At 37.7% G+C, this 72,089-nt stretch overlaps 3 protein-coding genes across 7 annotated transcripts; all 3 read right to left on the bottom strand.

The window, feature by feature from the left end:
- Positions 1-18,261: 18,261 nt before the first annotated feature.
- LOC140889582 (uncharacterized) lies at positions 18,262-22,275 on the bottom strand. The gene is made up of 5 exons (XM_073297297.1): positions 21,937-22,275; positions 21,817-21,854; positions 20,520-20,790; positions 19,947-20,233; positions 18,262-18,846 (listed from the first exon to the last, which is right to left on the bottom strand). The coding sequence occupies exons 1-5, from the start codon at positions 22,237-22,239 to the stop codon at positions 18,402-18,404; spliced, it is 1,344 nt and encodes a 447-aa protein (XP_073153398.1). The 5' UTR covers positions 22,240-22,275; the 3' UTR covers positions 18,262-18,401.
- Positions 22,276-27,409: 5,134 nt separating this feature from the next.
- Positions 27,410-67,710, bottom strand: LOC140893512 (uncharacterized). 5 transcript variants are annotated; one of them, XM_073302593.1, is made up of 13 exons: positions 67,233-67,710; positions 64,870-65,593; positions 58,060-64,046; positions 53,701-55,175; positions 53,025-53,288; positions 47,829-48,049; positions 46,579-46,850; positions 32,707-35,746; positions 32,501-32,633; positions 29,805-30,319; positions 28,826-29,725; positions 27,852-28,034; positions 27,410-27,738 (listed from the first exon to the last, which is right to left on the bottom strand). In XM_073302593.1, exons 1-13 carry the CDS (start codon positions 67,562-67,564, stop codon positions 27,541-27,543), a joined length of 14,244 nt encoding a protein of 4,747 aa, XP_073158694.1. In that variant the 5' UTR covers positions 67,565-67,710; the 3' UTR covers positions 27,410-27,540. The 5 variants fall into 5 exon arrangements, with proteins under 5 accessions (XP_073158694.1, XP_073158695.1, XP_073158696.1 ...); XM_073302594.1 differs by having other exon boundaries at positions 27,852-28,031; XM_073302595.1 differs by having other exon boundaries at positions 64,870-65,661; positions 67,233-67,365.
- Positions 67,711-69,975: 2,265 nt separating this feature from the next.
- On the bottom strand, positions 69,976-70,428 carry LOC140889679 (uncharacterized). The gene has a single exon (XM_073297401.1). It carries the CDS (start codon positions 70,426-70,428, stop codon positions 69,976-69,978), a length of 453 nt encoding a protein of 150 aa, XP_073153502.1.
- Between the last annotated feature and the right edge of the window lie 1,661 nt (positions 70,429-72,089).

Raw genomic sequence — 72,089 nt, 5'->3', positions numbered from 1 at the left:
ATGGCTATACCCAAAGATGAAGATAATCTGGTTTTATTTACGGATGCTAGTGATGATTGGTGGGAAGAAGTCCTTACCAAGATCACTCCGGATGGAGAAATACCATGCAGATACTGTAGCGGTCTTTTTTCAGAATCAGAGGCCATCAGATGGCATATCAACGAAAAGGAATTTTATGCAGTTAAAAGGGCTTTCGAAAAATGGCCATTATTTTTACTTGCTAAAAAATTCACGCTAAAGGTTGATAACACCCAGGTAAAAGCTTTCTTAAAAAATAAGATTGAATCTAAACCTGAGAAAGCTAGGTTATTAAGATGGCAAGCATTATGTCAAAATTATATTTTTGATATTGTTCTTATTAAATCTCATGAAAATATTCTTGCAGATTTCTTAACAAGAGATGGAAGGCAGTGACGTGGATTCCATCATGAAAATGCAGAGGCATCTCAGGGAACACCTTGGGTTGCTTCAAACCGAGTTCAACCAGTTAGCCATTAATGCTGAAATGGCCGGCAGGTTACAACAAGCTGATCGGATCAAAGTATCTAATCGAATTACAGGGTGTATGCAAGCTCAAACACAACTATGGGCTGCTATTCAAGGGCCAATTGTGAAGGCCATAGAGAAACCATTGGTTTCTCATAAACAAGATATGCTAAAACCATTGGTTTTACAAAAACAAGAAATACAACCACCGGTTGGAAAACAAGATGTTGAGGAAGCTAAAACTCAAGAAACAAGTGCTAATCTATCATCAGCTTTTGATGATCTAGATGAAGCAACAATTGATGAGGATTACTCATCAAGTCAACCCTCCGCCTCTGGGGTAAAAGAGAAAGAGATCAATCTTAGGCCCAACACTGGCAAGGGCAAATCTAAGATCGATACTAATCCACCTATTATTTCTCCATTTCAGGTTTATCAACAGAGGTGAGATAAATTAAGTACAAGAAGTGAAATTAACTCTAACACTTGCAGGATTGATGTTGCAGGGATATATCCAAGGGTATGGCTAAAAACAAATGTCAATCCTAAGGATGTAAAGCTTTGGTATGAATTTGGAGCCTTGGCCTCAGTTTATACGACGTCACCAAGCTTCCCGGAGAGATCACAGTTACCCAAATGGATTCAGGAAGCAGTCCAAGAAACATGGGCAAATAACGACCATTTGTCCAGAGGAGATGTGCTTGAATTATATTTCTTTAGTGCAGCTCCAGAACCAACAGGGAAAGGATCACATGAACCCTTTCATTTCATCAAGCTAAGGAGACCTGACATGAATAATCAAAGATTCATTAAGGACCCTATTCTTGAGGAAATACCATTAGTGTCCACTTTTGGAGAAAATGAAATCTCAACCAGAAGGGCATGGGGTATTTGGGTTTGTCTCACCGAGATGGACAAGGTCAAGTTTTCGTTCAAATTTTATCAGAATTCTATGAACGGATCATTCCTGTTAAACACAATGACAGGAAAAACTACGGCTTTTGCGGAAGAACACTTCGAAAAGAAGAGAAACTTTTTATGGAACAACAAGCTGTCGGGGAGTAAAGAGACTCGCCAAAAATTTTGTAACATGGCTCATATCGGAAGATGGTCAGAGAACATCTGCCCAGAGTGTCCCAACCAGAAGGAGCCAGAATTCGGAAAAAACTTCAGACCCCGAACGGATCGAAAAGATTTTTTCGAGACAAACAAAGGTGGACAAGGACCACTAAAGATGCGTTTTCACAGGGGCCTACTTCAAAGCAAAAGATGCCTCGATAACAATAAAGCAGGCATTTGAGGAGAATAAAGCCAAAAGAAAGTGGCAGGCATGTGATTCCTCCACTAGTAAAAGATGTCATCAATAATGGCATAACAAAATACAAGACAACTGCCTCCTCCACTAGTAAAAGATGCCATCAATAATGACATAAAGAAATAGAAGATAGCTGTAAGATTCCCTGAAGTTTCTTGGTGAAACGAGTAGAACCTCAGCTATAAATACAAGCATTCAAGGAAGCTGAAGATATCGATCATTCCCTTCAGTTTTCTTACAAATAAATTGTTGTAATATTTCTCTCTCTATTGTATTAAGTTTTCTTTATGTATTACAAGAACAAGGCTACTATGAGTAGCTAAACAAGTTATCTTCTCCTCTTCAAAGGAGTTGATTTATGTAATAATATCATGTCTGAATAATTTCTTTAAAGCCTCTTGTTCTTTCGTGCTCATATTTTATAATTAAATTTATATACCATACGCCTTAAGGTAGAAAACGAATTAAGGCTGTGCTGGGTATCGTTGAAGGAGCTTGTGAAGAAACCATCTGTTGCGACTGCATGGTTGGAGTGTGAGGAGCACTTCGTAAAACTCGGCAGGTATGACCCGATGACATTTTAGTCAAAGAGGTATTTAAATTTATTTCATCTTACGGAAGCATGTTGGACCCTAATTCGGAGTATATCGGCTGAAAACCTTGCGTAACTGATAGTCTTGCATGGCCGGGACTGGTTCGATAGGTTAACAATGCCACGTACAAAGGATTAGTTGCTAAATAATATTTAATTCAAAAATGGGGACCACTAGGGAGTTGAAATAAAGAAAATTGTGGTTAGAGAGTTAAGATAAAGTTTGAAGGGTTGGTAGGGATTTTTAAATCATTTACCCTTAAAATAATCTCAAATTCATACACACACTTGACATATTCATATCGAGTATGATCCACGCATATATATGAAAATGGATTTCTGACTAAAATACCTAAGCTTCTGCTTGAATACAACATGCAATATTGAACTTGTCGATTTATTACCTCGACGAGGTCAAAATAGTGGCGAAATGTAGTAGTTATATCCGGCTTAATTATACAAAGCACGTTTCTTTTCTTATTTGTCCCAAATAGGGATGGACTTTTAGTGTCGGTATCGGATACCTGACCCGACCCAATCGGGTTTTACCCGATCGGGTCGGTTAAGTTTTAAAAAATTGGGTTCGGGTTCTATTATGATTTTTGGGTTGGTGTCGGGTAGTAGAATTACTACCCGATCGGGTTCGGGTACCCGACAAATTTTTTTTTTTTTGCAAATTCAATATATATTAGTATGTATCATCCAAGCTCATATCCTCTCTATTTTCATTTTATTGCTCTCAACTAAAATGATCGTTCACTTTTTCTTGGATTGGGTATACATACATCACTTGAGAAATGATGATTATTTTTTCACATATCTCGATTATTTAATTGTTTGATAGAGTTGATAAATTTCTTTAAAAACTTTTTAAAAATAAGTAAATATCAAATGGTTGAAGTAGCTCACAACCACAAATATATGGATTGATTTTAATTTTTACATTCAATGAATTTGAAAAAAAAAAAAAAAAAAGGTACCCGACGACCCTACCCAAAAAAATTGTGTAACGCCCCGAATTTATCTTAATTGACTTTATTTGAGATAATCGGAGATCACAGAGTTCAAGAGCCGACTTGATTTTGATCAGAGTCCTTTTTGCAAATTTTGGATTTTTCAGGGACTAAAATGAAATTTTGGACTTTGTTAGATATTTAAGCATGTTTGACTTGGTCTTCTTCATTCTTCAACATCTCCCTCACGCCTCCTCCCTATCCAGACCACCATGGACGTCCCTTTGAGCTTCCAAAATTCTTCCCGAGCTCGATCCGTCTGTTAGAATTTATTTTTGAAGGCAGATTAGCGATCACGGCTGTGAGAGCTTCGTTCTATCGTAAGTATTTCTCCGATCAGATTCGTTCTATTTTTAGGATGTTGTTAGAATCGATTGAGTTTCGAGTATGTTGTTCTTGACAGAGTTCTGATCGTTTATTCTCAGTCGGTTTTGAATTAGAACGTCGTTCGGAATTGTTTTGATTTTTGGAAGCTAATTTCAAAAATGGGATTTTGGGATTTGTTGGAATCGTGTCGTTTTGGATGAATTATTGTCGTTATGGGTTGTTTGGATTGATGTTTAGATGTTTGCATTTCCGATTTGATCAGAATATAGCCGTTATGCCGCCGATTTGAGTTTTGGGAATTTTGATTCGTTTGATTGTTGAATCGTTGTCAGTTGAGTTTGTTTGTTAATTCCTGGCCTTTATTACTTGTTTCTAGATTTGGTGAAGGCCGTGGAGTTTGGAGTTGACAGAATTTGCATCTTTGAAGATCGTTGCCGGTATAGTATCAATTTTCTTATTATCAATCGACTAGGAAGTTTGTTTGAATCTTGAATGAGTATATTGTTGCTGTTTCCAGGTTGGAGCATCGACGTTTGAGAAAGGTATAAGACGACTTAGACTGAATGGAACGAGTGACTCGAATCCGACTTGATTCGAGTGTTCCGGAAAAATCACATACTTGCATGTTAATTGATTTACTTGAATGAGTTATGATTTGCATTGCATTCATATTGAGCCAATGGATTTTATTTTATTTTGAGTTAGACGTTCTGAGAACTATAGTAGGGGGCATTGTCAGGCGATTTACTGCAATGACCGACTTAACTCTATATAGTTGCTTCAGAATCTAGAGGATTGAAATATGCACTATCCACCTCGAGGGGAGAGTCGGTGTGATTTGTGTGATATTTCATCCTCGGGATCCCAACAGAGGAAAAGAGCAGAGAACCTTTACCTTGTGATTATCCAGACTTGATAATCCCAGATTTTTAAAGACATGCATTACATTTTATGTATTTGATTTGAGTTTAGACAATGCTTTTGGATTTGCTTGTCTTGTAGATATATGTATATATATATATATATATATATCATGTTTTGATATATTAATTGATATGCGTGTTTGTCTCTTTTACTGGGAATGTTATTCTCACCGAATTATCCGGCTGTTGTCTTGTCTTTGTATGTGTGCTTGGCGACAGGTGGGGCAGGACCGAGTCAGAAATCGCATGTAGTAACCCGTATCCAGAATTAACGATTTACAAGTAATTAATAATCCGATCATGTTTAGATGTAATAAAACATGATTAAGGGAGTCCCAGATGGATTAACAGAGTTCGGAAATGGATTCAGAACGCTTGATAATGGTTAGGGGGTCGTCGGGTTTGGAGGCTCTGTTGGTGAGTTCGGACGGTCCGAAGTCAGGGTTCGGACGATCCGAAGAGTGGTTCGTGTTACGCCTTAAACGCATATAAATCTTGATTGTGAGATTAATATTTTTAATGCATTAACAAGGCCCTTTTCTCTATGTTTTGATGATTAACAAAACTAGGTTAAAATGTTACTAATGTTTACAATGAGCCTATTACAGAGTTAAAATTTTAAAGATGAATTAAAGCTCAAAGATCATATTGCAAACAAGTTATATTCAAGATCAGAAGAAATTTTCGAAGACTTATACTGCTACGAGTTCGGAAGATCCGATGTGAGTTCGAAACCTCCGATCATGATCAGAAGCACCTTTGGAAGCCAAGGGACGATCGGAAGCTCCGATCTTGGTTCGGAAGATCCGATCTTTTTCCAGTGAATTTTATATTGTTCGGAAACAGAACGAAAGCTACGGAATTCGGGAGTTCGGAAGCTCCGATCACAGATCGGACGTTCCGATCTACTACGGCCGCCTGATTATCTTGTCCGGAAGACTTTTTGCCCGACAACACATTGAATGCGCCGATCGGAAGCTTCGAAGTGGGATCGGAAGTTCCGATCCTGTACAAACCGCGTGACTCAGAATTCAAATTTCGGAAGCTCCGATGCTGGGAACGGAAGTTCCGATCGATGCCGAATTTTCAGCTATAAATACAGGCATTCCGAGACCATTTCAAGTATCCCAACATCTTCAAGTCTCTCAATCCTCTTAAGCATTATTTGAGCTATTTGTTGAGCAATTTTTATCCCCTTTGAGCTTTCAAAATATATTCATATATCGAGTTGTATCCGGGGTTGTGAAAATCGTTGGTGTAAACACTTGAGTGTGAAGCCAAGTGTTGTGTGATTGTTGAGGCTATCCTTGGAGCCCTTAAGGCCAAGTGTTGAGTTGTATCGGCGCGGTGATCGTGTTGAAGTTGTACGGCTATCCTTGGAGCCATCAAAGCCAAGTCATTCGAAGTGCTAGTGGATCCTTGGTTAATCGATCTTAACCAAGAAGGGGAGACATAGACGATTTATCGTCGAACTTCCATAAACATCTCTTATCTCTTTTACTGCTTTATTTACATTACGCATTTATTTACCGCACTTATTATTAATTGCTTTAAGTCTTCCGCTTGCATATTTGCATAATCGCTTTAAATTGCTAAAGTTGCCAATAGAACCTAAATCCCCCCCATTAGGTTCTAACAGTTCGGAAGCTCCGAACGTGCTGCCGACAGTCTTCATGGTGATGTCATTATGATGACGTAAGTAGTGACATAATATTGGGTTCGGACGATCCGAATTCCAGTTCGAACGATCCGAACGTGTTCGGAGGCTCCGAAGTCCAGTTCGGACGATCCGAACTCCGTCTATAAATAGGGGGTGCCGAGCTCACATTTGAGTGCACCAATTCCTCTCTTCTCTATCGATTCCTTAGCCTTCCAGCTCAGATCTAGGGGATTCTAGGCGTCCCGTTGGGAATCCGGAAGTGGCATAGCAGTCCAGGTGTTGTAGCGAAGCTGTGGCCTAGTTTTGAGTCATTCGACAGCAAAGGGCTAACGATGGATGAAGGTATAGATTTTGCTTCCTAAAAATATTTAGGAGTATGCTTTAGCTTAGTTAAGGCTTTTAGAGCGCTATAATGATAGTAGTATCATTTGGCAGTGTAGCGCGGATTATAGGCGTGGACCTAGGGCTGATAGCACTTGCCTAGTATTTGAGGTACGAAAGTACTGTTCGAGATATCCTGACTGAGTATGCATGTATTATGTGACTGCATGATTTATATGTCATTGATTTATGCTGCATTCATTTGCATATTGAGCTATCTCGTTCGAGATTTCTGTTAGTAGGATTTTTCCCTATCCTGTTAGTGGTTGGACTTCCATCGATTTGGGTCCGGCATATCCACTGGTATTTTGGTATGAGAGCCACCTCCTGCAGCGACGGCACATCGTGCTACATACCAGGGCCCGATCTGTCTTTGTTCTCTGATCCTTGACCTCGAGTTTATAGGGAGTTCACTTTGCATGCATGTATACTCATACTCTCGTGCTGAGCGTTTTATGCTCACGTCTCGTACTCTGTGTTTCTGGACACCCTATTCCATGGGGCAGGTTTGCGATTGGACGAGGCGGGTGGATCCAAGAGGGGCTAGGCAGTGGTTGATCAGCTGGAGCTTCGTTTAGGTTTTTCTTCTGTTGTTTTGGGTTTATACAACTATTCGATTTGGTTGTATATTTTTGAATATTTACATATTCCTTTTCTTGGGATTGTATAATGTTATGGTTTCCGCAGTTGAATTCTGATTTCTTTTTAATTAAGTTAATTGCATGCTTAAGTTCTGTTTAGTAGGTGATCCGGGTAAGGGTCACTATATTTATGGTATCAGAGTATGCATAATATTCTTGGGATTTAGATTCTGCATAAGGTAACCGTGAGGTAATTTTGTAGATGGCGAACTAAGATGACCGGAGTAGCCATGGTAGTGGAGGTGGACGCTGGGGAGATGACGATCGTGAGCTTCGTCGGGACCGTCATCATCGTCGTCGTGATGAGGAACGTTTTAGCGTTCGCCAATTCTTACAGATGGCACCGAAGCCCTTGGTTGGAGGTGAGTCTCCGGAGGATGCGGAGAACTGGTTAGACCGCATGGAGACGAATTTTTAGAATTTCCACTGCACCGAGGAGCAGAAGATGGAGACCCTTGGCTATCTTCTGGATGGGCGAGCTCGTAGGTGGTGGATGTTTACTTCTGCACCCTTTGTTATGGCGAGAGGAATGGCCGCCTGGGCCGAGTTCCGCACAGCTTTTCAGAAGCTGTATTTTCCTCCTGCACTCCGTCAGTCGAAGGCAAGCGAGCTACTGAGTCTGCGATAGGGTGCCATGTTTATTGACGAGTATCAGCAGAAGTTCTTTGATCTGCTATCCTATTGCCCCGAGATTGCTGATAGCTCTGGGATGAAGTATAATCTGTTCCTTCAGGGCCTTAACCCTGAGATCCACGAGCGTGTGGCGGTTGGCGATGACATGTCCTACGAGGGTTTGGTGAGCCGTTGTCACCAGGCAGAGGACAACATTCGGCGGAACAGTTCTTTCTCTCAGTCAAGGCCTGCTAGTTCTTTGGGTCCCCGTGCCAATCATTCAAGAAGTCTGGATCTACTTCTTCCTCTGGTTCTGGAGGTGTTGTTCGCTTTGGGAAGAAGGACAAGTGCGACCATTGCGGGAAGAACCGTCCGTCAGACAAGTGCCGTAGAGCTTCTGGAGCTTGTTTCCGATGTGGAGAGGTTGGTCATATCCGGAGGGACTGTCCACTATCTGGGGGAGGCGGTTCAGGTTCAGGATCAGGTTCTCAGGCCACCGTTCAGCAGAGGTCGCAGGGACAGTCTGCTGAGAGTTCTCATTTGAGTGGATCAGGCTGTGGAGGAGAATGAGAAGGTCATCGCAGGTACATTTCTACTTTATGGTATACCTGCTATCGTACTTATTGACATTGGTGCATCTCTTTCTTTCATTTCTGCACGTTTTTTTAAGAGGCATAAGTTACCATGCATTGCACTAGACGTAGTAGTTTATGTTTCTACTCCGACGGGTCAATCTGCTTTGGTCAAGCGTCTAGTGATGGGTTGCCCTTTAGAGTTCAAAGGGAATATTCTGGTAGCGAATCTCATGGTCCTTGCGATGGACGATTTCGATTGTATTCTGGGGATAGACATGCTGACTATCTACCGAGCTTCAGTGGACTGCTATTAGAGATTAGTACGCTTTCATCCGGATGGGAGTGATAGCTGGTTTTTCTATGGTGAGGGAGCGCGACCCCCGATGCTTTTGGTATCAGCTTTGAGAGCCTGTCGAGCTCTAGTGTCTGGCGGGGAAGGTTACCTTATCTATGCAGTTGATTTGTCCGCTGAGAGTATTGGGAAAGAGAGCATTCCTGTTGTGGATGAATTCCCAGATGTATTTCCAGATGAGATTCCGGGTTTTTCTCCTGCTAGGGAAGTCGAGTTTGGCATAGATTTAATGCCGGGTATACTTTGCCTATTTCTCGAGCACCGTATCGTCTGGCTCCGTCAGAGATACGTGAGTTGAAGAATCAGTTACATGATCTTTTGGACAAGAGGTACATTCGTCCTAGTGTATCTCCTTGGAGAGCTCCTGTTCTTTTTGTAAAGAAGAAGGATGGGTCTATGCGGTTGTGCATTGACTATCGGCCGCTGAATCGAGTTACTGTGAAGAACAAGTATCCTTTGCCTCGCATTGATGACTTGTTTGATCAGTTGCAGGGTACTTCGGTTTACTCCAAGATTGACTTGAGATCTGGGTATCATCAGTTGAGAGTCCGAGATCAGGACGTAGCCAAGACTTCATTCCGTACTCGCTATGGGCATTACGAGTTTCTAGTGATGCCATTTGGATTGACTAATGCGCTGGCTATATTTATGGACCTGATGAACCGTGTCTTCAGGGAGTATTTAGACAAGTTTGTCGTGGTCTTCATTGACGAAATCTTGGTGTATTCGCGTAATGCGGAGGAGCATGTTTCTCACTTGCGAGTGGTACTGCAGACTCTTCGGAACGAGCAGTTGTACGCCAAACTGAGCAAATGTGAGTTCTGGATGGATCGAGTGGTCTTTCTTGGCCATATCATATCCAGGGAGGGGATTTCTGTTGATCCGAGCAAGATTGAGGTTGTGCTTAATTGGTCGCGTCCAACGACGGTTGCTGAGATTCGTAGTTTTCTGGGTCTAGCAGGATATTATCGACGCTTCATTATGAACTTCTCTCAGCTAGCTCGACCGTTGATGCAGCTTACCCGCAAGGGTGTTGATTTCGAGTGGTCCTCCGAGTGTGAGGAGAATTTCTGTGAACTTCGATGGAGGTTGACTTCTGCGCTGGTGTTGGCATTACCGTCAGGATCTGGAGGGTATGTGGTGTACACAGATGCTTCTCTTCAGGGGCTAGGTTGTGTCCTGACTCAGAATGGGCATGTGATTGCATACGCTTCTAGACAGCTGAAGTTTCACGAGGACAACTATCCAGTCCATGATTTGGCGTCATTACCTGTATGACGAGAAATTTGAGATCTTCACCGACCACAAGAGTCTCAAGTATTTGTTCACTCAGGCGGAGTTGAACATGAGGCAGAGACGTTGGATGGACTTGCTTAAGGACTATGATTGCGAGATTAAGTACCATCCGAGAGCTGCTAATCTCACCGCTGATGCTTTGAGTCGCAAGGTGCGACTATCCGCACTGCAAACTTGTTCGATGTCTAGTGCGATCAGTGACTGTTGTACTTCGGGGTATACCTTCAAGCATAAGAAAGGTATGCAGAGTATCCAGATGTTTGCAATATTATCTGAGCCAGCTTTGTATTCGAGGATTCGGGATGCTCAGATGTCTGATTCGAAGACCCAGCGTTTAGCTCGCCTAGCTAACGAGGGTAGCTCATCTGGATTCACTATCAGTCAGATGGTTTTCTGTGTTTGTCTGGTAGACTTGTGATTCCGCAGGATGAAGAGTTGCGAGAGGAGATCTTGTCTCAGGCACATCGCACCAAGTTGAGTATTCATCCGGGAAGTAACAAGATGTACAAGGATTTACGCACTCGGTTTTGGTGGAAGGGCATGAAACGCGGCGTGTATCAGTATGTCTCGAGATGTTTGGTGTGTCAGCAGGTCAAGGCAGAACACCGACGACCTGGAGGTTTGCTTCACAGTCTGCCTATTCCTGAGTGGAAATGGGAGTTTATCACGATGGATTTTGTGACCCATTTGCCGATGTCCTCGAGGAATTGTGATGCTATCTGGGTTGTGGTGGACCGACTCACCAAGTCATCTCATTTTATCGCCTATAGTCGAGAGTACTCTGTGGATCGCATGGCACGTCTGTATGTTCAGGAGATCGTTCGACTTCATGAAGTGCCTGTGAGCATTGTCAGCGATCGAGACCCCAGGTTCACTTCTAGGTTCTGGGGGAGTGTTCAGCGTGCGATAAGTACTACTCTCAGTTTGAGTACTGCCTATCATCCGGAGACAGATGGTCAGTCAGAGCGCACTATCCGTACTTTGGAGGATATGCTTCGAGCGTGCGTTATGGATTTTGGTTCAGCCTGACAGGATCATTTGCCATTGATCGAGTTCACGTACAACAACAGCTATCATACTAGCATTGGGATGGCACCTTTTGAGGCGTTGTATGGGCGACGTTGTCGTACTCCACTCTTTTGGGAAGAAGTGGGGGAGAGGCAGGCTGAGGGACCGGAGTTTATCCAGCAGGCAGTAGATATTGTTGATCAGATCAAGAAACGGATTAAGACTGCACAGGATCGTCAGGCCAGTTATGCTAACACTAAGCGTAGGCCTTTGCAGTTTGATGTCGGGGAGAAAGTGTTTCTGAGAGTGTCACCTTTCTGCACGATTCTCAGATTTGGCCTTAAGGGCAAGTTGTCTCCCAGATTTATCGGTCCGTTTGAGATCTTGGAGAACATTGGCGATTTGGCTTATCGTTTGGCTTTGCCACCGTATTTGTCTAGTATTCACAACGTGTTCCACGTATCTCTGTTGCGACGGTATGTGGCAGATCCGTCTCATATTCTGCAGTGGTCTGAAGTTCAAGTGGATAAGGATTTGACCTATGTTGAAAGACCTATTCGTATCCTGGATCATAAGGATAAGGTCTTGCGGAACAAGGTCATTCCTTTGGTTTTAGTACAGTGGCAGCGCCGAGGCGCTGAGGAAGCTACTTGGGAGCTCGAAAGCAGGATGCGTAAAGAATATCCTGAGTTATTTTGATTTCATTTTGAATTGTAATCAGTTGTGAACTCTGTAATCGTTTAGTTGAATAAAGAACGTTTTGGATTGTTGTTTTACATTCGGTACTTAAGATCGGATTTTGAGGACGAAATATCTTAAGTGTGGGAGAATGTAGTAACCCGTATCCAGAATTAACGATTACAAGTAATTAATAATCCGATCATGTTTAGATGTAATAAAACATGATTAAGGGAGTCCCAGATGAATTAACAGAGTTCGGAAATGGATTCAGAACGCTTGATAATGGTTAGAGGGTCGTCGGGTTCGGAGGCTCCGTTGGTGAGTTTGGACGGTCCGAAGTCAAGGTTCGGACGATCCGAAGAGTGGTTCGGACGATCCGAAGAGTGGTTCGGAGCTGCCGAAAGTCTTCATGGGTGACGTCATTATGCTGACATAAGCAGTGACGTAATATTGGGTTCGGACGATCCGAAGTCCAGTTCGGACGATCCGAACATGTTCGGAGGCTCGGAAGTCCAGTTCGGACGATCCGAACTCCGTCTATAAACAGGGGGTGCCGAGCTCACATTTGAGTGCACCAATTTCTCTCTTCTCTCTCGATTCCTTAGCCTTTCAGCTCAGATCTAGGGGATTCTAGGCGTCCCGTTGGGAATCCGGAAGTGGCATAGCAGTCCAGGCGTTGTAGCGAAGCTGTGGCCTAGTTTTGAGGCATTCGACAGCAAAAAGCTAACGACGGACGAAGATATAGCTTTTGCTTCCTAAAAATATTTAGGAGTATGCTTTAGCTTAGTTAAGGCTTTTAGAGCGCTATAATGATAGTAGTATCATTTGGCAATGTAGCGCGGATTATAGGCGTGGACCTAGGGCTGATAGCATTTGCCTAGTATTTAAGGTACGAAAGTACTGTTCGAGATATCCTGACTGAGTATGCATGTATTATGTGACTTCATGATTTATATGTCATTGATTTATGCTGCATTCATTTGCATATTGAGCTATCTCGTTCGAGATGTCTGTTAGTAGGGTTTTTTCCTATCCTGTTAGTGGTTGGACTTCCATCGATTTGGGTCCGGCATATCCACTGGTATTTTGGTATGGGAGCCACCTCCTGCAGCGACGGCACAGCGTGCTACATACCAGGGCCCGGTCTGTCTTTGTTCTCTGATCCTTGACCTCGAGTTTATAGGGAGTTCACTTTGCATGCATGTATACTCATACTCTCGTGTTGAGAGTTTTATGCTCACATCTCATACTCTGTGTTTCTGGACACCCTATTCCATGGGGCAGGTTTGCAATTGGACGTGGCGGGTGGATCCAAGAGGGGCTAGGCAGTGGTTGATCAGCTGGAGCTTCGTTTAAGTTTTTCTTCTGTTGTTTTGGGTTTATACAGCTATTCGATTTGGTTGTATATTTTTGAATATTTACAGATTCCTTTTTTTGGGATTGTATAATGTTATGGTTTCCGCAGTTGAATTCTGATTTCTGTTTAATTAAGTTAATTGCATGCCTAAGTTCTGTTTAGTAGGTGATCCGGGTAAGGGTCACTACATCGCATGGCTAGGTGGTCGAGTTGATAGAGTGAGGCCTTGAATTATTCTTTGCCTTTTGGTTTATCTATTAATGATTAGATGATTAGAATCAAGGTCCTCACATTAAGTGGTATCAGAGCGATAAGTTTCTTGGACTGAATTAGAGTGAGCGGGGTAGATCGAATCCGCATGAATTGAATTTCCGCATGTGTTTGAATTATTTAATTGATTTATTAGATACCATGCGAACATGCTTTATTGATTGAGAATTATTTGAATTACATGATTTTGTGATTTAAATTTTTAAAGCATGATTTACTTGAGATATCAATTGCTTGGATTCCTGGATCGAATTCGAATTTTCTCGAGATGGTTGAATTATTCGAGAAAGAGGTTTTGGACACCGAATGTTTGAAGACCGAGGAAATTGTGTCCTAACTCTCGTGAGCATGTAATATATGTTCTTGTTGTTTATTGAACAGTAATCGAACTGCGATCAGACTGTATAGAGTGACACTGCGACTGATCAGATGTTAGATATTGGTTATCGGATTTTGAGTTTATTATCTGTGGAGCTGTTAACCAAGTACAGGACAACCGAGGATTATTTTCAAAAAGTTGCCAAATTCAGATCTGAATCGTTAGACGAGTGAAAATCCCCTTGTAAGAATTTTTGATTCAAGGATTCTTTGATATTATTCTGCAGAGGAACCGTTTATTACAGAATTGTGCGGAGGAATTCTCAATGCTGCAGTCGATGTCCTGAATTGTAACCCGAAATGGTTGATTACAAGTGGTTATAGAGTGGATCGAAGTTGATTTGGATGAGATTCTCATATTACCTCGGATTTTCAGATCGAGAGAGCTTTGACTGGATATCAGGACATCACAGTTGAGAATTGATAGGAAGTGTTCCTTAGACCGCACTCTTGTAGAGGTACAACCGCTTTGAATTTGTAATGTCATTTGAATTGAAAGATGCTCCTACAACATCTAGGAATTTTGGAAGCTGAATCTCCCAGAGATGTTAGATGAATTAGTGAGTATTCATATAGGTGGAATTCATATCCGTTTGAAGAGTCGTGCTGATCTTTCAGATTCGTTGAGAGCTGTTTACAGATTTGCATTCCGAGCAGTTACGTTATTCTATCGACGTCTGATTCTGATGGGATCGAATTGTCTTCCTCAATCATTTTATCTGGATATTGAATTTTTGCTTATCACCTCGAGGCTGAATCCGTTATGAATCGATCTATATCAACGTCCTTATCTGATATTGGAAGATTATGAGTAATATCCCCAATTCTTCAAGGAATTCTTATCGTTGATAAAGCCGATTACTTCGCAGATTATGTTCTTCTGTTTGGACTTCATCTTATGAGACCAATTCTTATTGATTGCAGAAGATATTGATCAACGCTTTAGGACTTCTTATTTCTTTCTGGACTGATGATCTTCAGTGCCTGGAACTTTTTCTTATTGAGATTGTGGTATGTTATTGATCATAAGGATCATTACTAGCTTGAGCTTCGAGACTGCTGAAGACGCTCGAGACTCAACGTTTGAATCTGGACTTTGAGCTCGCAGCGATCTTATTGATTAGAAGATCTGGTATCTATTTTCTTATGAGGAGATTTCCGTAATCTTACTGATCTTGGAAGGTATAGTACTGATTTCTCCGTACAGACTGGGTATGAGAAGGAGAAAATGATTAGAGACACTGAGGAATTTTTGATTGGGAATCTGATTCTATCCGGAGAGATCAAATGCAGTAGCTGATGCTCTGTGCCGAAAGATTTGTTTTTATTTTATCTACTATCGACTTTCTCCTTGATTGATGAATTCGGCACTTCCGGTTTAGAATTTTAAGCAGATAGGAGTTTTATCAGCATTTTGCTTTTGAGCCGAATCGGAATTGATTGAGAAGATCAAGATCGTTCAGATATTTGATTTGACTTATCAGTATTCGTTGAAGAAAGTCAGAACTGAAAGTTGTCTGCAGTTGATAGCAGAAAGAGAACGACCGACGGTCTGTCGTACAGTTTATTCTGGTTCAGAATGGGATAGATATCATGTTTGATCGGTGGTGAGACTGGTGTTTTCTGAAGATTTCGACTTTTAGAGGAGAGTCAGAGATGAGAAAAGAGATAGAAATCGTCTCGGAGATTGGAATCATACTAGAATCTGAAGATGACGGGCGATCTTTCTTATAGAGTTGTTTTATTCCGTCTCTTTCTGGTTTTCACGAGGTGTTTTCCGTCTTTTAATGCGGATTATCACCAGATTCTTGTTGTTGAATTACCAGATCAGAATTTCTTTTTTCTCTTTAGCTGATGAGACCGGATTTGTTGAAGTGAGGAATTGCTTGAGACGACTGATTTAGAGTATGATCGAACAGAGTAGCAGCTCCATAGCCAAACCGATTCAGTTGTGTTTGTACAGTTGAGCCGATACGGATTTGAAGAAGCAGTTAGAAGAACAGAGTTTGTTTGGAGCAGCAAATTCAGAGTTAGTCCTGAGAGAAGAATCTTTATTGCAGTTTTGACTCTATCTCGTTCTTATGAGATTGAACTGTTTTGATTTCGAGGACGAAATCTATTCTTAGAGGGGGAGAATTGTAACGCCCTGAATTTATCTTAATTGACTTTATTTAAGATAATCGTAGATCACAGAGTTCAAGAGCCGACTTGACTTTGATCAGGGTCCTTTTTGCAAATTTTAGATTTTTCAGGGACTAAAATGAAATTTTGGACTTTGTTAGATATTTAAGCATGTTTGACTTGGTCTTCTTCATTCTTCACCATCTCCCTCACGCCTCCTCCCTCTCCAGACCGCCATGGACGTCCCTTTGAGCTTCCAGAATTCTTCCCAAGCTCGATCCGTCCGTTAGAATTTATTTCTGAAGGCAGATTAGCGATCACGGCTGTGAGAGCTTCATTCTATCGTAAGTATTTCTTCGATCAGATTCGATCTATTTTTAGGATGTTTTTAGAATCGATTGAGTTTCGAGTATGTTGTTCTTGACAAAGTTCTGATCGTTTATTCTCAGTCGGTTTTGAATTAGGACGTCGTTCGGAATTGTTTTGATTTTTGGAAGCTAATTTCAAAAATGGAATTTTGGGATTTGTTGGAATCGTGTCGTTTTGAATGAATTATTGTCGTTATGGGTTGTTAGGATTGATATTTAGATGTTTGCATTTCCGGTTTGATCAGAATATAGTTGTTATGCCACCGGTTTGAGTTTTGGGAATTTTGATTCGTTTGATTGTTGAATCATTGTCAGTTGAGTTTGTTTGTTAATTCCGGGCCTTTATTACTTGTTTCTAGATTTGGTGAAGGCCGTGGAGTTTGGAGTTGACAGAATTCGCATCTTTGAAGATCGTTGCCGGTATAGTATCGATTTTCTTATTATTAATCGACTAGGAAGTTTGTTTGAATCTTTAATGAGTATATTGTTGTTGTTTCCAGGTTGGAGCATCGACGTTTGAGAAAGTTATAAGACGACTTAGACTGAATGGAACGAGTGACTCGAATCCGACTTGATTCGAGTGTTTCGGAAAAATCACATACTTGCATATTAATTGATTTACTTGAATGAGTTATGATTTGCATTGCATTCATATTGAGCCAATGTATTTTATTTCATTTTGAGTTAGACGTTCTGAGAACTATAGTAGGGGGCATTGGCAGGCGATTTACTGCAATGACCGACTTAACTCTATATAGTTGCTTCAGAGTCTAGAGGATTGAAATATGCACTATCCACCTCGAGGGGATAGTCGGTGTGATTTGTGTGATATTTCATCCTCGGGATCCCAACAGAGGAAAAGAGCAGAGAACCTTTATCTTGTGATTATCCAGACTTGATAATCCCAGATTTTTAAAGACATGCATTGCATTTTATGCATTTGATTTGAGTTTAGACAATGCTTTTGGATTTGCTTGTCTTTTATATATATATATATATATATATATATATATATATATATATTGATACAGTGAGGCATTGGCTTATTCTTTGCCTTTTGATTTATCTATTGATGATTAGATGATTAGAATTAAGATCCTCACAAATTGGGTACCCGATTATTTCGGATCGGGTTCGGATAGTCGTTTTTGACTATCCGACCCGCGCCCACCCCTAGTCCCAAATATATAGGTTTATACTTTATAATATATTTTAACAATATCACGACGTCTCAAGTCCCATTGAATATAATAGTTTTATATGTGGTGGGTTTGCAAGGCTGAGATCCGAAACAACTCCTCCAATGATAAAGAAAAACATACGGACAAAATAATATCGGCCCCGCTCACAATATATATATATAATTAAATTAAATTATCCACCAAAGTAGTTCAACCTCATACGTAATTAAATTAAACTATATTGACTCCATTTACGTAATTAAAAACACGATGCATAAAAATCCAATGTTTTAAGGAATAAAATATTAAATAAATCCTCGTGCGTTATAATTGTATTACCTTAGTAAAATAGATAAGATTGAGATAAGCCACAGTTTTTTACTCATCTCATGTTTGTACACATCCTTCATTCAACTATCCATTAATGTCTATTTTTAATCCAAGAATAAAATCAACAAAATTAACAAACTAATGCATTTGCAGACAAATTTATAAAATCTGTGGTTTACACTCAAAAGTCAAAACAACTAAAAATCATAAGAATGGGGCTCGACCACATCGGTTTGGATTCAAAAACTAACCCACGGCTGCTTCTCTTGTGACCGCAGCTACTGCTTGAAAACTTAATCAAAGATCACACAGCAGTTCACTGAGAACTAACCATAAGTTGTGATAGAATTGTAGAATCAGAAGAACACCATCCTTCGTGTTCGGAAACAAAAGAGGACATACAACATAGGAGAATTGAAGTTCTCCCATGTAATATATATATAGAGAGAGAGATTTCGCCAAGGCATGTGCCCAGTCCAATAATTTTGTACAAAGAACTAACAAGAAGGCATTTTTTTCAGATAATACACGCCATTACAGTAATGGAGTGGCGTTAACATATTGAAACAAGTCTGTAGCAACATGTGAAATCCAACTTACTGTAGAACCAAAAAATAGTTCCCAGAACCAGAGATCCAAGGCAAGGACAGAAGAAAAGATGAGCAATGCAAGAGTCTGGTATCGGTTTAAAGGCCAACCGGAGATTTCAGCTAATGTTCTCAAGAAAGGAAAAGAATCACTAGTAGTAAGATTTTTATTTCTGATCGACCAAGCTGTTACCCAATGCACCAGGGAAGGAACAAGGTCGAATTCTTCTCGCAGGCGTCGTCCCAAATCTGGCATGTGTCCACCCCCATAGAGTATTGCAATCTTTTTGTGCCCGGCATTAATTGCTCTATCAAGTGCTTCGGTAGCAGCTCTGTTTCTCTCGCCAATAATAACAGATCTCTCTTCCACATCAGCTGTAACTTGTGAGAACCTACAGAGCGTAGCATAACGTCATGTACCGTCACAAAAGAGTTGAACTAATAGACAGTCGGGAAAAAAAATTTGACTCATCCACAGAATTTTCATCTATGTCATGATGGTAAAATATACATAGCACAAGTTTTGTGAAGCTATAGCATGTCAATAGCTCGAGCTACAGACTTGTATAAGACAGTGATGCACTTCACCAGTCCGGTCTTCCCGTCTAAGTTTCACATGCAATATGCATGAAAGCTTCTTTTAACTCCTGCCTTTGGATGCACCAATAGCAGGTTAAAAAGAACTTAATTCCAGCTGTGAACAATCGTTAAGGACCAAAAGAATAGAAACAAGAATATTTGCAAACGAGCTTCTGCTCGTTATTCTTTAAAATAAAGCTATTTAAAACTGAAAACTAAAAGCATAGCAACAGGTGCCAATATTGGGTGCGGGTGCAGTGCCAAATAATGGAACTACTACAAAAAAATATAAAATATATAACACTCTCAATATATGTATTCATAATTACGTGCACATAAATAAATAATATATGGATAGATATACATATACGCAAGCCACTTACACACACATAAAATACATATACACAAGCCAACTTACACACACATAAAAAAACACACGTACATATATATACTAGCTAGCAGCTACCATAGCATACAAATAGGGTGTGCCCTAAAAATTGTCTGGTCTAAATCATTTTCGTCTATGCTCATTAATCAAAACATGTGGATCAAAACTAGGGAAAGTTTTTATTTAAAAAAAATAGAACCTTTTATTGAATTCGAATAATAATTTATAAAAATTAGAACTAAACTAAAACCTAATCAAGATAATTTTCTATATATATAAGTGGTCATTTTGGTAGATTTAGTTGGTGACGCACAAAATAGACCAAAAATAGATGAAGTGCTCACTAAACCTGTGGTATAGCATAGATACACCACACACAAAGATATATATACGTACATATGTACATGAAGCCTTCATTACTTTCATAACCAAGTGAACACAATAATTTCCTCCGCAATAAAGAACATGCTAGAAGTTGAACAAATAAAATAGAAATGCATATATTTCAAACATCTATGTGCTCACTCAGATGCAAGCCTCTTTGCGAGGAAAACTTTCAATGCTGAACTAAAGTCAAGCCTGGACAAGGCTTTTAATTCAAGATTTTCTGCTGCTTCACTTCCCACATCTGCGCACACACTTCCAATGATGAGAAGACCAACAAGAGGCATAGGTATCACTCTGGAAGCCCATAAAAGTTTAGATCTCCAAGGACCAAGATCTTCTCGAAGGGGAGCAGGCATCGCTATAGCTTTAGTGGATCTAAGTGTCATATCTCTGGCAAATGTGATGAAGCTCTCACCTTTTTCAAGCTGAAATGGATAGAAAATAATATTAAGGTTTTAAACTATTAAATGATACCGTAAGCATCGGAACGAAGAACGTAAACAAGAATTTCATGGCAGTAGAAATAAATTGACCCAAAATCTCACTCACCTAATTTTCTCAAATGTGATTCAAGAGCTTCGATAGGAAACTTGTTTGTTGAAGCATAGAAAAAGAACGGACATCAAGTATCCAGCTATTATAGTAGTGACGGATGAAGTAGTGTTTAAGGTCTGTTGTTAAGAGTGGAATGAATATATGATGAAATGATACCTGAAGTGACTTGAAAGTTTCAAAGTCCAGATCAGCATGATACCAATTCTCAAGTTGGTAATCAAGACAATCTAGTTGAAAATCAAGCATAAGTAGGTTAGCCATCTGTCTCTGAATGCATCCAATTATATTAAATCCCCTAAAAGATGATCTCCTCAGCATCTTTTTAGAATCAGGGTTTCTTCTGCTTTCTAAACTTTCTCTGCTAGCAACCATCTCATAAAGAATACAATCATAAGGCTCGAGTACTTTTTGAAGGGTGGCGAAGTACCTGCAAAACATGTCCTTTTGTTGGTTCCTAGTCCGAAAAACATAAAGTATAGATTATCAAAAATACAAGTTGAGCAAAACTAGCTTAATCGGATGAGTATAATTGTAAATTAATTAATACATATTCTCCTCTATGAAGACCAATTCTACATTCTCGTTCTTTCGACTTTCTGAAAATCTTAATCCACAAATAGAAGACAATATTGTGCGAGCTACCAATCGCCTCCAAATGAAAATTGAGAATCGACAATCCTGCTCATTCCACAATTCATTTGACCTTGCTCCTAGTGAAGGCCATGATATCCAAGGGTTGGGAAAAACTGAATGGTAAAGCACAAATCCATACAGGAGGCAAATATTGGATTCAGCTGTGTACGCCTTGATATTTTAGGAGATGAGAAAAGAAATACAATAAAGCCCTATCTAAATATATCCATCTATATCCAGAAAATGTAGCACAAACATTATATCTCACTGGCCAAACATCTGGATATATGAAACACCAGAAATGTGGAAGCAAAAACAAAGGAGACAAACCTATAGAATCAAAAGATCAAAATAGAAAACGCAACATGACAAGAAGAACCAATGAAACTCAAAACCAAAACTTGGCAGCAAGACAACTGTGAAGCTTTAATCCTCATGCTAGTTAGGAGAACTCATAGAATAAAACTGATGCGAAGAGATGTGAAGGAGAACACAATTTTGATCCAAAAATATGTGGGATATTTTTCCAGGTAAATATCCCTCAACATGTGTGATTGCATGTTTCTGGCAAAGCAGTTCTCACACATATAAAGAAACTCATCTCTACCAATAAATGCATCCTTGAAGCTTTCTCAATTACAATTCTTCCTCTGTTAAGGCAGCAGCACTCTAACTGTTCTTCTGACTCAATTAATGCATATCTTAACAATTATCATGAATACGCATAAGATAAGTTAACTTTTCGACTACAATTCCCAACAAGTAACATGGAAAAGTACTCCCCCAAAGTTCCCAATAATTAGAGTGGATAAAAACATACTCCTTATCGGCAATGTGAATAGTTGATACCAAGTCCACCTACAAAAACAAGAGAACCGCTTGAGAACAGAAAAAGAAGCCATTTTCATCCCAGAACACCGAATCAAATGAAAAGATTTACCTGAAGAAAAGGCTGAAGAAGGGACCAAGGGAACTTCTTGCGGTAACTAACAACAGCAGTCTGCAACTGGGAATGTTCGTCCCTCTTAAACCTCATGAAATCTGCAATAGAATTGTTCTGCAAGAACAGCTCCGCCGACCCATTATCACCGGCATCATATTTCTTGGAAAAAATCTTGAACTTGGAAAATCTAAGGCTTTTTCTTGTCAAGCAAAACAGGGAGCGATGCGAGTCGGAGGCCGAAGTGGACGGGAAAGAGAGAGCTGGTCTCTGGTACGTTACCGCAAGAGAATTATGGACCATATCTCTCGACCCTTCGGCGGATAGAGATCAAAGAATCACAAATGATATGTTGTGTTCATGTGGTGCGTATATAATATATACAGACAGGAATTAGACTAAAATGTTGCCCCGGGTCACATTTAAACCCGGCCCGGAACTGTAATCGAGTAATAAGAGTGATATCGTTGCGGTTGTGATTTTTTTTTTTTTTTTTAAAATTAAACCGAATTGTCTTTTGCAATTCAATTATATTTTATTTTTAAAATTTTGGTTGATACCCCGGTGAGATAAGCTCGGGTTATCTTAAGACCCGGGTGATCATTCTGAAACCCGAGTAGAACATGACCGTCGGGTGCTCATGAGAAGTCCGGGAACTGATCGTTTGTCCGGTAACCCGGGTCAGTCGAAGATCAAAGAATCACAAATGATATTTTGTGTTCATGTCGTGCATATATAATATATATATGAAATACAAAATGAGGGATATAGATTGGGTCTTGGTTTTAATTCAATAAATAGACTTTTGAATAAAAAAATATTATTGTCCCTCATTTAAATATTAAGACAAAGTGTAGATATGTGTTTTTTTTTCTCCTCATTTCCCATTCTTCTTTCCTCTTCTCTACGTCTTTTTTTTTTTTTTTCCTATCTCTTCTTGGTCGATAATTGTCGACCCAAAGCGGTGGACCAAGCCTGGACCCAAGCTTGGTCCAGAGTCTACCCAAGCTTTGGGTCGACCCAAGCCTGGGTTGACCAAGCCGGTTTGGGTGATTTTGAAAAAATCTCGTCTGGTGTCGACCATTTTTCACTGCTTCTCAACCAGTCTCGACTGCATTATAATTGTATATATATTTTGTTGTTAGTAATAATAAATAAAACATTGGTGGTGTAGTGGTCAGAACCCGGGAGGAAAGAGGGGAGTAGGGTTCTCTCCCGGGAAGGTGAGAGAGGACCAAATATGAGTGTTTTTTTTTTTTTTCCAAAAAAATATATTTATAATGGAAAGACCAAATTATCTTTAAATTGAGACCCTTTGACTGAATTAAAAAGTCAAAAAGTCTCTTCTACTGAATTAAAAACAAGATCAGATCTATATATTTAAATGCTCCCAGGAATTAGACTAAAAAGTTGCCCCGGGTTACAATTAGTTGTGACCCGGCCCGAAACTGTATCTGAGTCACATGGGTTAATACGCTGCAGTTTTGCGGTTTTTCTTAAAAATTTAAACCAAATTACCCCTTGCGATTCGGTTATACTTTATTTTTTAAATTGCGGTTTAACATATAAAATTGGTTTTGCGATTTTGAGCGGTTGCAGTCGGTTTGCGATTTTTTTAATGATAAGTAGAATGAAAAAAGTTCTAAAATTATTTAAAACAATAATATAAAAAAATAAATAACATATTTAAAGATAATATAACCACAAATAGTACAAAATATAATTAGATAAAATATATAACATAAAAAAATAAAGCATCAAATAATGTTAAAATAGACAAATAGGATCCTTTATGTTTCATTTTTATTCATGATTACAAAATAACTTTGAAAAATATTTGTTGTGGTTAAAAAGGAACAAAAAAAAAATATTGAAGGAATATCGTGAGAGAAAGTGACGGAGTGCAATTAAAAATAAAAAATATATTATATATTAAGGTGTCGTTAATAACATTATTTAAAGCAACTATATAAGCAAGGTGGTGCGGTGTGAGCGGTTTTGAGTGAAAAAATAACCATACCGTGGAAGCGGTGCGGTTTCATACTTTTTTTAAAAAACTACGGTTATTTATAAAAAATGAAAAAAACGGTGCAGTGCGGTCGGTTTGAGCGGTTATTAAAAAATTTTGATCAGTCCTACCGAGTCAAGGGGCTCCGGTTAACCGTTGACTCGGTTGTCTGAACCAAAACTGGTTTGTGTGTAACCGAACATGTTAAAGTTGGAGATTAACTTGAACGTTTATATTATTGTTATTTTACGATTCTATAAATAACATATACATTTAATTCCATTTTCATCGAATACATTTCCAATATCCGTTCTCCAAATATAAAACTCAATATCTCGATTCAAATTTCTAAAATCATTATTTATTTTATCATATACAATTTTTGTTTTAATCTTTCTAAAAATCATATATTCAATAATTTTTATGTCTCCGATTAGAAATCTTTTTCTTTACAAATTATTTAAAGGTTCAAGTGCATCATACAAAGGCAAGGATAAGAAGAATGTGACAACTCCCCATATCGATATGGGCGATATCTGGAATTTACTTATGAGAATACATTTGATACCCAAGAGAGTGCACACATAAAATGTTAGATCTACTCCTCCACTTAAATCACCAATTTTCACCAAGCATTATCAGAATTTGATGTTTCCAAATGGAGAAACGCGTGCACAATACAAATATTGTTATGTATCGTCTAAATTTCAAATATGTGATAGTTATGGAAAATCGGTCCTATCCCAATGAGATAAGTGGAAGCACATGATTGGTCCAAATTATGTGGGCCCCACATGATTGATGTGAGGCCTACATGATTTGGACCAATGAGAGAGTTTCACTTATCCCATGGGGTAATACCCATGGAGTAGGATCGAAGTTTCCGTTATGGATTGTTGAAACGACATGGCATATGGAGACAAAACATCCAATGGACTTTGGTAATGACTAATGAGCATTCCCAAAAACAAATATCTAGATTTTCTTCTTTCAATTGAGGTACAACTCTCAACTATTTATATAACTGGATGAACACTTGAGATAATCAATTACTAGATTTGTTTCGTAGAACATCTTTCGTTTACTATTGCATCTAGATTTAGTTTTGAAGACTTATGGCACGAGTCTTTACAACCTGTTGCAAATCATGTTCCACGAACTACACTTACTCAAACACTTAAGGGATTAGTTCATAAAAAAAGGAACTAATTAAAAAATTTACTAATATACAAAATAAGATTTCTATATGTTGCGATATTTGGAGTGTCCATTGACAAACTTATTCTTATATGGGAATTACTTGTCACTTGATTGATTGATAATGATCAATTGCATATCGGGTTTTGATGAAATACATATTGCTGAAAACATTTTTCCAATTGATATGTTTTAATTTTGGAAGAATATGGTTTAACTTTAAAGATTTTTTTTTGTATCATTTGATAATACTAGTTCTATTATTTTGAGTAATATCGAATAACTTAAAAAAGTATGTGAACCTGTTTCCATATTCGATGAATTTGTCACGTGTTTGAATTTATGTGTGCAAAATGGATGTAAATTCATTAAAGAGACACATTAAACCAATGAGGGTGTTGACTAAGCTTATTAAAAACAGCTTATAAGCTCTAGGAGCTTATAAGTTGTTTTGAGAGCTTATAAGTTGTCAGGTCTTATTTTAAAAATAAGTTGTTAAAGTGTTTGGATGAACTTATTTTAAACAACTTAAAGATATTGATGTGTTTGGTATTATAAGATCTTTTTATTGTTGAAATTAACAAAAAGGGTAACATACTATAAAAATAATTTAAATAGTAACATACATTTAAAAATAGTGTTAAATTTATTATAAATATGAAACATATATTTAAAAAATAAAACTATTTTTAATTTTAATTTAGAAATTTTTTTGATAAATTATGTATAAAAAATGAACAGAGGGCGTTGTGAGAATTTAATAAAATATATAAGAATAATATGATGAATTAAAATATCAAAATAAGATCTTTTTGAAAAAAGTATCATCCTCCTTGCTTTTTTTAAAAATAGCTTATAAGCTGTCAAACAGCTTATTTTGACAGCTTTTAAGTTGTTTAACAAATAATTTGCCAAACAAACTTAAGAGCTTATAAGCTTTGAAACAGCTTATAAACTCTTATAAGCTGTTTTCAAAACCTTATAAGCTCTCCCAAACACTCAGCCTTTCTTCCTGCCAATAATATCTCACCACTTGTTGGCGGCTCCTCGCAACGCAACCATATCTGTAAGTCAGCTTTAGCTTATTTATGAGCTTGTACAAATGCAATGAAACAATGTGACAAATTTTATAACGCTAATAGTATGCGGCCTAGAAAATTCCCACAAGATATAACTAGCTGGAACTCGACATATAAATTACTACAAGATTTATATGAACTCAAAGACTTATTGTGTTCGTTTTTTTTCGCACAACATGGTGGAAATTCTAGTTCTTATTTATTCTCGCATCAATGGAACGTACGTAAGACTATTTGTGAAATTTTAGAGATATTCAATAATGTAACCAAACAACTATTTGACGTTTATTATCCAACCTCTCATCTAGTTTTAATTAATTGTTGCAATATAACACTAGTTTTTAATGAATATACTGACGAGTATTTGGATTCTTAAGTGGAAAACATGAAAGTTAAATGAAATAAATATTTTTATCATATTCCTGAAGTTTTCTTCGACGCTTTCGATTTAGATCCTAGATGCAAATTAGATGTTTTGATTCAAATGTTAACAATATATTATGATGCATTAATCCCCACTAAATTATATTTTCACCCGATCCTTCTTTCATAGTAAGTCGAGTAGAACTATTTATATGAAACAAATTCGGATGAGATCATAACCATTGTTTTTGGAAGTGAGTCTATCCTGGTTTCCAATGCATATCCTTTGGGATTCGTGATGTGTAATTGTTGTATTGGCTCATATCGACAGACGACAACCTCCTTTCATGTATTATGAAGACTGTCGATGACTCAATTGTCATGTGAATCCTTGCATGAGTTAGTAAGTGGTTTGTACCATATTACATCAAACTTAACTCCTCAGAATAAAAGAAAAAGAAAAAGAAAAAGAAAAAGAAAAAGAAAAAGAAAAATCCCCTTATCATGCACATTCAATTTTATATTCATGTCATATTATAGTTTTGGATAACAGCTTCTGTGTGCGCAAGGAAAATAGAGCAAATTTAGTCCTATTTCTAAATGTTTTTTTTATTTACATTCTCCGCGTTTAATTATATAGTTTGACTTTTGGGAAATCGAGTTGAACCTTCATCGAATCCCAATCGATTTAGACTGTTTATTTAATTTATTATTTTTTTATATTAAAGCTAGATAGTCTTCAAAAAAAAAAATACAAAACAAAAACTATGGGCGTTGATTTTTTTTTTTTAAAAAAAACACCCAAAAAGAAAAAGAAAAAAAAAAGAAGAAAATAAGCTTATTGCTGGCACAAATTAATAATCTATGTACATAAAAAATAACAGAGTTGCTAACATCACGTGACCAGATGTAACAATACATCAATAACTTAATTACAAACCTGATTGCGAGAAGTGATCAAGGTCTATATATTCTCATTGTTTTTGAAACTTGGAGACGACAGAAAGGACACCTCGAAACTGCAGATGAGCATCGTCGGCATAGTACATGACCACAGGGAATTAAGGAAACATCAACTTCATTGTTTAAACAGACTCGGCATGACCATGCTGATTTCGCTGTATCAGCTTCTTTGATAGCCATCTCAGATTTTTCCTGTTCATAACACATTTTAGTTACTGACCTTATCGATATGAAACTTTCTTTTAATTGGCTTTTTTTTTTGCCGGCGGGCACTTCACAAAAACAAATTATAAATAAAGAGATACCTGTTCCAGTAACAGCGCAGCCTGAGATTCCTTCAGCTGTTCTTGAAGTGTCAATGCTGTTTGCAGTAACGACTGTTTTTCTATATCGAGATTGATGCCAGCCGCAAAAAGCATTTCATGAACTGCCTGCACGAATTCTGCAGCTGACACCCGGCCATGCTGAAGGTCTTGCACGGGCTGCTGCTGCTTATTTGTAACATTGGTAAGCATCTTCTCATGGCAAGAAATCAGGCTAATTGAAATTGTGGAAAATGGTACGGTTGGTTGCCATAATTACAAATCGAGGATTAAGACTTTAGACTTGCATGAGACAAGATGCATGATTAGAAGGAAACAAGTGCTCTTCTCATGACTTCTCATCACAAAAAAATGAATGAGCCAATCCAAGAAGGAAAGTTTCATACTCTTTCAGAACCACTGTGAACCTCGCATCTATCTATGCATACATATTTTAAAAGAAGAGCCACCTAGAATAACTAATTTCATATTTTTAAGTGTAGATGAAAACGCCTCTTCAGTTTTTCCAGAAAAACTCAAGGCCAAAACAAATAATGGTAAATGATTCAAGCCTATTCATTTTATCTAACAAATCTCATATTATTCATTCCCAAATTCTCTCTTCAGAATTAATCATAACTTCATTAAAATGTAATTTCATGTGTTCTACCACACTTTTTATTTAAGTCAATTATATCAGTAAATATTAAATCAAAATTTTACACAACAAAATTTTCATTTTCAAAAAATAAAAAATTGTATACAGGCGACATCTATCCCTGACAGCTTCTATAAATGAGAAATCCATGACTTTGATTCCACACCAAAAATTCAGTGAATTTACAAGAAAGGATATGTCAAACTTATCAGACCACGCTACAAAATATTCCAAGATTATTTAATTCATAACAAGTAAGGGCATGAACTGAAATGAATTCATTAACAAATAAAGAACATGGACTGAAACTGTCACATACCTGGAAGGACCTTGACCTGACTCCTCCAGAAGTTTCCGGCATTGATTTATCATGAATCATACCCTCGCTCTCCTGCATAGTTCCTGATGAAAATTCACTGCCGTATGAGATATTCTTGAACGAGAAAATGTTTGAAGAAAGAAGGGGCACAATCATCCCTGGTGATGTTTCCAGCATGAATCTATAAAGTGCTTGTCCCACTGATGGCCTAACATTCTCTGGAACCCTGCCGTACTTCAATCTTTCTCCATCGGAAGACTTCCAGGCCACTATCTCTCCTTTGTAGAAAGGTCTAAGTGGGTTGAATTGCACTTGAATAGCATCTTGGGGGAGTATCTCTTTGCCAAGCAAATTGATTCCACCTTCAAACTCAATCTCTCTTATATGAGGATAAAGTTTCAGGACATCGAGGACTGCAGTCTCAGTATACTCAGGACACAGGAACAAAGATCCAATGGGTAATGGAACTGGTGAGTCCAATATGTGACTTACAGCAGCAGCAATTACATCAGTAACAGCTATATACTTTGTCGGCTCAGCAATTAAGATACAAGTTTTGAACCGATCGACAAAGTATAAAGCCCTGTGCTTGGATACATCCTCCCACTCGGGGAGACCGGATTTCTTTGAAATGCGGGTAATGTTCAATGAATTTGTAAGCAACACAAAATGAGTGTATAAGAATCGAACAAACTTCAATCTTTCTGCAATAGCTTCCAATGATTCTTGGACAGTCTCCAGGACTGGAGGACTAAATCCAGTGCAAAATTTTGCTATGCTAGACAGTACTCTCCACACTGCATCCTGAAACGATCGATTCTTCAACTTTTGCCTGATGACAGCTAACGAAACTGATCCAATATATTCCAAAGGGCATAAATCTTCACCATCATCCAATTCCTACAGACAGAAAGTCGATTTCTCAAACACTATTTGATAGAAAAATTACTTGGTTGTAAATTTCAGCTTGTTGAATTACCTCCATGACAACCTCAGAGAGCTTTCTCACACCTAGGGTCACACACACAATTTCTGGAAGACCTGGGTGAACAAATCTTAGCCTGGAAGTGTCGATATGCTTGACATATTGTGAACCAAGAAGATCAATAAATACGCATGAACGTGCATGGACAAGTCTACAGCCATCGTCAGGAACGATTGCTTCGGATTCCCAGTTGGAGATGGCTGAACTGATTGGCTCATCACATAAAAAGTGCAAAATTTCGATAACAGCACGCAACTCATTTGGATTTAGACGCTGATAACCACAAGATTTTTGTAGATCTGAAAGAAGGTTCTTCGCAGAAACAACAGATAGAGAGTCCTGAAGACCCAAATCTCTAAGAATCTTCACGAAAGGAAGATATTCTGAAGGGAGTTCGAAAGCAAATGGAGACAGATTTATCGTCAAACGAGCAAACAGAGAGCTAGCTGTTACCAAGCGAGTAAAGTTTGCAGCGGGCAGGAAGGCAACTTGCCGCAGCCTTGAAATGTCTGTCAAAGAAGCAATACAATTAAATGAACTTTAGAAACTAAAATGGGGAAGAAAGCTCATAAGCACACTTTAATAAATAGGATTATCCATTTCCAAAGTCAAGTCAAGCATTTCATGCATTGAACAGGCCATCAAACAAATTTATTTCAAATTGCATTCAGTTAGCAACACATATCTAGCCATACAGCCTAATGGTTGAGTCCTACTCGTAAAGTAAATACACCTATCAAAGAGTTACCAAAGGATAGAATTCAATAATGCATGATACAGAATCGGTGAACTAAATTTTCGGAAAATCAATAACTAGAGGGAGGAGACTAGTTTTCTAAGAAATTTAAACGTGAAATTGAATAAATATATAATCGATATGAAATGTGCAGCCATTGAGTATCATCTCTATGATATTACAAGTAACATATGGCATGATTCCGGCCTTCATTCTTTCTCTACTTTTGGAAACTTCGAAGGGGCAAAACCCACATATTCCAAGATTCCTACCAAATTTGTAAAAATATCTTAGCAAGCTAACAACATCCCAGCACCCATGACAATGCAGAAACAAAAAGCATAATGTGCCTTTTAGGTATGTTTTTAGTCCCTTACAAAATGAATCATCATGTACTAACTCAAGGAAGGGAGAACACCAACTTGCATTGGCAAATAAAACCAACAAGCAAGCACATAAGTGAAGAGGCAAACAAGGAAAATCTAGTTACCAATGCAGATAACCTGCACCTGGGCAGATAGATCATGGATACGAACACCTGACTCAAATTTAATAAAAGATTAATATATTTCGTTTCCTATAATAATAATAATAAATAATAAAAGATTAGTGTTGCCTAGATTAGAAGAGAAATAAAAATTTACCGTTATGCATATAAAGGTTTGCTAGTTATTGGATTGTTGGGGGATCTGTTTGTAGGTTATTCAAAAAGAAAATGCTGAACTAATGATGGCAGATACAAACATGGAAGAAATTTCTGCCTGGGATGAGGCGTTTGTCAAAAACTAAAGCTAAAGAACCTGATACCACTACTTGAATCTGGAACTCACAACAATAGGCATATGCCCTTTCTCTACAAAAAATTTAGCACACTTCTCGATTAGCCACACATCATTTTCGCTTGGATGAGAAACATCAACTTCCACAGTGCTCATTTGTCCAAACATGAAAAATCAATAAGCATTTGGCTTATATGGACCTGGTGTCAATATAAACCAATTAAGTGCTCACAAAGGGATTGAAGTAAAAATATGACCGAATAGATGTGTCAAATAACATTGTCAACCTTGTCTTCTTTCTCTCTAAAGCTTCACAGTTCAGATCTTCATTGTCTAACCTAACCCAGAACATGGCACTGATTCGGGACTTATTTTTGACAGGAAACGATAATATATTAATAGAATAGTTTAATCACAAAAAGTGGACCTCCGACTTAGGCTCGAAAGCCGCTAAGAAAAATAAATCTCCCGCTCAGACATCGAAAATGATTTGAATTCTGTATTTTTCAAACTCCAAAACATGACTCTAAACTTGATCTTATCCCAACATTCTTCAAGTGAGTTTTCTACATCGTAAAAAATCCTCCTATTCCTTTCCAACCAAACCGACCAACATGAACAGTGAAGAACCATGACCCAAAAGATACTGCCCCTCCTCCCCAGACCACACCCAAAATCCACTGCAAATAAATCCCAAGTTGATCACGGGAGTACCCATACCAAACCCATCTCCACAAAATCTTTAATCCCAAGCTGATCTCGGGAGTACCTAGTTTTGTGTTGTATTACTTTTTTCACTTTATTTCTTCTGTCTAAACCCAACAAAACATATTTAGGAACAAATGATGCCAATATTCATAGTTGTCAAATATTAAGTAAAACAGAAGACGCCTCAAGAATCTAATGATAATATACACTAATGAACCGGAGAATGTCCTTCAAAAGTGTAGGAAGCACCACAATCAAATTAAAACTGGCGTAATTCATGCAACAGATAACTAAAGGTGAAATAGGCTGGCCTCGATTGTAATTAAATAGAAATAATAAAGCAGGAGTTGTGACTAGTTAAAAATTAAGAAAAGAAAGAAGAGCAAAGGTTTGCATGATGTTATATCTTGTACATGCATGTACCTAGACAGAAGTATCAACATTAAAACTAGATCAAAGTAAGGCACCTGACGAAGAGAGGGAGTCCCATACTTTGTCCAGATACCTTAACACCTCAAGGGAAGCTTCATCAATTGTTCTACAACCTGATACAGCAGGCCAATGGGCAAGAGTGTCCTCACCGCCATTTCTTCCAATAATCTGAGGAATATATTTAATAAATGTCAGGTAAAATAAGCTCTATCCATCATATAATCACAATGCAAACCCGCACCTGAAGGTGCTTCAGCACAGTTGAAAAGGCTGGAGGACTTCTCAAAGATAGTGGTTCCCAAGCATACTCTGGGGGTACAACAGTCTGTTTCAAAAGAATTGGGGCACAACTCCAAGCAAGAGACCAATCCTTAACCAATATAGCATCACTGTACGAACAAAGCACTTTGTTCCCATTCCTTATGCCACCAATATTTGGAAAACCATTTTCAGCTGGAACACAAGCAATCTTGCCAAGGAGGTTGCAAAATTTGTTCCCATAAAGTACTGCAAAATTTGAAAAAATTGTTTTCACCAAGATTTCAGCCAGTTCCCAAATTTCAAAAGTTACTCCATTCTCTGAATGCATGCTGTTTGTCTCAAGGTCATCTGGAATTTCCGTGGGCTTCATACACGCATTTCCTAGATACTCCACTCTTTTAGCACATTCTAATACCACATCTGTTTCAGTTGAATTTCTGAGACCTGTCTTTCGTAAAATCTGAAGCCATCCATCAGAAACAAACCTCTCTCCTGGGAACTTCTCCTTTACTCCAGAGAATACAGAAGTCAATAATGAATCACTGGGGTCGAAAAGATCTTTTGGCTTACATAGGTTTTCAGACCGATCATCAGCCGTTTTCACAAAATTAGTATCCTTCAGCACCTCTAACACAGATGAATCTAAATGTAGGTCTTGCCAATTTGTGTACAAGTATATCCATATATCCTCCCGCTCAAGCTGAGATTTACTTTCAAATCCAGGCAATCCGAATTTCACAAGAATCTGCGGATCATGCAATTCAGGAATTCCAAGTGCTTGAAGGAAAGAACTTTCAGAAGAATTAGAAAAGTGCGAAAGACACCGAACATCAAATGGCTTGAGAAATGTATTTGATGAGATCATGCAAAGATCTTGGCCTCGGAGTTGGGTATACGTCCCGAGGACTGTTCTGTAAATAGGAAGATCCCGTAAAACTTCAAGTTCTTCCCCACCATAACGGCAACCAGTGGAAATGATATCAGCAGAAAATAAGTTGAAAAGCTCATCTCGGACTGAAGCTGAAAAGGAAGTAATTTCAGGAAAATATCCAGCTTGTTTGGCGGCTACAAGCTTGGAAGCTATAATTTGCCCCAATGATTTGTCATCTTCTGGCAAACAATTTGATGGAGCAGCACAATCAATGAAATTAACATCAAATATAGGAACATTGCATTGGTTAAGTAACGACCACAGCCAAGGATACTTTTGTTCTATAAATCTAAATGATAACAAGTATGGTTGCATCTCACGAGACTCAGAGGAAAATTCAAATTGATTAACTTCAGACGCAACTACTTCCGAAGTAGCACCAGAAGACTGAAAATTGCAACTAGAAGGAGGAATAAAGATGAGATGACGTTCTCTCACCCGGCACAAGATTGGACGACCAAGAAAAGCAGGGATAAGGGGCCAATCAGAAAACAGAGAGAGGTCTTCCGATGTGGAACTGAAGATTTTCCAGAAGAGCAATATCCACTCAGGAGAGGGACCCGCCTCCCTACCAGAACTCGCTGTTTTTTCCCATGAAAACCAGGGAGCGTTATTCGAGTTAACATGTGTCACCCAGTTTTCATGAAAAACAAATTTCATTTGGCTAGCAAGCAAGCGCAAAGAGAAAGTCTGGAGCTTCAAAAATGATTTCATCGAGTGGTTAGAGAAAATATTTTCCAAGACTGGTCGCTCAAGTGCCTCAGGATGCATGAACTTTCCCGCTAAAGGCGTGATCAAAGATAGTTCCTCCTTGCTTCCAACCCAAACTTCAGTATACCCCAATTTTATTAAACTATTATTTGCTGTTGGACATGGTAAACCTTTGACTTCAGACGCTATACGGAAAAACTTTTGATCTTCCTTCGAAACAACACCATAACTGGTGTTACCAATCACATGATTCCTGTGAGAAGAACCTCCAGTCATACCTATATCTTCAACCACTCCACGACCAAATTCAAATAGAGCCTTCCCTAAGTTTGTCATCATTTCAATCGCATCACCCCCAGAATTGTTTGAATCTAGCGTAGACATCCCATGTTTACGTAAATTAGGGTTTGATACAGCTGAGGAATAACTGTCTTCCTGTTTATTTGAAGAACCCAAATCAGAAATATTCAAGTCCCTAGATTTGTTAAGATCACTGACTCGAGATGAATCCAAAAGTTGGATGTCTGATAAACAGTATTCAAGGACGTCTATGTAGGTGTCAATTGACCAATCACCAATACGGGGAGTAGAAGTCCGAAGAAGGTCTCGTACCATCTTGGGCTTGATTTCTTTAACAGCAATGCCCACAGCCTGAATTTCAGCCACTAATTCCCATGGGACAGAAAACACAGGATAATGTTCCTTGACAAAAGCACAGACACTGGCCGGCAGCAGGTTGTCTCCCACACCACCTCCAGGCTGTGAAAGAAACATGCCTTCTGAAGCCTTAGTTAGATTTCCAGAATACATCCGCCAAACTGGAAGGTCAACAAGACGAGCATATAATGGCTTAATAACTTGTTCGATAAGACATTCAAAATCTGCCTCAAGAGGAATCGTAGTTGAGTCTGTACCATTTGCAGATTGCTTTCCCGAAGCAATTGCCCCTGATCTAGGCCAAAAATCATATACATCACTCCCGTAGGACCTCAAAACCAAACTAACAGAACGAGCTAAACTTGGCTCAAGAACTGAGGTCAATGGATCTCTCTGTAACCGTTGCATCTCCGATATTAATTTAATATAAGAGTCACGAACACAAGACATCAATTCTCTATTCCAAGCTTCTATCAAATGACTACCAGCATCAGGCTGTACCTCCAATGCATCATCACGATGTTGGTATGTGAAAAGGTAGCGACCCTGATTATGACGCACAAGGAAAGATCCAACAACTGTCACGGGAATGTTTGCATTGCTTGATAGAGGAAGCGGAGACATAATGGAGTTTGACACATGGTTCTTTACATGATGGCCATTTCGTGACAAATGTGCTGCAACTCCAGCAACAGGCATCAAGTTATAAGCAAGATACCGCCTGCAAAGGGGGCATATGTTAGTTATGGAGCCAGACAATTGAGTAAGAAAATAATATTAACAGTTAAAAATAAGTCAGTTGAGAAGTACATTAATCATCATATAGTTCTAAATATCCGTGTTCACGTATCCTCTTAAAGTTGAGTATTAATATACAAAAGGCAAGTTAGAAGAGCACAACAAAATAGCAGTCGAAATGTGGAGTTCAAGCTTGAGCTCAGAGTTTATTCAAGAAGGCTCAAGATTGACTTGAATTAGAACTCCAAATTTATCGTTTCAGTTCTACTCAAGTCATAAGCTTCATGAACTGCAGGCTGAAGCCACAAAAATGACAGCTTCCCACAAAAATGACAGCTTCAATACCAATCACTATCTCTAGGTGACTATTCAACCGAATCGAAGTTAGATTGTAGTACCTCTCATCCCAGATTACAAGCCTTTTAATTGTTCTGTTGGTTTACCAATGGAAAGTGGTCCGGTCATATATTCTATGTGTCATGCTGAATAGATATCACATTAATGGAAAAGGATATGCTTTCAAGATGTCTTGTCATAGAGATGGTGGACAAACCAGAATCAAAATCTTGTGCTAAAGATTGTGGAGGTTGAAGTCCTCTTCAAGGCATAATATTGAGAATGCTTGTTAAATGAGCAACTCAATAAGAGAGCTCGGCAGTTTGAACCAACAAGATGATGTGAAGTGTCCAATCTTCCAGATCTTCGTGCTGAATTGATTAGACTTATTTGACAAGATATCCTTCTGATAGGCCGTGTAAAATTAAAGGCTCAAGATATTGGCTCGAATCAAATATTCATATTGAGGGTGTCATAACATTTTTATCACTTTCGATGAAATATTTTCGCCTATCCATATTGTAGAATAAGATAATTAGATATTATTGATATTTGATATTATCTTATACTGTTCAGTTTTGTTTTGATAAGATAATTCAACCTTTGTAAATTAGATAGGGTAATATTTGATATTATCTTATACTGTTCAATTTTGTTTTGATAAGATAATTCAACCTTTGTAAATTAGATAGGGTAATATTTGATTTCTGATTTTTTGGAGTCTGTTGTAAGCCTTGTAGTCTATTTAAAAGGTGTCTTGTACTCTCATGAAGATATAGAAAATAAATTTATCTCCAATTCTATACATATCCCAAATTTGAAGACACCTTTGTTTTTCGTGTTTACGGACAAGAAGCGACTGAAGCGACAACGATGGCATGTGTGAATAATTTCCATTTCCTGATTTATTACTAAAACTAGTTTTCCACTGATCAAGAATAAGAAATTTGATCATTTACTGACTCTACTCCATTCACCATTTCCACTGAAATACAAACTTTTGCCCCTTTCATCAGTCATGTCAATATAATCAAACTTTAAAATTTCTCTGTTATCTTTTTATTTTTCAATAAGAAACGATAGTGGCATTATACTAATAAGAGGGATAATCACAAAAAAGCGAACAAGTGGTCCACGCAACCGAACAAGATGATCTGAACATATGAACAACTTATAAAACTACAATTCTTATATAAATCTGAAACCGAAAATAACTTAACGTCCTTGTGCTTTCTAATCCAACTAGGTGCCCTATATTTTATCTTATCCCAACACTCTTCTGGCGTCTCTTCCAATTGTGGCGTCTCTTCCAATTGTCAAAAATACTTATATTCCTTTCTAGCCACACTGACCAACAAATGCAATGAAGAACGGCAGTCCATAAAATTCGCCTCTCCTACCCAGGTCACGAACATGATCCACTGCAAATAGAACTTTCGTCGATCTTGGAGTCACCCAAACCAAACCCAGCTCCTCCAATGCTTTGACCCAAAGATAGCTCGTAAAAGGACAACAAATAAAAAAATAAAAATGTGATCCTGAGATCTCCACCTCTCGCCATCATAACACCCACCAGTTCGGGGAAAGAGAACATGCAGGCCACCGTCTTTGCAACTTCTCGCAAGTTGGTAACTTCCCCAAAATAGTTGTCCACGAGAACACTTGGACTTTGGATAGGATAAGTGATTTCTATTTAACGTGAAAGGGAAAAATGGGAAGATCCACTAACCGGAAAGAAAGACTTGTAGAAAGATTTAACCGAAAATATACTTGAAGATTCGAAAATCCATGTTCTAACATCTTCAGCTCTTTCAGCGACACTTATCCTCTCTAAAGCTCTAACAAACCACTCAAAGCATTCACTTCCCCGTCCCTCGAATCTCCGCAAATGTAAATCCCAAGAAAGAAAGGATGAAATGGATGAGTTATCGAAATGAACAAAATAAGTGTTAAGAATTGGACGTGAGAAGGGTGTGCTGGTGTGTTAGTTGTCTCTCACTGGAAGCCCTTTATATAGACAAGGGCAAACCTCCTTGAGCTATATTTTGAGATGAGTTAGGTCCAAGTCAATTTCTTAACAATAAGATAAAGGTTTATTCTACGCTTGTTACCCCGTTTCACCACCACAACCCTTACTTACCGAAGAAAAGCCGGATAAATCCTAAAAACAAACTTCAAAGGGATCCTGAACATAACATTCCTCGCTAAGCCTGCATCCCAACCATTTTCCTACAACCCACACCATTTTCCCCTATTCATCAAAGCAAATGTTTCGATACTTAGGCCTCTTCTTTCCTTCGGTCTGCATACTTGATCTCATGCTACCTAGGGGTGGTAAAAATACCGAAATTTACGGTATACCGAAGTTATCGTACCGAAAAATACCGAAAATACCAAAAATTTCGGTATGATAAGGTAACAATACCGAAACTAATGGTACGGTAACGGTATGCAAATACGTAAATTTCGGACCGAAATACCGAAATAATAAGTTAAAAAAATAATTTTATAAATATAAGATATATTATCTTATATCGGCAATCGTGAATCCCAATTAAAAAATCAAATCCCCTACCCTATTTTTGGCTTCTCCACTTCTCACAGTCTCTTACATTCCTTCGCCGTCGCACTCCACCAGTGACTAGTCCACCCCTTCTCTCATTCGCCACTCCACCTCCGTCGCTCCTATACCGTTGCGCTCCACTGTCGTCGCTCCTCCACCATTGTAGTTGCTCGGCTGCTTCTTTCTTTACGGTTTGTTCTCTCTCCTTTTGTACATAATTTTTTTCTCGTTTCAAAAAATAGGCCCAAAATTTTAATTTCACAATGGGACATTTACATTCAAAAGAATAAAATCTCTGATGCTCATCAATGACAGAAACCCTAGCTTTTTAAAATATTTTTTTTTCAAAGAAGTGACTAAATGAGTATGAAAAATGATAGATCTATTAGAAATGGTTTAGAATGGTTGGCCGCTGGTATGCCCGTAGGAAATGCTTCATGGAATTGCTGATCAAATGTGTTTTTTTTTCTGTTTAGAATGGGCTATTGGCTGGCAGCTGGCCACTTTTCACTAAAAAAAACAAAAGGGTGTCCTGGGGCCTAAGGTGGGCTTAGAATTCACGTGTATATAGTGAAATGATATTGAAAATTTAGATAAAGAATAATAAATTCATACAAATGGTTACTTGTCATTCACTTGATTTGACAACACTAAAATGTTAGGTCTTTAATTTTGACTTCAAATTAGCAGAGAGAATCAAACAAAAAAAACTTGATAAATACAATAAATAAACTTGTTTTGTTTTAATTAATGGAGATAGCATACCCGGCCAGTTGCTTTAAATTGAGTTTAGTGCAATATAGTTAAGTGTTTTTTTAGTACATATAGTTAAGTGTTTGGTTCTGTTTCAGAATGGATTCTAGCATGCTGCCAAATCATCTCAAACACAAAACACAACAGAATCTGAAACGCTGGAGTCCACGGCTCGAAAGAGTGTAAGAAAAGCTTCGAAATCAAAACCCTCTGCAGCTCCTAAAAGGCACAGGAGTAAATTTTGGGAACATTGTGCAAACAAGACGAGAGAGTTGGGCGATGGGAGCCTACAAAATATAGGGGTATGCAATTATTGTAAAGTTGAGATCCCAGCAGTTTCTGGATGTACCAGTGGTTTGATAAACCACTTAGTAAAGAGGTGTAAGTTGAGTCCGCTCTACGAAGGGAGTAAGGGTGATTAAATTCAGACCATATTGACGAATGATGCAAATACTGTGGGGCAAACAAGTGCCTTGATTCCTCGTACTTTTAATCAAAAAAGGTGTGAAATGAAATTGACCGAGTATGTGATCATCGACGAAGTGTCATTTAAGGCTGTCGAAGGGAAGGGGTTTGTGAGTTTAATGCATGAAGCACAAGTGTGATTAATGACCAAAGAGTAAGTATTACAACTCATACTTGGACTTCCATTCAAAACATAAATTACATGGTAGTCACAGTTCATTTTCTAGACAGTGATTGGAAGTTACACAAAAGAATAATAAACTTAACAAAAATCACGAGTCATGTTGGGGAAGAAATTGGTAAGATGGTTGAGGTTTGCTTGAGAGAGTGGGGGATAGAAAAAGTGTTTTCAATTGTAGTTGACAATGCTTCATCTAATGATACTGCAATTCATTACTTGAGAAAAAGAATGAAAAGTGAAAATACATTGTTGTTTGAAGGAAAGTATTTGCATTTGAGGTGTGCTTGCCATATATTGAATTTAATTGTTAAGGATGGCTTGAAGAAACTTAATACCTCGATCAATGCTATAAGGAATGCAGTTGTTTTTATTCATTCTTCTCCATCTAGATTGAACAAATTTAGGGAGTTTGCTGTGCTAGCCAAGTTTTCTAGTACTTCAACGGTACCTATGGATGTTAAAACAAGATGGAATGCAACTTATAAAATGCTTGAAGTTGCTTTGAAGTATAGAAGAGTGTTTGAAATGATGACTGAAGAATGTTTGCTTTTTATGAATTATTTTCATGAAAAAGATGACAAGGGTAATGAGAGGATAGGGCCTCCGATGAAAGATGATTGGGATGATGCAAAAGCTTTTGTACATTTTCTCAAAAAAATTTATGATGCCACTTTGGAACTAAGTGCATCAAAAAGTTCAACCTCTCAATTGATTTACCAATCAATGATTGCAGTACAAGTTGAGATTGAGAGAAGGAGGAATGATGATTCTGATCCCATTCTTAAAAAAGTGGCAGCTGTAATGAAGGTAAAGTTTGACAAGTATTAGGGTAATTGGGATACTATTAATCCTTTGGTTTTTATGGGAAATGTTTTGGATCCTAGGAACAAGCTTCAAATGATTAAAGTTAGCATCAAAAAATTGGAAGGTAGCCCTACAAGGATCCAAGAGTTTGTTGATAAAGTCAAACAAAATTTGGTAACTTTGTGGATGGAATACAAAGGGGCTAATGATAATTTGAATATTGAGAGTCAAAGTATGCAAATAGATTGTGGTGGTAGTGGTGGTAATGGTGGTCGTGGTGGTGGTGGTCTTTGTGATGAATTGTTTGATGATGTGGAAACACAAAATGAAGAAAAACAACTTCAAGAGATATCCAATGAAGTGGATAAATACCTTGCTGATGAGATTGAGAAAAGATCCAACCTATCTTTCAATATCTTAGAGTGGTGGAGAGAAAGTGAAACTTGGTATCCAATCCTTTCACTTATTGCTAAGGATATTTTTGCAATCCCATCTTCAACCGTTGCTAGTGAGTCCGCTTTTAGTTTGGGTGAGAGGGTAGTGGATCCTTTTAGGAGTAGTTTGAGTCCTAAAATGGTAGAAGCATTGGTGTGCACTAATGATTGGCTAAGAGGAGAGGATTTTAGCTTTTGGAAAGATCCTAGGGATGATGAACTTGAATTGTTTAAGGAAATTGAAGAAATTGAAAGAAGTAAGATTTTTAAAATTATTTTAGTTTGAAGTTATCTAATTCTTATGGTTATTATATTCTAACATTCATTATCAATTTATATTTTTTTTCACAGCTGCAAATGTGACGCAAGACCGTCCTCGATCTCCCTCTTCCACCTCCACTTTAGTCTAACATGAAGCGTAAGACTATATTTCTATTTATTAAGTGGAGTTGACATAAAGTCTTTCAAATTTTATCTTCTGTTGATGCTAAAGGTTTTGGTTGATAATTTTGGAGTGATGAGAATATTTGTCAAATTGGCACTAGTTGGGAACCTGTTTGCTTGAAAGACATGTGCATAAAATGAAATTTGATGTGCGAAAATGCCAAAGAATTGCAATTGTTATTGTTTATTTATATTTTTATATTATTTTTGAAGTATGGGTTGACTGTTAAGAGGTTTCATCTTTTGAGAATTTTTTATGTTCTTGAAGTTTTGATGAAGGTTTAATTCAGATATTATAGTAACAGAAGTTTAAATTTTGGATTTGAAGTGTTGAACTAGTTTTGGAGATAAATCTTGGAGTTGAGTTGAGTTGTATTGATTGGAAGCATTTATTTTATTTTATTTTGCAATCCTATTTCTAATTTAAAAAAAGGGCATGTTACTGGGAACTTGTAACTTGAGATTTTATATGCTGTACTTGTTGGTTTTCAACTTTTTTTGTTGTACTTGTTGGTTTTAGCCTAATTCATGTTATTTCTATCTAACAAACTTTGTTTGTGTTTTGAAGAAATAGAATTGGATCATGTAACTGGGGGCACGATATATTTTGTTTCAACTCTTACTTGGAGAACAAATGTCTGAAGTTGTGATAAAGCTACTGGGATTTGATTAGGATCTTGTTCATATTAATGACACTTTTGATATATTGTTTTGACAAATTGGCAGGATAATTTTGTTTTGGGAGATGAAATTTCAACCAAGAAATGGACCAGAACCATGCCAATGCTAACTTAAGTTCTAATGGCCAGTGTACTAGTGTTGGTGTGTTGGATAATTATGAAGACTTTATAATTTCTTTTTGTTACTATGAAGGTGGTGAATTTTATTTATAAAATCAATTGTTTAGAGTTTAATTTTGAACCCAATTTGATGTTTGCTTAAGTGACATTGCTAGTTTGATGCTAATTAATGATTTTTACTTGATAACTTATCTTTTCAAATTTATTTGTCGGTATGAACGGTATAATATCGTTACCGTACCGAGATTCGGTAAACCGTATATTTTTGGTATAATCGGTATGTAAGTTTTACGTACCGAAATTTCGGTATACCGAGATTCGGTATACAGAAATTTTCGGTACGGTATCGGCATGTATTTCTTATACCGTAATTTTCAATACGGTATACGGTATGGATATTTCGGTACGGTACGGTATACCACCCCTAATGCTACCAACTGACAATGAGTATCCCCATCAGCTCCATCTCACAAAAAATCCCTCATAATCTTTTCCATAATCTCCGCTATGCCCCTTGGAATCCTGAAAAAAGACATTAAGTAAATTGGCAGTGTGTTTAACACTGCTGAAATCAGAGTCAACCTTACCCCTCTGGACATAAATGATTTCTTCCAACTTGTTAATTCTTATTCATATAGAAAAGACAGGCTCCTGAAACGACAATTTTAATGGATTTGCACCACTTAAGCCCCAATGACACATTTTTTCCCATGTTGATCTTCAACCCCGACATTCGGCAAAAAAAATGTAACACCTCAATCAAAAACCTCAAATGAATGTCATCCTTCACAAAAAAAAGAAAGAAAGAAAAATATCATTGACAAATTGAATATGAGAAATCTCTACCCTATCTTTACCTACTTGCACCCCCCGAATCAGATTCATTGCTTTAGTCTCATCTATCAATCTTCCCAACACATCTATTACCAGATTAAAAAGGAAAGAGCGGATATCCTTTCCTTGCACCCTTTTCGCCTTTAAATTTGCCCCTAGGTCTACCATTAATGACACGGTTGAAAGACAACCCTTAATCCACTTCTTAAATTTTATTAGCCACGCTGAATCGTTTTTCAGTTCATTTAGCACATCCTGTAGAAAATTATTTCAGCGAGGTGTAACCCTTTCTTTGACTCGAATTCCAAATGAACATGCAAAAATCCAAGACCAACCATCACATTCAGCGGCTCAAAGCGCATGCACTTTCCACAAACATTTTCTCTTGCAAACCCGAATCCTTAGTTCAAACCTTTTTCATATTTACCACAACGCTCTCAACAAAGACGCAACAACTAAGATTTGTTGTGGTGGCACCGTGACAATGGAATGAAAAAGATGTAAAACAAAGTAAGAGGGAGAAAAGTACATATTAGAGAAAAATGGTACAAAATTTACAATGAGAATGCTGATGGATATCTTGTTCATTTTCTGTGATATGTCCGGATTAAAGATTAACAAGGAGAAAAGTGCACTGTTGAGCTGTAATTGTGAGAAAGAAGTGGAGGAAGGGTTGGCTAGGGAGATTGGTTGTGGGGTGGAATCTTGGCCCATTCAATACCTTGGAGTACCATTGGGAGGGAACCCATTAAGGGTTTCATTCTGGGAACCAGTGAAATTCAAGATGTCTAAAAGGCTAGCTAGTTGGAAGAAAGCTTTCCTCTCGAGAGGCGGCAGACTCACGCTGATTTCGGCGGTCATGAATGCCCTTCTCTTGTATTTTATGTCGTTGTTTAGGATTCCACGAGGCGTTGCAGTGGAGATGGAGAAAATTATGCGGAACTTTTTGTGGGATGGATCGGATGAGGAGACCCATTGTCATCTGGTAGGATGGGATAAAGTTTGTAAACCAAAAGATAGAGGAGGCTTGGGAATAGGTAATCTTTGCCTTCAAAACAAGGCTTTGCTAGGTAAATGGTGGTGGCGATTTTCGACGGAGGGGGACACTTTTTGGAAGAAAATTATAGCAAGCAAATACGGAGTTCAAGATAACGGTTGGGATGCGGGATTGGCTAGACACAACACTTTTAGAAGTCCGTGGAAATTCATATCGAGGACGTATCTGGCTTTCAGTCACTCTGTGAGGGCTGTGGTGTTAGGGGGGATAGATTTAGATTTTGGGAAGATTGCTGGGTGGGGAATTCTAGTTTCAAGGATCTTTTTCCTAACCTCTTTCAGATTTCTATGGAGCACAATAGACAGATTTCTTTTTTCCTTTGTCGAGATCCATCTTTTTCTTCTAACTCTATATCCTGGAATTTGCATTTTCGACGCGATTTGAGGGATGATGAGTTGGGCCAGCTAGGTAATCTGCTGGAAGTTTTGAGGGGGGTTAACTTAATAGAGGGAGTGGAGGATGTGAGGAAATGGGTGTGGGACAGCTCAGGCGTATTTTCTATAAAGTCTTTCTACGAGTCCTTCTTTACAGAGGAGCGATTCCCTAGCTTCTCTCTTTTTCACCCTATCTGGAAAGCCCCTATTCCGACAAAAGTTCAGGTTTTCTCATGGACAGCTGCGTTGGGAAGATTACCTACCTGTGATTTGATTCAAAAGAGGCTCCCGAATATCTCCCTTAGCCCGAACTGGTGTGTGCTATGCAAACAGGGGGGAGAGACTCAGGATCACATGGTTATTCATTGCCCGTTCTCTGGCTCCTTGTGGAACCTTGTTCTCAAGGAATTGGGATTTTCTTGGGTAATCCCGAACTCAACAAAAGACCTTTATGCAACTGATTTAGGAGCTCGACTTGGAGAGAAAGGGAAAGTCTTTTGGTTAATAGTGGTTCATTGCGTGTGTTGGTCGTTATGGCTGGAGAGGAACAAAAGAATTTTTGAAGATAGTGAAGAACCAGTGAAGGAAATTTGGGACAAGATCAAATTGAAAGTATCCATGTGGGCCCACAAGGGTTCTAAATTTCAATCTTTGGCTATTTTAGACTTGTATAGGGATTGGAAATTGGCTTTGATTTAGTTTGATAATTGTGGTTGTTTGCATTGGATAATAGTTAGCTTCTGTGGACCACTAGTCCACTTTTTGTAAATCTTCTAATCTAATTTTTTATATAACATTATAGTTTCCTATAAAAAAAAAAATGTTTTGTCACAGGTAAATTGACAAAAATCCCACAAGAAATAGATTATTTTTCATTAACCCATTCAATCAAATACTTCATAATTATCTAAAAAAGTACTGAATAAATTATCTCATATCATTCCCTAATTTGCAAAATTAAATCATCAATCACTCAATAAAATCAAACAAAACCAAACATACAGTATATGTTGCATTTTATCATCACAAATAGGTAGGCAAAACATGGGATGTACTTGAGCGTCCACATTTATCACATAAGCTTCGTGGTTGAACATATCTCTGAAGAAACAATTATTGCAAATTCTGCCACATGATTATTTTGAAGGTTAACAGATCAGCCAGGAGCAGTAAGACATGTAAAACATATAATCTTGCTTAAATATGCAGCAACTAGTTTTCATAAGAATCAAGTGTTAAAGTTAAAACTCCATATTTCTCATTAAAATTCAATATTTATCATTAACTCCTTTTTATATCATTAGAAATACAAATCTTTAAAAAGAAAACTAGAAAAAGAAAACTTCTCATTATAAAGCCGATTCCTTGACTTATTCTTAGTTTCGTTAATGTTCGGTATTCTTTTACGAGACCATGCAGATGCACTTAATGAAACACTTGTCCCCATCAAAATGCAAAGGGAATGTCCATTTTCTGTGCATCAACCATCTGACATTTTTGCATGCACAACTTCTTCAAACATTAATACCATGGCTACCATGTAATGAGTGAGATACCACCGCGTCAGCTACATAATAGTTGTTAGGAGTAACATCAAAATCATTCATTTACTCATAAAAAATGTTTGATTAACGGCATGATTGCTATATGAATCCATGTGGGCGTGACAGGTTAGGCATCTTGATTCACTGACTAATCCTCTTAAAAATAAAAAAAAATGAGCTTCACATCATGATTTACTCAAACAAGTGTTTGAACCTTACAGCATACCTATCAAGGGCCATGTTTCTTGTCTGACCCGAACCCATGCTGAGCACCATGAGCCACCGGTCGATGAATTTAGCTCCTCCAAGGCTCAAGTTCAAATCGAGAACTTGCAACTTGATGACATCATTCGAGCTACTGAATATACTTGATAGTTGGAATTTCTTCCATTTCTTTTTGGAAAAAGGATTTCTAGATATAGCAGACAAGGGATCAAGATCAATTGAATAATCTATGCATGGCTGTGGGCTGCCATCCTCCCATGTTAATAAAGATACCTGAGAAGTGGAATATTAACTAGAAATCAGGCTCCAAATCAAATTGTTATTTTGCATTTTTCGCACCTAATGTTTCTGCAATTTCCTCCAAATGATATTTCTGTCTCACAACTTCAAATGACACTCATTTAGTTTGGTAAATAACTTAATGACTTGGTCATAGGATGGATTGAATCAGTAGCGGATGAAAAAACACCATCTACAGCTCAAAATTTATTTATGAATTAAACTCCCGAGGGAATGTCAAATTATTTTGATTTGATCCAAACCAAGTCCCAAGAATTAACTTCGACAGACGGGGCAATTTAGCTCATAAATCACATTTTCCATGCATACTTTTGCCAAAATTTATCATCTTGACACAGAGTTCCAACTAATGATAAAGCCAGCCAACAAACCAAAAAGTAATCATTAGTTACGAATAGACTTTAACCTGAACTGAATTTTGAAAATTTCAACCTAAAGGCTAATACTTCACAAGGTTTAAAAGAATTTAGATAAAACTACGGCTCTCCTACACAAGTTACATGATCCATGAACCCCATGCAAAATAACAGGAGTTGACTGACAATATGATGGCTCTGGGGTAAAAAATAATATAATGAACTACTGTATTACCACATAAATATATAAAGCTATCAACCTTATAGTCGCTCACTAACTTGAACCAAACAGAATATGAGTGAATTTCACCTGAGAAGTTTTGTACACAAAAATGTGGTTGGTGAATTTCATCCATCATGGCTCAGAACCATAGATTATTTCCTGTCTAACTTGGGTCCTGATAATAGTCATTTGGAAATATTCTTTTTTCTTATATATAGGAACAAGATTATATTATAAACAAAATATCAATTAGTTACAAAAAGCGGATAAGTTATGCGCACGGGAAGCCCCTAAATCACTAAAACATTTTAACAATATATGAAGCTACAATCTTACCATTTGGAAATATTCTTATTTAATCTTCATTTATACCTGCAAAATGGACTTCAAAAACAGCATTATTTTTGAAGAATGCTCCATGAACTTGTTAAATATCAACGTCATCCTAGATGAGCCAAGATCGGCTCCATCTTCCTTGAAATTAGATGAAAGAGGCATGCGTATAACTGTAGAATTGGATGAATACCATGGCATATCTTCTCCAATCAACATTGGAATGAACTGATCACGAAAACGCTCAGTCAATTTCGTACCTGTATATAGCGGGGTCAAAAGAATTGGATTTGTAAAACGGTTGCTCAGAAATAAGATGTTATGGCAAGTCAAGGGGCGTGAAAGACAAATTTAAGCTCCAAATTTTATGACATTTTATTGAGCCTTTCCCAACAATTGGTAAGAAATGCCCCACAGATATTCTGAATTTCCATTGCCAGAACATGGAGAATAATTATGAACAAATGAGATGAACAAGTAATAATTGGAAGACGCATCCATAAATATGATCTAAGGGGAAATTTTCAAAAAGGCATAATAGGGCAAGAAATTCGCTACCTATGAGAGCAATTGGCAAGAAAATAATTACTAGCAAGAGAAATTGGCATCTATTAATAATACAAGGAGCATTTTTTTTCATATAGGAAACAATATCATATTAATTACAAAAGACGGACAAGTGGTCCACAGACACACACACAAAACCAAAACCCTAATAATATTAACAGCAAATAAAATTACAATCCTTGAGTAAATCTGAGACTGCAAACATCTTAAACTCCTTATCATCCTTCCCAATCCACCCAGGGGCCCGAAACTTGATCTTGTCCGGCATTGTTCAAGCAATTCTTCTCAATTGTCAAAAATCCTCTAATTTCTCTACAACAAATACAATGAACTACCACCAACATAAAAATTTTACCCCTCCTGCCGAGGTCGCGTCCAAGATCTACCGTAAACAAATCCCTCTTTGATCTCGACGTTACCTAGACCAGACCCAACTCGTCCAAAGCTTTGAACCAAATGGTTAAGGTCTCAGCTTGCAGTTTCTCTATCCACTTCCTAATAACATCATTCAGACGATTCTCTTCCTCTTAATTTCAAAAAATGCATCAAGAGTATGAAGAGGTCCCCATTTGTCTATCTTACCTTACTAGAATCAATGTCAATGTTAATCCTAGCCAAGAACTTATATAATAGTGATTATTAACCATATATTTGTAGTTGTTTCAGTCATTTTGAGACTTCCATAGGTAGTCATTAAAGAAATCAAGTCCCAGACAGACAATAACTATTAACGTCATTAACCATTTCCACCTCTTGGACCAGCCTCGCATGCTCACCCTCAAAAAAACTATTATCCAAATCACCTAGATTTTCAAATGTCAGTGAGTATACGGCATTCCAACGACATCCTCAATTGACCCGAAAAAAGAAAAGGACGAAGAAGAATAAGTTGAGATAGAAAGATTGTTTTAACAGGGAAGGATTCAAATGAGAATGGGTCTTACCTGCTTTGGAACCAAGGGAATCCTCGTGGAACAGCCTATATCTTTATGTAAAGAATTTGGAGATGATGCAAATAAACCTCTAATGTCCTCTATTCCTAAGATAGTCGGCCATGTGTTGTCTAAGCATAAGGATTGGAGACTTTCGGAAAGAGTCAGAATCCTCTACAGAGCTAACTTCAGTCAAAGCATGATGCATCTGATCCTCCATCTTCCCTGGACCCCCACTGGCTAAAACCTGAACCTCCTCCCTAAAAGGATATCCCATGACGAGAACATCTTCATTAATGATGGCATGGTTAATCACTGAACGTGGCTTCCTTCTACTGTAAACTTTCTAAAAATTAGGTACCAAGGACATCATTTTCTCTCCAGATTTGATAATTACTTCAACCCCAACGTCTGGATTCGGCAAAAAATGAATTACTCTATTAAAATCTCCAACATCTTTAGAATTAATCATCTCAAGGAATCTAATTTCCGGGGGAGGAGCTGACCCCTCAGGTTTGCTAGCTGAGCTTGCTGCTCTTGATTCAAACCTATCCCAGTACTGATTGTCATTAACAATCATATTCAAACAGTGTTCTAAATGGCGGTCGAGCGCCATTTAGAACACTGTCTGAATGGTGCCTAGGCGGCCGCCTCGACCGCCATTTAGAACAATGGAGGAAAGTGGTTGGTTTAAACAAGGGCCCAAGTGGAGTGTGTTTAGAAAAGAGCTCAGCACATGTAGGTGAGTGCAAAGGTGGTGAGCAGGAGAATAAGGCCTCGCAAGAAATCAAAGTTGTTGCAGGGAATAATAAAAAAGTTTAGGAGGTATACAATCCTACAACAAAGAGCCCTTCTGTGGTCGATCCATGTATCTACAGTTCTATTCGTAAAATCTTGAATGTTTGAATAGAATGTTGTAAATGGCGGGAGGCGGTGGCGGGGCGGTCAGTGACCGCCTACCGCTTCGGTCGCCTAGGCGGTTGAATTTTTTTAGCAATTTTTTATAGAGAATTATATATAATCATGCAATGTAATGGCGAATAATCATATTTTTTGTGTAATAATATATGTAATTAAAAAAAGTTTATGCATAAAGAAGTTTCATTCAATATAATACAATCTAGACAAAGTGCAAATAAATATATAAATGCAAACTAACAAGATAACTAAGGTGGTGGTTGATGGTGGCAGCAGCGGTGGGCGGATGGAGGCGGTTTGAGGCACGTGGTGGTTGATAGGGAGGACACTTGAAACCAAAAGTAATCACAAAAGAGAGTGAGAAGTGTTTTTATTACATCTAAGGTTTTAAAATTGATTGACTCTGGTTTTTAAAATTATTTGACTTTGATAGTTGACTTGGGATTTTAAAATCATTGACCACCTTGCCCGCCAGCTTGCCCGCCGGACCGCCTTAGACAAAGACGAGGCGGTCGGGGGCCGCCTCGACTACCTACGCGGCGGCCTCGGCCGTCATTTAGAACAATGCTTTCCTCCAACCAGTCGCCATAGCCTCTTTTACCCACCACCCGAGCATACGACCAACGATCAATAACGGGGTTGGCTGTTAGACTAACATAATACACCACAATTTGAATTATAATGTAACACCACAGATTCGACAACTGTCTCTACTGTATCGAGATGGATCTTTCCAGCGTGCTTATGTCACCTGAGAAACTTCCCAGGGAGCCACCCATCCTTTAATTGTTCCAAATCAAGTATGTTTAACTTTGGAGTTCTTATTATTGAGTAGCCGAGTCCCAAGTCCCGAAAAGAAGATGCATCTTTGTTCCCTCCCGATAATTTAGTTAGATGATTTGCCAGGCTTTCCCAACCCCATATAACATTGTCACTCAGTATGATGATACACTACTTCATACCTCAGGTTTGGTGGTAGATAAACTGTCTTCGCTATTTCTGAACATTTGAGCAGTAAGCGCAAAATTGTTACCTCTGAAATAACCAAAACCCGAACCTGAGTTGCAATTGTTGACACAATCCCCTAACTTCGAACAAACCCAATGGGCAACAAACCCAAAAAACTGAAAAAACATAAGACATAAAAATTATTTTTCATAGTAAAACTCATAAATATTCCAAGATTTTAATTTTTTAGGTTAAAAAAAAAACCACCTAGGCCCCGCCTAGGCGTCTAGGAAGTGGGTCGCCGCCCGCCTACCGCCTAGCGCTTTTTAGAACATTGTATTTTATCAAGCCTGAACTCGACTTAAAACTGAGCATGGGCTTGCTTTATTCTTACAGCCCAAACGTGGGCAGAAGTCGACAACTAGTCTGCTCAGTACACATAAGGTGATAAGAGACAAATCATTTTGACCATGCCGACAACATATTTTCAAGAAACAGAGTCCATTGAACTTTGTAGCCTCGGGCTTTCATAAATTTAAGGTTAACCAATTAGAAAGTGTCGGGGTTAATCGAGCACAATGGATGAACATGAATGAGCTTTGAGGTTGGGTACGGTCGAGGTTGGCCCAGAGTTGGGACAGTCTAGATCATTCAATGCCTTGGCCCAGAGTTGGGACAGTCTAGATCATTCAATGCTTTTCCATATGATTAAGAAATTGCTTTTCATCCGGGACTTGATTGTGGAGAGAGTGGGCTCCGTTGTTGAGGCTAAAGTGGTGCTTGAGAGTTGGTTTGCTAGGAATGGAGGATTGAAAAAAGCTTACGTCTGGTAACCGGGGTGTGTGGCCGTGGAAACCTCTAATTTGGAAGAGCTGTATCATTCCGAAGCATAGGATTATTCTTTGGCTTTTTGCTCATGGAAAGCTACTCACCAAGGATCGGGTTTGTGGGTGATAGATTATGCCCATTATGCAAACAAAAAGATGAATGTCATGCTCACCTGTTCTTTGAGTGCAAAGTCACGGCCATCCTTTGGAACAAAGTGCGGGATTGGTTGGGTATGAGGAAGAGAATGGCTACTCGGCATACTATTTTGAAGGCATTTCGTGGCACATATAGGGGCAACTCTAGGCTTGCAAAACTACGAGTTGTGGCTCTAGCGGCATGAATCTATCAGGTTTGGATTTCTCGCAATAGGGCGGTATTTGAAGATGAAGAACCATGTGTTGAGAAGATGCTGGCTAGAGTGCAAGTGCTGGCATTCCGTTGTATTCCTTATGAGATGGCGATATAATGATTGTACTGTTTCTTTATGTTGTATGACCTTTCTCCTGGGGATGGCCAGTGTTTTTGATTCCTTGGACTATTAATGATTTTCTCCTGGGGATGCCCAGTGTATTTGTATTATTTTTTACCTTTTAATGAAGTCATTTTCATTAAAAAATAATAATAAATCCTGAATTTTAGCTGTCTCATGTTATCCGGATGAGCAACCTTTGAGCAACAAGGGGAATGACATTCCATGTTTGTAGGTCAAGGTTTCCTGAGGAATGGCCATTCCTCGTGAAAAATGATCCCAAGCATAATAATTAAAGGATAAGCAACCAAAACATTTTCCTCCGAACTATTATCACTCAATGAATAAAACTTTCTAACACATAAACACAAGAAACTATGGGAAATATATAGACATAAAATGGATGACATCATAAGGAACATACAGCTAATACTGGTGAAAATAACAAATTGTCTCTACACAGTAATCTAATCTAATTAATTAAATGAACCAAATGAGATATCCAACACAAGAAAATATGTTATTTTATGTATAAACCCTAAGTTGAGAGCTAAGGATATCAAAACCATGTACCTTTCAATGGAAAAACTTTGGCAGAAGGCGAGTGACTTGAAGGTGGGGCAATAGCTACACCCCTAGGATCAAAAATGTACAAGAAGCCATCAGATAAGACTGATGGCAAATCACTTATGGAAAAACAGCTTAGTAATCCTAAGCCATAGTTGAGAGTGTCACCCCTCAGATTCCATGGTGGAAGAAATTGAAGGCTGGCTACTTCATCTCCACTTAAACTAGCACCCTCCAATATTGCCACCAAAGCAGGCCCTTGAAATTCCGCTGCATAGGTTTGGGCGTCAATCACAAAAAGCTCAGAATCAGAAAATCTATAAAAGACACCAATTTTTTAAACTTACATATGCCATCAAAAGCTGGCATTTCCAAGAACAAAAGAAAAAGATATACAATGTCAAGCTAAATATAAGAATCATTTCTAATCGGACACTAATGAACAATAAAAATTTCAATTTCAATTGTTCAATTGTTTTTTTAAAAAAAAATATCATTTTTTTAAAAATAGAGCCGCCTAGACGGCCGATTTTCCCAGCACCGCCTGGAGCCATCGATTTTTTAAAAATCGAGACGGTGGGCGGTGACCCACCCACCGCCTAGGCGGTCCTAGGCGGTGTTTTTACGACAAAAATTTATTCATCTTAAAATAGCTATAGCAAATTAAACTGCGGGTTATCACCTAGATTGTGTTGCAACAGAGACTGACGTGGATGTTCCCTCTTGTCAAAAACGAGGTGAAGCTTATCGGTTTTGCAGCAATCTGCCAATTCAATCAAGTCAAAAAGGAGAAACTCAAAGTTCCCATGAGATTCCAGTAGCTCGCTTATTTTACTATAGTCCATGCAAGGCAGATCTTTAGTTAATTCTTTACTGACTAAAGAAACGGAACGGAGCGATTGAATGCCCAATCTGTTGGCCAAGTCATAGCTGATCGATGGATGCACACAACGTTTTCCAACAAGGGAATGGGTCTCTATCCATGGTGCATCATTGTACACAAGATCCCCAGCAGCTCTGAGCACTTCAGTAGAATCTGGAATCAATAGAGTACTAGGATTTTCAAGTACTGACCCTTCCGCATAACTATCTGCCACAGTTTCTAGTATATGCAGAACAAAACTCAACTGGTCACTTGAGAGAGAGCCACCTTTTACATCATTTTGCAGTCGTTGAAGAACATGAAAATAATCAAAAACGTCAAAACTACGTCTAACACCTAATGCCAGAAGTAAATCCTGGAAAAGTGACAATTCAGATGGTACAACATAAATATATGGAGTAAATTTCACAGGGGAATCGAACGCAAGCACCTCAGAAACCACAAAATCATCTCCAATCCAAACCCAAGGAACACCAGCCAAGGAAGATTTAAGTAACGTCAAATCATCAGTTTCAATATAATTTTGCAAGTGTGAATAGATTAATGGTATCTGCTTTTGCAGTTTGTCATTAAAATGCAGCTTGAGCTCATTATAGCTATTAGATAACCCAACTAATTGTGCAGACAAGGTTTCCACATCCGGTTGATCCATCCAACCAAGTTTCTGTTGTAGGTACTCAGAACATTCTCCATCCAACAAATGAAACTTACATGAAACAATCCACATCTGTGATTTAGGTTTGACTCTAACTGGCGCTGCAATTCTATCAGCTGAGGCTAACCATGGAAGTCCATGAATTGGTGGATCAGTGTACACAGGACACCAGCTGATAGCCCTCAGATCTGACCAAAAATTTTCTCCAATCCTGTCATCAACCATGTCGTTGACAACTGAATCAATATCCAAAACATCTGACAAAAGATATTCAGAACCATAAATGTAGGACCTCTCCTCTTCACCTTCACGAAGTGCAATATCTGTAGATAACATATCATCTGTTGAAAGTTTTCCCTCATTGCAAGGCAGCTTCAAAGTTATTGTGTTTAAACAAGAAAGCAGCCTTTTTGAGATCAGTATTGCCTCTGAGTCTCTTGAATTGTACGACAATGAAACTGACTTGGCAGAATCGAGTAAACCAGTAAAGCCTAAAGTCTGTCTGAGCCCAAGGGTTACTAGAGTTTTCAGAGTTTGTGGGTCAGAAAAGTTCTCCGATGGGAAAAACGTGCCACTGTGAAGAAATGCTTTCAGTTCGGGAATCCGAGGATCATAAAGCCTGCCATGGAGCAACTCGCGTCATAATGGGAATACATTTACCATTTTTTTTTTATCAGAAACATAAATATTGTTATTAATAAGTTAAAAGAGTTAAATACATATGTGGACTAGAGGTCCACAAGGAATACATTTACCATTGAGATAAAGATCTTCAAGTAATGAGAAAACAACCACCTTGCAAAGTGTGAAAAGTGTTGGAGATTATGAACTTGTGCCTAACCCAACCCCAAAAGCTAGTTCCAAATGGGAAGATTGTCTAAGTCCATATATAGAACTCCCAAAAACTCAGTCCAGCCGATGTGGGACAATTATAACACCCCCTCACGCCCAGGAATGAGCAACCGGAGCATGGAGACATTAACAGATTGTCTAACTATGGGCAGTCCAACACATAACGGTAGGTCTGGACTTTGATACCGTGTTAAAATTATGGACTTGGGTCTAAACTCAAGTCCAAAAACTAACTCAACAGGCGAGTATTGTCCAAGCCACAATCTACTTCACACAACAAAACATGGAATTAACACATAACCTTTCATTTTCAACCCTTCATTTTACCTCCCCCAAAATAAAATAAAAAATAACCATCCATTTTCTTTCTATTCCTCAAACCATATTTTCCATCCTTTTCGTATCTCCCAACATAATCATGACTTTTAAAAAATTTTATCGCCTTTCAAAAATAATATATAATTATATTATAACCCAAAACACAAAAATTGAAGTCTTTTGATCAGAATTACATTATGATATATCCACATTACGAGACCATTTTTTATGCGATCTGGCATCATTAATCACTAATAACAAATATGTTTCCCTAAAACAATGCCAAACATATGTTGCACAACACTGTTATGAAACATCATGGTGGTTCAAAAAAGGAAGGCTGCATTGGGTAAACGTCCAGAGTAACTGTAAAACAATAATCACTCCAATGACATGAATTTATCACAAATCAGCATAATTGCATGAACGTTTGATGGGAAATGGGTGTCAAAAATAAAGGAAAAATAAAATATAAAATTTATGAGTAATCTCGAATTTCAATGAGAAGTAAATATTAAAAATTAAATACATCAATATAAATAAATCAAAGATAATTATTACAAAGTAGATGGAAAATATGTAATCCACATTTACATAAATTTAATTAAAGCATATGACAATTAGCAACTATTATAAATTTAATACATCTTAAAAAAATAAAACAAAAAGATTATTTGAAATTTTAATCATTACTTTACTTTTCTTATAAGCGTTGAGTAAATTTAAATTTATTTTTTTATTTTATATTATATTTAATATGTTGTTAACTTGCAAGACATATGTTTCTTGGAATCTTGCTACGCAAAGAAAATGAAAAAAGCCCAAAACTACCATGTCTTTTTTTTTATATATAAGAAACAACATTATATTAATTACGATAAAATTATGATGTACAATATGCGGACAAGTGATCAGCCAATGACAAAGAAGCTTTCATGATCCTACCCCTATCAACAAAATGCAAAAGCCCAATCTCGTAATAAATCCGAGATCGAGACATTCTCAAAACTACCATGTCATGAAGTTACTAAGTTTCTGTTTCAGAAACAGTAACTTCAGCAAGAGCATGTTTGAGGGATCAGGAAATTGCTGAGGTAGGTGTACTGTTAGATGAGTTGATGAGAGTTAAATTGGTTGATGGGGCCAAGGATGTGAGAGTGTGGGTTGGGGCCCCTTCTGGTATTTTCTCGGTCAAATCTTTTTTTGAGTCCTTTCCTATTAGCGTTTTCTTTTGTTTTCCTTCTTCAATGTTATCTGGAAATTACCAATCCCTTCGAAGATTCAAGTTTTTTCTTGGACAGCAGTGTTGGGTAAATTGCCGACTTCGGAGTTGATGCAAAGAAGATGGCCTTCATCTGCTTTGAATCCGAATTGGTGTGTGTTATGTCGGGAAAGAGGGGGAAACTCAGGATCACATGCTTATACATTGTTCTTTCACATATGGATTGTGGTCGAGGGCTTTGAAGGAGATGAGGTTAATGTGGGTAACACCTCGATCTCTTCAGGAGCTTTTTGCTACGGATCTTGCTTCTCTTTTGGGCAAGAAGGGGAGAATATTGTGGTCTTTGGAGGTTCATGGTAATTGTTGGTCGGTGTTGTTGGAGAGAAATGGAAGAATCTTTGAGAATTGAGAAGAAACGGCGGAAGAGTGTTGGGAAAAGATCAAGATACGGATTGCTATGTGGAGTAGATCTTTTAAGGATTTTCAGAATATTGCAATCTCGGATTTATTAAGGGATTGGTCTTTTGTTTTTTGTTGATATGATTAGGGAGTCGTTTTTTCTTTTGTAAGTAGCGGATATCTTATCCGCCTTTCGTAAGATTTTATTATCGTATATAATATATAAGAGTTTCCTATCAAAAAAAAAGAAGAAAGATTTATGCACTTGATTCAACTATCTTGAGAAGTGTGCAATGATAATGATACTCGAAAGCTTTATACAGGCCTTCACAAACTAAATGGCTATAAAAAAACTGGAGAAGAACATCTCCAGAGTTTGCCAAAAATTATATAATCCAAAGATCATCAAAACAAGCTTAAGATTACAGTGGACATCCAAGCTACCTTTTAAGTTTTTTTCATCGAAAAAACAAGAGAATTCATGTTTCTTTAGCTGCTTTTCCCATGCTCATGTAAGTAAAAGACGCTCTTACTTCCATTCTAAATATTTAATGGCCTATTTGTGTGACTTTGTCCCTACTGCTCCAGTACTCTAAACACCGAAAATCAAAAAATTTTAAAACAAAATTTTTTACATCCCAACACGAATTATTGAGCAGTTTTTTTTATGCAATTATTTATAGTCATAAATTGAGGAAGTTGAGAAACACACCTGATTGGTTCTTTCCATGCACCATCAAGAGCCTGAACAAAAGGTATCATAGAGAACAATTCTATGCAGCTGTTATCATTTTCAATCAAGAACCTAATATCGGACAGAATGCCCGAGAGAATGCCTTCCTGGAAAATGAACTGTGACATGCGAGAAAGAACATAATCTTTGTAGAAAATCACTCTCGAGGGTTCACTGATCCCTAGATACGTTTTCAGTATCATTCTTTCTTTTTCTGAATCCAGTCTCAAAAAGACATCACTTAAAAGATCTTCGTGTATGGATACTGGTTTAAGAAATTTGGGAGATCCACGAAGGGACACAAGCTTTCTACTTTTGTACACCTCAAACATTGGAATGTTCTTAATAATATTAATGTGAGTGCTACTCATAGAGCCTTCAGCGAACCATTTGGACTGGAGAATAAAACTCCTAAGCTCATTAAGTGCTCCATCACTAGTATCACCAAAAAGCTCCTCGATGCCATCCACCATACTGTTTGCCGCTAGTAGTGCATTAAGAACACCCATTGCGGTAGAGGGCTGCACATAATGATTCAACTGGGCATGTTCAATTGGAATGTCACGTCTCAATATAAGGCATCCAGCTCTGTGCAATAGGGAAGACATGTTTTCGCTCCACCCACCATCTCTAATCACTTTAGAATTTTCAACAAGCTGCATTAGATAATTGTTTTCAACAGGCAAAATTGGCCAGTTTGAAAACAAAGATAGATCTTCACAACATGATCGCAGATAACTCCATAGAAGTTTAACCCATTCCATGCTGGGATGGTCTTGATTACCAGGAACCCAAGTCACTTGCTTAGCATAATGCCATTCTGCTGGAAGTAATCTGATAAGCAGTTTTTCTAGCATTGGACATGTCAGAAAATTTATGTTAAAATCTTCACTTTCGGCAATAACACGCAACTTTTGAAATATATTATCAGAAATCCTCGCATCTACCAGTTGATTTGGGATTGAATGCTTGAGAAGTATGTGTCCATCCCCCAGTGCAACATAAATTTGGTCACTCGACCCTCTTTTCTCTAGCTTAGCAAATCCATCATTTGAAAGAGGTATCAAGGGTAACCCATAAAAACTTTTTGATATAACTGGAGTTGTTAGATCAAGCAAACAGTATTCTAGAATTAAGATCATTGCATCTCTATCTCTGAATTCACGTCTCCTCCTTATCAAAAGATTTCTCAGCAACTCGGGTGTGAGGTAATGCAAGGATGGGATGATGTCCTTGAATTTGTCAACAATCTCCTTTGGAACTATAGCCACAGGTAAACTAGCATCAGACAATGCATCTAAAAGTTCCCATGCTTTATGAAAAGTATGATCAGGAAAAATAGCTTGCTTAGTCGAAATCCACCGGCCACCTCGAGTTTTAGTGTACAACACACGAAGATCGGTATTAGAAACATAATGGTAAAGGCTTCTTACCAATGATGTCCAAGGCTCAAAAACTGCCTTTGTTGGCCAATAAGAAAAAAATATATCACTTGGGCCCAATTCCAATGCCAGTGTCCCAAGAAGGTGACCATAAGCTGGTGCAACAACTTCTTCAAGTAGGTACATGTTCCAGTCTGAACGCATCTTTCCACCCCCCACCATGTCATCACCAAACCATATGTCCCTCCGATTTGATGATAACTCAAAATAGGCATTGACGTGAACAGGCAGACCAGTACTAATTGGAAGTGGTAAGAAGCAAAAAGCACGACCTTCAAAATTGATTTTTTCTGCGCTAAAGGCTAGAGGAACCTGCAGAATGTCAGCAGTACTTGGATTAGACTTTTCAAAATTTTCCCCTCTCACCCCCGATTGTTTCTCAATCTCAACTGAGTTGATAGGTGTGGCAACACAGGCCCAGGGAACAAATTTGAAAAATTTCTTGTCAAAGGTTTTGGATTTAATTTGGTTGTGGAAACCACCTAAGCATTCACTTATTAACCACTGGTGCGACCTATGCCCAGAAGGGTTCTGTTCGGACATGATAAGCTTTTGAGACCTCCATGGAACGTCTGAATTAATAGATTTGCTCAACCTATTAAGGAACTGATCCTTACTCAATTTATCTTGCTGATTTCCATACATAAAACCAAAAACGTCATTAAATGGATTTTTTCCGGCTTCAGGTTCAAAGTGACATTTCTTGCCAACATGGTGTAATAACTGCATTGCGCTATCAGGCCCTTCTTTGACAAAGATGGATATAGTTTGTACATTTCGAAGGAATAGCAGAGTCTCAGAAACAACTTCTGAAAAGGAAGAAAAAAGTGATAGGACATCAGCAGGTGCACATATTTCTTTTTTTATTTGACTTCTAGAGGCAGCACTTGAAGTCCTAAGGGCAAAGCGGAAAAGAGTGCCAGGTAATGGATGTTGCAGATCACATCCAAAGTGGAGAAATGGAGAAAACTGATCAGGAAAATGTTCCAAAATTTTTCTATCCACAAATTTAATTCTGAGGCCAGGGTGAGAAGCAGAAATTCCTGGCAAATTGCAGGCATGAGGATCAAACATGACAATATTTTCCCCAGAAACAAAAGTAGGTATGTCCGTAAAGTGATAAACACAATTAAATCCAAGCCCAAATCTTCCAATTGCAAACGGCTTCTCCAGTTTATTTTCCTGGCCTATGCGTGAAATAGCATAGAGATCTTGGGAACTGAATACAGAATCGTTAAAACAATACAAAGCTGGCCCCTGCCAATCAGCCATTTCGCGAGACAAAAGAGATGAAGTGCCATGATTTGTTTTGTCCAGTAAAAAGGCCACAGTAGAAGCTCCAGCATCCTCAGCATTTTGCACCAACTCAAAGAGAACTGATGGCCCATCAGCATACATTTCAAGAATATGTCTAAGTCTAGTTGTTAGTGCTTCATGCTGCCCAAATGCTTCGGCAGCACCAGACAAACTCAAATTCATAGAGTCAGAACTCTCTGCTAGCAAAATCCTCCGGAAGGAACGTACTCCAAGTTTTTCAGCAACATCATGAGAAATGTTTCCATGAACAAATTTGTGAATAGTTTGTTTAGCGCCCAACGAAATTGTGGTACTACCAAACAAATTGTCACAGCCTTCAGAGTCGAGCAACCAGGGAGCATCATTATATACTAAATCTGATGCACTATATAGTCTGCCTGATACATCTGGAAGATATAGATGTGCTTGATCCTCCTGAAAGTGAGCTTCAGCAAGATGATGAGCAATAAACACAACAGAACTGATTTCCTGAGAATCCAGAGGAGCAGCGCCCTTCTTCGTAGCCATTCTATGTAATATATTTGCATAATCAGAAGGCCTCAAGCGTTCCTGAATACCTAGCTCCAAAAACAAGTCACTGAAAGCAGCTAAATCAATAGGCATGACACGTATATATGGAGCCAAGTTAAGAGGACCATTAAGGACAACCTCACTGGAGGTGGCAAATCCATCTCCCACCCAAATCCACCGGCAACCTTCTAGAACAGCCCTTACAATGTCCAGCTCATCAGAACCAACCAAAGACATCAAGTTAGAGTATATCCTGGGCATTGCCAAAGCCAGTTCTTGCCGAAGAAATGGATCAGATACAATCTCATTATTCTTACCAAGCTCAAGCAGCTGGGCTGCGACTACACTTCCTCCTGGTGGGTTAGACCAGCCAAGTTGGTAGGATAATGCAGAAGAGGAGCATTCTCCATCAAGTATTCGCATGCTGGCAGAAACAAGCCACATGTCCGAGTATGGCCGCACAAGTTTGGGGGGAGCAACCATTGACGAAGCTGTGGGCCATGGTAATGAAATGTGAGGTGGAAAAACACGGACTGGGCACCATGAAATAAGCTTAAGATCATTCCAGAACTTCTCTAAGTCAGATTTGAATTGACGAGATTTAAATGCATTTGCAGCTCTAAAGAATATTCTATTAACTGCTCCTTGATCATCAGCTGGTGGATCAGGGAGCCACTTGAATGCGTTCACTTCCAAATATGAAAGAAGTATCTTTCCTTTTGAATGAGCATTTTCCTGATTTTCATGCATTAGGCATTCCACGTGCCGAGCACTTTCTATGACCACCTCGACAGACACAGTCCTCTTAAGACCCAAACCTTGCAGCATGTCCAAAATTCCTGATTCACGAAATTTCCCAGAAGGAAAACTATCAACATCCTCTAGTAAAGCACACAGTTCCTCATTCCGTGGATCATATAGACTAGCTGGACTTTTAAGACCCCCACTAGCAGTGGGTATGAATGCAGAGGTCGTCAAGATTTCTTTGAAGGATTCATCCTCAACACATAATTGTGGTAAATCTTGAAGAATTGACAACATGACACTATCCCGCACATCATTTTTCAAGTTCTTTATACTATTCAAAACATGAAGCTTATAGAAATCTGTCTTCTTCATTCTTTCGATTCCATAATATCTCCTAAGCAATTCCTCTTCAGTGTCTGACAAATTACAGAGGAATTCATCGCAAAACAAGCACTCTGGACTATCAAATGGGGGTATGTATTTACGAGGGTTTATCAAATCTGAATGCTTGAAAGGTTCAGAAGATTCTCCACCATACACACTATAAATTGGAAGCCACTTGCTATTTTGTATGAGAGAATCGTCCATTTTCTTTCCAATAAACCATGACGGATTTAGAATAAATTGGCGAAGCACATCTCTTTCATTTGCTTCCAAACACTGAAGAAGTTGACCAATGCTATTGTTAGAAGACACGTCAAAAATTGAATCTAAAACACCTTCACCATCAGCATTGTGCACATAGTTAACCAAATTTGGGTGTTCAATGCAGTAATTGTTGTTCAATATCTTGCATCCTAGCTTGACGAGAATGTGTTGCATTTTATCAGATAATTTCGCCACATCAAGCATTTTTTTCTGCATAGAAGGCTTACACAAATGACCAGTCTGTGATGGTAGTATAGGCCAATCTCCAAAAAGAGACAACTCTTCACACTGCTCCCTAAGATAACGCCAAAAGAGTAAAAACCAAGAAGAAGTTGGATGAGAAGAATTGGAACTCGGATCCCATAGAACCCTAGTCTTATACTTCCATCCACCGGGTACAAACGCAGGAAATAGTTTAACAAACTCATTTACATTGAAAACAACCAGATTTGCTCCCGAGACATTTGCTATTGCTGTTAATCTGCATAAAAGGTTAATCGGAATACTTCCATCTATCAGCCTATCTGAGATTTGTTGAAGGAGCACATATTCTAGCTCATTGCAAATAAAATATGTAATCCCTTCTTTGTATTTGGAAATTAACCCAAAACCGCCACTTGCCAATGGAAGCAAAGGCAGGTCAGATGCATGACTCCCAGCTTCAGTGTCAATCAAGTCTTCAAGGCAATATTCCAACAACATAAGCTTCCGAGGTTTGCTGATTACGTTCAAATATTCACTATGTCTCAAATACTGGCGTACTGAATCAGGAGTAACAACTTTTTGATGCTTGACAGTTATGGAATTCAATATCATATTAAATAAGTCACTAGGTAAAGGAACAGTAGGCATTCCAAGCTGGACAAGAATATCACCAAGTTCCTTACTTCCTGAAGTTTCGGAGTCATGAAGAAATGCTTCCTCAGGTGAAATCCATTTTCCACCATCCACCTTTGAATACAAGACAGGGGACTCCCTGATGCTCCTGTATAAATGCTCAACTAACAAATTCCATGGCTCTTCAAATAAACCAATAGGCCACAAAGAATAATAATTTTTTGTTGGGCCCAGGAGTTGTTGTACACCAAGCAACAGTTTATTGAAACAAGGAGCCACAACATCTTCCAGGAGAAGCCTGTTCCAGACGGACCGAATTTTTCCAGATCTGTCCATGTCATCTCCATACCAAATCCCACGGCGATTCGAAGAAACCTCAAAATATCCATTGATTTGCACACGGAGTCCAGTTTTCAAAGGCAGTGGGAGAAAACAAAATGCCCGCCCTAGCTTCAGAACATCATCCTGTCAAAAATTCACATGAAAAAAAGATTGGTTAATTGGAGAAAGTATCCAACAATCAGTGTATGTGTTTCCTGCTTTTGCTCCAATTAAAAACAAAACTTCAGTGTAACCAATTTTGCTTATTAAATCCTCATTACATAATAGAAACTTAAGCACCAAGGCATATTTAATACAGTAGCAAATCTTTTCTTTCTTTCTTTTTTTTATAGGAAACTAAAATATTCATTAGATATAAGAGGTAATAATTACAAAAAAGTGGACCAGAGCTCCACACAAAAAGAGATAAATACAGTAGCACATCAAGACCTTAAATCTTAAGAAAAATAAGTATCATTCTGCTCTGGTACTTCATTTGCCCTCTAAAATCTTAAAATTCGAAAGCCAGTATTGTAGCTTCAAACATTTTCAAGAGATGATTGCAGCCCCAAGTCTCAGTGAGCTACAACATACAGGTTATTTCTAGATGTGATTCTTCATCAGCAAACTAATCGCCACCAAACAAACTCTTCAACCACTAACTAAAAATGTGCAGCTAGTAACTAAAACAATGAAAGGCACGAGTAAATCCAACATTATTTACCACAAAAAAGTTGAAGCATGAAGCATTCAAGTTATTCAGAAAACCCTGAATTTGCGATAATAAATCCCACCAAAAAAGATGCATACGTAATAACAAAAACTGAGTGCTATTCGCATACATAATTGAACAAGTACCCCGAAGATTTTCATGTACTTATAAAGGAGCAAGAGAAAAATCCTCATAACAGACAGTTGCAGAGATTGGAAATATCACCCAACATCTAATTGAGTTACTAAGAATTACGTTGAGTAAATCATCTGAAATGCATGCTGCGACTGATCCCCAAGGCAATAGATGTAAGTCATAATCCTTTGCTGCGGAAGTTGAGAAAGAGCCGATCCTACTGGACGGTGAAGCCATCATTTGAACAACAAAAAACCTATGTGTCCTTTTGTATGAAACATCATCAATCACAGCCTCACTCAAGAAGTCCAATGCGAAGTCCGCCATCTTGAAATCAGAATAATTTGTTGATGACAATCTCAGAAGTGCCTGGCGATGACCCACCACTGTTTCACCAGCTGAGTCCAAACAGCACGAAAAACACTTCCTCGGTTCAGTTTTGCCTTCTTCCCACATGTACATTTCTATGGATAATACACATTTAAGAAAAAGTAGTGATAGAATTCCTTCCTCGTGGAGCTGACTAAACATGGAAGATAAATCATCTTCAAGGTACACTTGCTTAGAGAGCTGACTTTTTGCAGCCTGGTCTACATTCCTCAAGGGAAATCGAAATAAAGTTCCATGGAAAGGATTTTTCATGTCACATCCAAAAGCACAATATGGAAGAAATTGATCTTCATACAGTGAAATCGCTGAGGAACTAACATACTCGATTCGCTTCCCAGGATTTGCTGTGGAGATATTGGGAAGATAAGCACTCTGAGGATCAAATAGGACCACATATTTTCCACTTACGAAAGAAGGCAAGTCAGTTAAATGGTACACCGAGTTGAATCCCACCCTGGAAACAATGAAATTAGAGATGATCCATTTCAAACAGAACAAAGAATTCAGCACCAAACTGAAGATCTGCAAAAACCATAATTACCCATTGTAAAAAACCAAAGTAACAAGAAGTATCTCCTTGTCAACCAGTAACTACAAAAAGATTTGTGAGTGTGGAAGTTGGCCACTCAAACAATGCCATTAGATGTAAGTATAAAAGTCACAAATAGAACGGAAACATCGTCTTAAATGGGAAAGATATTGTTAATCAAAGTTCAAAAGTGACCATGGTATATTAAGATGTGGAACTTGCAATGGTTCTCAATCCAAAGGTTTTGACTGACACATTTCCATCATGATGCATCAGCTTATAAATGGTCCCACATAGTTAAATTATATATCTTAAATATAGCAGGCAGAAATCATTAGAAAAAACTCCATTTAGTTCATTGCTGATTGGTTGGTAACCTATATCATCCAAGGTTATAATTGTGTAACATGACTGTGTTGAGGGTAGGTACCCAAGTTAGGTTGTCGTCTCAAAACATTGGCATGAAGCACGTCTTATCCTACAATTGTACATTTACTATTTACTAATAAATTTTGGTTCTCAAAACATATGGAGATATGAATTCTTTCAACAAAAAGCCACTGAACACTTATAAATAGTTTATAATTGATCTTCATCTCCCAACTCCAGTTTTCATTCCTCAACATAAAATAAAATAACACCACCTCTTTTCAGTCCTTCCCACAAATAGATTTCTCTCCATTTCTACACTTCCCAACATAATCAAACATTAAACTCAACTTTTCACAACTTCCCAAAAATACCCAATTATTATGTCATAATTCAATATTTGAATTAAATATACTGTATTTTTATTTTTAATATATCTTACTCAAATAATAATCCACGCAAATATACATTCAACCATGACTTGATAAAATTTAGCAAACCAACCTAACATGATTTGGCATGAAAAATAGTAAATGTATGCTTAGAAAATTATATCAAACATGTTTTTTTCCCAAAACCATTGCGCAAAACACTTCCATAAACATAAAATAAGACCACAAAACCGGTCTTCATCATTTGATGGCCCGACAAACATGGTTCCTAAAAATTCAATACGAGACTTGAATAAATATTATAGGAAAATTAACATCGCCTCGAATAATTTCTCTTAAAAGATTCCCAACATGCCTCTTTCAAATGTAGGAACTAAATATTTGACCAGATCAGCATCAGCTGTATGTTAATGCATTGCAATATTCATTAGCATTGGTGGTAGAAATGCACATTCTACCAAGCACAAAGTAGCAACCTTGTTCATTATCAGTACAAAGCAACAGCATGTCCTAACATTTTCGATGTCTAATAAGACGAGTTGCGATCAATGCTGTAATCAACATGATCCGCAAAAACATATTGATCAGAGGCAGGAGGTAAATCTACAACCATGATAAAGGTGGGATAGGGAAATGAAACACAATCTAGAAGCATACAAAAAAAATGGTAGAGAAAGAGGGCAAATTGACACAATACACTCAGTTATCCATCATCAACTTTCAACAGACGCTAATAAAAACCCGAACATGAACTATTCTCTCAACAAATAAAAAGCTTTTATAAACTGAATTTGCTGGATTACCCGAAGCGACCAGTCTTCCAAGCCTGGGAATGTTTGGAACTGCCCCCAATCCTTGAAATACTGAGGAAATCGTCTTCGGTGAAAACTGCATCGTTGTACGCCAGAAGCGCGGGGCCCTGCCACTGGGCGAGAGAATCGGATAAGAGAGAGCGGGTGGCATGAGTCCTGCGGTCGAGGCAGAGCGCGACTCTGGTGGCGCCCGCGTCGTCGGCGTTCTGGATGAGCTCTTTGAGCACGGTTGTGCCCTCCGGGTAGTTCAACAGGACCTCTCTGATCCTGCGCGTCAAATCCACCTTCTGACCGAAGTCTTCCAGAAGACCCGGCGATTCCATTCCCGCCGATGATGGATCGGAGATTCCCACTCAGAATTCACAACATCGATCAAAATCTGAATGGAAAATTGAAAGGATTTAGAATTTACTGAGACAGAGATTTGGAGTATAAATGAATAGCATCGAGTCAATTTTCAATGATCATACTCTTCCTGTTGCTTTATATTTAATTTCGCCAAAAAAGAGGTTAATTTTGTTGAGTAATAAGTAATATTTTTGACATAAAATGTAGTTTTTAATGGATAATTCATATAAGAGATACGTCTAAAAAAAATGACCCTTCAAACAGTTTCATAAGAGTTTTTGTGTTTGATGTATTTCTTATCGATTTTTATATTATATTATTTTTTATTATAAATAGAAATAGAATTTTATCACATTGTTTTACAAGATAATTGTTGGAACTAGTGTTTGTCATTTTACCAAAAGTTATAGGATTTTTAAAGCAATAATTATTACACCCCAACAATGGACCGAGAGTTTGACGTTTTACGAAAAGTTATAGCTGATGTTAATGGTGCAATACAAAAATTTTAAACCGCACAACGACTCAAGCTTCATGGTTCGGTCGATATACCAGCAGAGATTATTATTTCAGCCCAACAATAATTATTCTAATTTTTTTTATAAAAAAAAACTACATATTCTCTTCATCTTAATTATATTTGTCACTTTTTTTTGTCCCAAAAATAGAAGCTTACATATATTTAGTAATATTCGTTATACCATTTTATTGATATGTCTTTTTTAATTATATCTTGAAAATTGTACAACTATTTATTGAATACATAAAATCAAAAGTTTGTTTTACTTTCCAATTATTTTTCTTGAATTGTGTAAAAAAACATAACTATATAATCGGGAGGGATAAAATAATATTCAAATATTTATATTATATATATATATATATATATATTATTTTATTTAAGGTTGCAACTAGATTGGAGGATTTAAATTTATGAAAATAATTAAGGAAAAGATTTAAATGACCTCGTGTTAGGAATTATGACGAATATAGTTATATATAATGAATCAAAAAATAACTGTTTGATATTTGAGTTTCACTGTCAAATTGATTTATCAAAATAAATCAATAAATTTATCGTCATTAATTTAAAATTCATAGCTCCAAATCAATTCATCCAAATTACAACAATTAGAAAACCGTTAACTTTCCAAAATCCAAAAGCAATAAAAACACTTAAATAATCTCTTAAACCACAGTATGAAGAAATTAATCCAACCAAATTCATGATAAGCATGACAAGTTTGTTATTACAATATTATTACAAAGCACAATTTTCAAATTCAAACCTTATTTAAAAAAAATATAGCATCCTCTCATTTTCAATACGAACTTAAAATCGACTCATAATGCTAATATAATCGTGATGGGGCATTTGATGTTTGAAAAGGTTGAATATAACGAGCCGGCTTGACTATATCAATATCCATTTTTTTTTTTAACAAAAAATATAGTTTGAGTTTGAAAAAAAAAATTCATATATTAAATTTTAAAATAGTTGATAAATTTAACAAGTTGAGATATAAGTCTCACTCAAACGCTATAAATTTAGCGATGAAAACCTGCATCTCTAGTTTTGTTTTTATATATGTGAGAATTGAGATGGAGTGGGTTTGTATCAACATTATTTTGGATCTAATTGGGGTTCAATCCAAATAACAAAATCACTCTCTAAAAAAATGTCTCACTCAAGGATGTGAACCATTAATGCCAATGCTGTCGGAAAGCCAAGGTTTGAGACTTTGAATATGGAATCGGTCAAAAGCATTCCCTCCAAATTTATATAAAAAAAATACATTATTCAAAAAGACGTTGTCTGATATCATTAGGCCATTTCCAATTACAAATACCATTTTGGTGCAACTTTTGCACTAAAATAGTGCAATTTCTGCACCAAACACAATATTCATCCCCAACCTATTTACACCAAATCTTACACCAAAAAAAATATTCTCGGAATATTTCTTTTATTTCATATATATATTAATTAATTTTATTCAACATATTTTTACAAACTATATAATTAATTTTGCGATTATAAAAAAATATTTTATCGTTAATAAATATTTTTACATATTATATAAATAATATTTTAATTAATTAAAAATATTTTATTGTTAATACATATAAATATTAAATTTAAAGTTTATGGTTTAATTATTATTATATAAATTAATTTATAGATAATACAAATTAATATATGATAATTATTAAAATTGATAAATATGTGTACGACTTCAAACATAAGACAACCACAGAATGGATACAACTTCAAAAATAAAACGAATACAAAACGGATACAACATCAAACATAACACATACAAATCACAAGCATAATACAAAATATAATTTCAAACATAAATGCTTAGACCGTTCGAGTACAACTTCAAACATTTGAACTACTATATTCATCCCACAAATGCTCAATTAAAGCATTCCGCAGTGCGTAGTGAGCATATTTGTCTTTTATTTTTTTATATCGATTGAGAAATTCTTGAAACTTCATATTCTCATCGACAATCATTTCGACTTCTGGAGCAGGTGTTTCTCGCGCATCTTGAATGGGTGCACTGAGATCGCGTTCATCTTCGATAATCATGTTGTGCATTATGATACATGATGTCATTATGTCATGTAAATGACGTTTCTTCCAACCACGTGCTGGTGACGCCACGATAGCAAATCGTGATTGAAGGACTCCAAATGCACGTTCAACATCTTTTCTGCAAGATTCTTGCTTCATTGCGAAATATTTCTTTTTTGGTCCGCGTGGATCATGAATTCTTTGCACAATAGCTGACCATTTTGGATAAATACCATTAGCTAAGTAATATCCCATATCATATTCTTTTCCTCCAATTTTGTAATAAGTAGTAGGAGCAATACCTTGTGCAAGTTTGGAGAATAAACCTGTAGTAGCCCGGTTTCATTTTACAAGATTAGGTGATTTTAAACATGTTAGAAAATGACATATAATTTTAAAAGTGTCAAAACATATTTAAGGAGTCCTTATTTGGTTAAAATAAATGAAAAATCAGATCCGGAACGTCCGAAAATGGTAGGGTAGGTCCCGGGGGTCCAAAACCAGTTCGGAAGCACCCGGAATAAGTTCGGAAGAAGCGGTTCGATCGGAGCTTCCGAACCAGTTCGGAGCTTCCGATCCCTGTCCAGTGCCAAGTGTCTTCGAGGATTGAACACGTAGCTGCAGGTGGAGATCGAAGCTTCCGATCCTACGATCGGAGCTTCCAATCGTGGCCTATAAATATGGGTTCTGAGGGCCATAATTTCACAACAATTCCTATCTTTCTCTCTCGGTTTCAGCCTAGTTTTAGGAGTTTAGGAGTGATTCCATCCTTCCTAGGCTTGGTCCAGAGGTTGGCGAGGCGCTCCAGGGTTGCTGCGGAGTGGTGCCCAAATTCTGGGGCAATCGTCATCAGCGGGCTGACGACGGACGCATGTATAGCTTTGACTCCTTATAGTAAATAGGGAGTATGCTATAACGCAGTTAAGGTTTTAGAATATTGTTATAATGCATGAGTATTTTGCATTGTAGTGTGGATTATAGGCTTGGACTTTAGAGCTGATATAGCTTGCCTAATAGAACTAAGGTACGTAAGTACAGACTGAGATAGCCAGCTGAATATACATGTTTATGTGTTGCATAATTATGTGTTGCATTATTATCTGTCATAATATGCATGATTTATTGTTCATGATTTGTATGCGGCATTTGCATACCATGTTAAGCCTGTTATCCTTTTGAGATAACCAGTTGTTCTAGGGTCGCTCAGCCCTAGGGTTCTTGTTATTATACGATCGGGTACCGTGTGACACCCACTGGACCGACGGGGCAGCGTGTGTTGGAACGCGGTGTTCTCCGGATCGAAAAAGAAAGTGATACCCGGCGCGACGGAAGTTTTAAAATTTTTATATGGAACGATTCCATATGGGTATCAAATTTCTACGATTAAAATTGATAACATAAAATTTAAACAATATAAATTTTACCTTAAAATCTCGAAGCGAGATTATGGATATCAATAGATTAATCTGCTCTTGTTGTATATCCCAAGAACTGATGAACAAACGTTTCTTCAATCAGGTCCATGAACAGAAATTTAATCCCTCTGATAGACTGCACTAGAAAATTTATCAGAAGTTTCTACTAAGAGAAAATTAACAGATTTGATCCGTTAAACCAGACTGCAAATTCGAAATTCACAGGCTGGATTTTTCGAACAGAGAGAGGAGAGGGGGCGGCCACACCTAGAGAGAAAAACTAGGGTTTTCGAAAATTTTGTGACCAGTTATTTTTAATTTCTGTACTGCAATAACTTATTTATAATGTGAGCTGCTAACAGCTTAGGGCCCATTAGTCATAAGTTCAAGCCTGACAAGCAAAGCCCGCATGTTCAGAAATTAATATAAAATTCATCGTGACTCAGATTGATAAACCAATTTCACCAATGTGCACAGAAACCATTTCTGCATCTTTTAAAG

This window comes from Henckelia pumila, chromosome 3 (assembly GCF_033568475.1).
Source record: "Henckelia pumila isolate YLH828 chromosome 3, ASM3356847v2, whole genome shotgun sequence".
In the NCBI taxonomy this organism is placed as follows: domain Eukaryota; kingdom Viridiplantae; phylum Streptophyta; class Magnoliopsida; order Lamiales; family Gesneriaceae; genus Henckelia; species Henckelia pumila.
The sequence above is the reverse complement of the archived record's forward strand: the minus strand, read 5'-3'. Positions and strand labels throughout refer to the sequence as shown.

Excerpts from the sequence above, each read along its gene's own strand:
- LOC140893512 (XM_073302593.1), bottom strand. The coding sequence starts at position 67,564 with ATGGAATCGCCGGGTCTTCTGGAAGACTTCGGTCAGAAGGTGGATTTG. Across the intron at positions 65,594-67,232 it reads TGGAAGACTGGTCGCTTCGG|GGTGGGATTCAACTCGGTGT; the intron begins GTAATCCAGCAA and ends CATTGTTTCCAG. Across the intron at positions 29,726-29,804 it reads TCTCTGAGGTTGTCATGGAG|GAATTGGATGATGGTGAAGA; the intron begins GTAATTCAACAA and ends TTCTGTCTGTAG.
- LOC140889582 (XM_073297297.1), bottom strand. The coding sequence starts at position 22,239 with ATGGTCCATAATTCTCTTGCGGTAACGTACCAGAGACCAGCTCTCTCT. Across the intron at positions 21,855-21,936 it reads TTCTTCAGCCTTTTCTTCAG|GTGGACTTGGTATCAACTAT; the intron begins GTAAATCTTTTC and ends TTGTTTTTGTAG. Across the intron at positions 20,791-21,816 it reads ATTCACATTGCCGATAAGGA|GTACTTCGCCACCCTTCAAA; the intron begins GTATGTTTTTAT and ends CATGTTTTGCAG.
- LOC140889679 (XM_073297401.1), bottom strand. The coding sequence starts at position 70,428 with ATGGGATATTACTTAGCTAATGGTATTTATCCAAAATGGTCAGCTATT.